The following is a 72,089-nucleotide window of genomic DNA, read 5'->3' on the forward strand; positions in this document are numbered from 1 at the left end:
GTGAGCTCAACTACTCCTGGACTACCCTCCAGCGGCAGACAAGATCGACGACTGGAGGGCCACCATCCAGAGTCTCATCGGCTTCGCCAACGGCGACAGTCAACGGCAGCCGAGCACGTCGCAGCCGCGGAAAGTCAGCCAGGCGCAAGCCGGTGGCGACAAGACCGGTGGGGGTGCAACTATTGTGCACTCTCCGCCCCGAAGGCCAAGATCGCCGACTCGCCGGATCCACCTCGACAGCGACTCCACCGCGTCATCAGATCCACGAGTTCGTCGAGATCAGTGCCAAGTTCTTCACGAATGACAGCAAGAAGACGCTCGTACTCGCATCGAGCGCCGAAGAGAAGCGCGACGTCAATCAGACCAGCGCTGGGCCCTCTGTCGACATGCATGCGCCAGGGGAACCAGGCGACTTGTCGTATGCAGTAGGTTGTCCTGCGTTTACTCATGAGCTGCGGCAAGTCCAGTGGCCCAGCATGAAGAATTTCAAGCCAGACGTACCAGAGAAGTACGATGGCAAGTCGCATCCGTCGGAGTTCCTCGGCATCTACACCATCATGGTGCAGGCTGCCGGGGGGCGGGACGACAAGATCCTTGCCAACTACTTCCCGCTGGTGCTCAAGCCCAACGTCAGGTCCTGGCTCATGCACTTGCCGGACAACTCCATATCCTCCTGGGCAGACCTATGCCATCACTTTGTCGACTGTTGACCCGCTTGCCGCTCCTCTACGTCCCCGGCCTTGCGGAGACGCCTTCTTGGTGGAGATGGAGGCTCTGCTTGCGGCGAGCTGTCTGAAGATGAGGTGGAAGACGAGTTGATCTCCAGCGAGCCGCTCGTCTCCTTGGCGGGCTCGCTCGACCCGGCATTATGCCCGGCAAGCTCTTTCTCGCCGGCAGGCTCCCCTCGCTCGGCACGGCTTGCCGCCTCTGCTGCATCTACCTCCTCCATGGTGAATCCAAATTCGCCCGCGGCTGCGGCTGCCGCCGCCTCTTCCAGCCTAGTGGCGATGAGCGCCATCTCCGCATCGGTGGTGTCGCGGGTGAGGCCGTCCTTCTCGTCGGGGCGGATCGCCACTTCTACCAAATAATCGAAGAACTGCTGCATGACGTCGTCTGCAGGCTCCTGCCAAGTTGGCACAATTCCATGCGAGTCGCACAGCGGCATCATTGCACGGATGCGGTCGAGCGCGGAATTGTTGCACAACGGAACGACACCCCCCGGCAACCTGAACACTTCGGGATGTTGGGGGTCATACTTGAACAGCTCCTGGAGCATCGCGTTGAGCTCCAGAACAGTGAAGTTGTAGTTGAGGCCCGGGCGCAGCCTCATGATATCCGCCGCATTCTTGAACTCCCAAGTGGGTGTCCCCCGTTCCTGCAGGGGGGCGATGCGGCGGCGAAGAAAGTCTGCGCCAACAGCGCCTACAGTGAGCCCGGCAAGCCTGAGGCGCAGGATCCGGGTGACAGCAATCTTCAGCCTGTTGTCTTCCGGGGCCACGTCACTCCAGTCGCTGCCACGTGCTACTGGGGTTTGGCACCGGGTGGTGAATGGCTACGGGTTCTCCTCGTCAATCCAACACCAGTCTGCTCTCCACTCCTCCCACTTGCCGCGGAATTCTCCCTCCAGATAAGTTTCCTTCTTGCCGGCCCTCGAAATCCAGGCGATTCCGCCGGATAAAGGCTCTCCTCTCTCTACTCGGGGTATGAAGAAGTGGCGAAAGAGGGCTACGTTGGGATGGACTCCGACAAAGTTTTCGCAGAGATGTGCGAAAACTGCCATGGTCAGAACGGCATTGGGGGTGAAGTCAAGGAGGTGGAATCCGTAGGTATTCATGATATCGCAGAAGAATTCAGAGAAAGGCGGGCAGCGCCCGCAGTAGAAGAACAAAGCGAAGAAAGGGTATCCGTTTGGAGCCTTCTTCCAAGCGGCGGCGGGGAGTACCTTCGTGCGCGGATGCGCTCGTGTCTCCGCCGACCAGAAGAGGTAGTAGTTCTCCCTCAACTCCCTCGCGGCAAGCTTGGGGGGGAAGACTGCTCGCTCCTTCCGCAGCGCCGCAAGCCGCTGCGCCTCCGTCGACTTCACGACCTTCCCCTTGTCGGCTTTTGGAGCCATGGCGGAAGTGGTGGAGGAGGTCGACGGCGTTGGTGGTGCTGGTGGCGGTGGGGGGCGGAGCGCTGCTCTCTTTCGACTTTGGGGAGGCGAGGGAGCGGCGGAGATTTCTGAGATTGGAGCAGCAACGGGCGAATAGGCGAACTGCCCCTGTTTCCCCTGCTTATAAAGAGGGAGGGGGCGGACGTTCCGCATTTCCGAATAAACAAACCCCCCACGATCTCTCCCACGACGCCGCATTCAACACGTGCCGTTCGGGGAGGGCGCGGTGGATATGGAGAGAGATACGGCGTAACCTAGGCCGCGCGTGCCCGTGCCCTGTTTTGGGCCTGGCCCAACAGCGCTCGGCACCGTGTATGGCCCAGGCCCGGGGGCTCCTGTCGGTGTACTAGAGTAGGGGTACCCTAGTATCCCGAACTTGTGCACGGGCAGTCGCAGCACCCCGCGGCAAGCCTTGCCGGGTGACCGCCAAGGTCCTCCGTGGTTCCTTTGGAGCCATTCAAGAACAAAGTATCCAAGCCAAGGAGACAAGACCCCGGCAAGAGGAGCTTGCCGGGAAGGCCAACCAAGGCACCTCAAGACCCCGGCAAGAGGAGCTTGCCGGGAAGGCCACCCAAGGCATCTCAAGGAACTTGCCGCGACGCGCCGTGCGTCTCGGCAAGGCCCGGTGAGCGACAAGCTCCCGGACGCGACAAGACAACGACCGCGGCAAGGCGCTTGCCGCGACAAGCCACCACTCTATGCCCGCGCTCCAGCACATCCACCAACGTGTCGCTCTGGGACCCTTCCAGGCGTGCGTGGCGGGAGGCTGTGCAGCCAGCGGTGCGCGGTGGCAAGCGGCGCTGACAAGTTTGCCATCGTGGCGAGCGGTGGCGTCCCTGACGGTCCCTTTTGCACTGTTTAGGCGACACAGACGGGCATTTAATACCCTTGTCCCCTGCCGTCAGGGTTAGGTATGATACACTGTAGCAGGTAGCTGTACCTACCGCAGCACCTTTCCATTTTTACCCTTGTCTACGTTGCCACCTGTCGGTGACCCCTTGAGCATATAAAAGGAGGCCCATGCGCAACGTAGAGGGGGTTAGCTAGTTCAGAGAGCACTCACGCTCGGTCTCGTTAGCTGCTGGTGTGTACTGTAGCACTCCGCGCTCCCGAGCAAGAACTCAATACAAACCACAAAGCAGGAGTAGGGTTTTACGCATCCGTGCGGCCCGAACCTGGGTAAATCGCTCGCGTGCTTCGCCTCGATCCGCTCTTCGTGCAACCTCCGCCCCCGCCGAACCGAAAGGGACCCGGTCCGCCGGTCCCATAGGTGCCCGTGGATCAGTACCCCAGCACCCATAAGGCACGGTTCGCAAGTACCAAGTGATTCATAATCAAGTGGTTCCAAAAGCTCATCAGTATGGAGTTTCTTCATGCGCTTTATACCGATATGACCCAAACGGCAGTGCCACAAATAAGTTGCACTATCATTATCAACTCTGCATCTTTTGGCTTCAACAGTATGAATATGTGTGTCACTACTATCGAGATTTAATAAGAATAGACCACTCCTTAAGGGTGCATGACCATAAAAGATATTACTCATGTAAATAGAACAACCATTATTCTCTAATTTAAATGAATAACCGTATCGCATCAAACAAGATCCAGATGTAATGTTCATGCTTAACGCTGGCACCAAATAACAATTATTTAGGTCTAATACTAATCCCGAAGGTAGATGTAGAGGTAGCGTGCCGACTGCGATCACATCGACTTTGGAACCATTTCCCACGCGCATCGTCACCTCGTCCTTAGCCAATCTTCGCTTAATCTGTAGTCCCTGTTTCGAGTTGCAAATATTAGCAACAGAACCAGTATCAAATACCCAGGTGCTACTGCGAGCATTAGTCAGGTACACATTAATAACATGTATATCTCATATACCTTTGTTCACCTTGCCATCCTTCTTATCCGCCAAATACTTGGGGCAGTTCCGCTTCGAGTGACCAGTCTGCTTGCAGTAGAAGCACTCAGTTTCAGGCTTAGGTCCAGGTTTGGGTTTCTTCTCTTGAGTAGCAACTTGCTTGTTGTTCCTTTTGAAGTTCCCCTTCTTCTTCCCTTTGCCCTTTTTATTGAAACTAGTGGTCTTGTTGACCATCAACACTTGATGCTCCTTCTTGATTTCTACCTTCGCAGCTTTCAGCATTGCGAAGAGCTCGGGAATAGTCTTATTCATCCCTTGCATATTATAGTTCATCACGAAGCTCTTGTAGCTTGGTGGCAGTGATTGGAGAATTCTGTCAATGACGCAATCATCTGGAAGATTAACTCCCAATTGAATCAAGTGATTATTATACCCAGACATTTTGAGTATATGCTCACTGACAGAACTGTTCTCCTCCATCTTGCAGCTATAGAACTTATTGGAGAATTCATATCTCTCAATCCGGGCATTTGCTTGAAATATTAACTTCAACTCCTGGAACATCTCATATGCTCCATGACGTTCAAAACGTCGTTGAAGTCCCGATTCTAAGCCGTAAAGCATGGCACACTGAACTATCAAGTAGTCATCAGCTTTGCTCTGCCAGACGTTCATAACATCTGGTGTTGCTCCAGCAGCAGGCCTGGCACCCAGCGGTGCTTCCAGGACGTAATTCTTCTATGCAGCAATGAGGATAATCCTCAAGTTACGGACCCAGTCCATGTAATTGCTACCATCATCTTTCAACTTTGCTTTCTCAAGGAACGCATTAAAATTCAATGGAACAACAGCACGGGCCATCTATCTACAATCAAACATAAATAAGCAAGATACTATCAGGTACTAAGTTCATGATAAATTTAGGTTCAATTAATCATATTACTTAAAAACTCCCACTTAGATAGACATCCCTCTAATCCTCTAAGTGATTACGTGATCCAAATCAACTAAACCATGTCCGATCATCACGTGAGATGGAGTAGTTTCATTAGTGAACATCACTATGTTGATCATATCTACTATATGATTCACGCTCGACCTTTCGGTCTCCGTGTTCCGAGGCCATATCTGTATATGCTTGGCTCGTCAAGTATAACCTGAGTATTCTGCATGTGCAACTGTTTTGCACCCGTTGTATTTGAACGTAGAGCCTATCACACCCGATCATCACGTGGTGTCTCAGCACGAAGAACTTTCGCAACGGTGCATACTCAGGGAGAACACTTCTTGATAATTAGTGAGAGATCATCTTATAATGCTACCGTCAATCAAAGCAAGATAAGATGCATAAAAGATAAACATCACATGCAATCAATATAAGTGATATGATATGGCCATCATCTTGTGCTTGTGATCTCCATCTTCGAAGCACCGTCGTGATCACCATCGTCACCGGCGTGACACCTTGATCTCCATCATAGCATCGTTGTCGTCTCGCTAATCTTATGCTTCCACGACTATCGCTACCGCTTAGTGATAAAGTAAAGCATTACAGCGTGATTGCATTGCATACAATAAAGCGACAACCATATGGCTCCTGCCAGTTGCCGATAACTCGGTTACAAAACATGATCATCTCATACAATAAAATTTAGCATCATGTCTTGACCATATCACATCACAACATGCCCTGCAAAAACAAGTTAGACGTCCTCTACTTTGTTGTTGCAAGTTTTACGTGGCTGCTACGGGCTTAAGCAAGAACCAATCTTACCTACGCATCAAAACCACAACGATAGTTTGTCAAGTTGGTGTTGTTTTAACCTTCGCAAGGACCGGGCGTAGCCACACTTGGTTCAACTAAAGTTGGAGAAACTGTCACCCGCTAGCCACCTTTGTGCAAAGCACGTCGGGAGAACCGGTCTCGCGTAAGCGTACGTGTAATGTCGGTCCAGGCCGCTTCGTCCAACAATACCGCCGAACCAAAGTATGACATGCTGGTAAGCAGTATGACTTATATCGCCCACAACTCACTTGTGTTCTACTCGTGCATATAACATCAACACATAAAACCTAGGCTCGGATGCCACTGTTGGGGAACGTAGTAATTTCAAAAAAAATTCCTACGCACACGCAAGATCATGGTGATGCATAGCAACGAGAGGGGAGAGTGTGATCTACGTACCCTTGTAGACCGACAGCGGAAGCATTAGCACAACGTGGTTGATGTAGTCGTACGTCTTCACGGCCTGACCGATCAAGCACCGAAACTACGGCACCTCCGAGTTCTAGCACACGTTCAGCTCGATGACGATCCCCGGACTCCGATCCAGCAAAGTGTCGGAGAAGAGTTCCGTCAGCACGACGGTGTGGTGACGATCTTGATGTACTACCGTCGCAGGGCTTCGCCTAAGCACCGCTACAATATTATCGAGGACTATGGTGGAAGGGGGCACCGCACACGGTTAAGAATATGATCACGTGGATCAACTTGTGTATCTAGGGGTGCCCCCTGCCCCCGTATATAAAGGATCAAGGGGGGTGCGGCCGGCCAGGAGGAGGGCGCGCCAGGAGGAGTCCTACTCCCACCGGTAGTAGGATTCCCCCCCTTTCCTAGTTGGAATAGGATTCGGGAGGGGAAAGAGGAGAGAGAGAAGGAAGGGGGGGCGCCGCCCCCCTCTCCTTGTCCTATTCGGACTAGGGGGGAGGGGCGCGCGGCCTAGCCCTGGCCACCTCTCCTCTATTCCACTAAAGCCCACTAAGGCCCATATACCTCCCGGGGGGTTCCGGTAACCTCCCGGTACTCCGGTAAAATCCCGATTTCACCCAGAACACTTCCGATATCCAAATATAGGCTTCCAATATATCAATCTTTATGTCTCGACCATTTCAAGACTCCTCGTCATGTCCATGATCACATTTGGGACTCCGAACAATCTTTGATACATCAAAATGCATAAACTCATAATATAACTGTCATCGAAACCTTAAGCGTGCGGACCCTACGGGTTCGAGAACAATGTAGACATGACCGAGACACGTCTCCGGACAATAACCAATAGCGGAACCTGGATGCTCATATTGGCTCCTACATATTCTACGAAGATCTTTTATCGGTCAGACCGCGTAACAACATACGTTGTTCCCTTTGTCAGCGGTATGTTACTTGCCCGAGATTCGATCGTCGGTATCTCAATACCTAGTTCAATCTCGTTACCGGCAAGTCTCTTTACTCGTTCTGTAATACATCATCTCACAACTAACTCATTAGTTGCAATGCTTGCAAGGCTTATGTGATGTGCATTACCGAGAGGGCCCAGAGATACCTCTCCGACAATCGGAGTGACAAATCCTAATCTCGAAATACGCCAACCCAACATGTACCTTTGGAGACACCTATAGAGCTCCTTTATAATCACCCAGTTACGTTGTGACGTTTGGTAGCACACAAAGTGTTCCTCCGGCAAACGGGAGTTGCATAATCTCATAGTCATAGGAACATGTATAAGTCATGAAGAAAGCAATAGCAACATACTAAACGATCGGGTGCTAAGCTAATGGAATGGGTCATGTCAATCAGATCATTCATCTAATGATGTGATCCCGTTAATCAAATAACAACTCTTTGTCCATGGTTACGAAACATAACCATCTTTGATTAATGAGCTAGTCAAGTAGAGGCATACTAGTGACACTCTGTTTTTCTATGTATTCACACATGTATTATGTTTCCGGTTAATACAATTCTAGCATGAATAATAAACATTTATCATGATATAAGGAAATAAATAATAACTTTATTATTGCCTCTAGGGCATATTTCCTTCAATAGGATAGTCCCAAAAATAATATAAAAGTGGATAATAAAGCCCAATATTGCCCAAAACAGTAGATAATATAGCATGGAGCAATCAAAAATTATAGATACGTTGGATACGTATCAATAATTCGAAGAGACTTGCAAAGATAACCAATCATACATAAAAGAATTCAGAGAAGATTCAAATATTGTTCATAGATAGACTTGAGTCATAAACCCACAATTCATCGGTCTCAACAAACACACCGCAAAAAGAAGATTACATCGAATAGATCTCCACAAGAGAGGGGGAGAACATTGTATTGAGATCTAAAAAGAGAGAAGAAGCCATCTAGCTAATAACTATGGACCCGTAGGTCTGAGGTAAACTACTCACACTTCATCAGAAGGGCTATGGTGATGATGTAGAGGCCCTCCGTGATGGATACCCCCTCCAGTGGAGCTCCGGAACAGGCCCCAAGATGGGATCTCATGGATACAGAAAGTTGCGGCGGTGGAATTAGGGTTTTGGCTCCGTATTTGATCGTTTGGGGTACGTAGGTATATATAGGAGGAAGGAGTACGTCGGTGGAGCAACAGGGGGCCCACGAGGGTGGAGGGCGCGCTTGGGGGGTATGCGCGCCCCCTACCTCGTGGCCTCCTCCTTTGTTTCTTGACATAGGGTCCAAGTCTCCTGGATCATGTTCGGCGAGAAAATCATGTTCCTGAAGGTTTCGTCCGTTTGGACTCCGTTTGATATTCCTTTTCTTCGAAACCCTAAAATATGCAAAAAAACAGCAATTCTAGGTTGGGCCTCCGGTTAATAGGTTGGTCCCAAAAATAATATAAAAGTGGATAATAAAGCCCAATAATGTCCAAAACGGTAGATAATATAGCATGGAGCAATCAAAAATTATAGATACGTTGGAGACGTATCACGTACGTTCAGTACTTGATCGGGACGAATCGTGAAGGTGTACGACTAAATCAACCGCGTTGATAAACGCTTCCGCTTACGGTCTACGAGGGTACGTAGACAACACTCTCCCCTCTCGTTGATATGCATCACCATGATCCTGCGTGTGCGTAGGAAATTTTTTGAAATTACTACGTTCCCCAACAGGGGCAGGCCAAGAGAGGCGCGCGAGCGCCCTGGGAGACGCGTCGAGGAGCCCGCGTCACCGGCGGAGGGAGGAACGGCCGGGGGTACCTGCTGAAACGAAAACACATGCTCATCAAAGTAAACATGCCGGGAAGTGAACACACGGTGGAAGACGAGATCGTAGCACCGATATCCCTTGGAGTTAGAGGGGTAGCCGATGAAGATGCAAGTGACAGAACGAGGTGCGAGTTTGTGAGGAGCGGAGTCGGCGGTGCTAGGATAGCAAAGGCACCCGAAAATACGCAAGCCATCATAACATGGGGGCGTACCGAAGAGAAGATGGTGAGGTGCATAGTTCCACCATGGGCGATAGGGGCGAAGCTTAAGGAGAAGTGAAGCAGTGGCGAGTGCGTCCGGCCAGAAACGAGGTGGCACGTTAGCATGGAACAGGAGTGTGCGAACGCAGTCATTCAGAGTGCGAAGGACTCATTCGGCTCTACCGTTCTGCTGTGAAGTATACGGGCATGTGAGATGAAAGACTGTGCCGTGGTGCGACAGAAAAGTGCTGAAAGCAAGGTTGTCGAACTCTTTTCCATTGTCAGTCTGAAGAGCAAGGATGGGACACCCAAACTGCGTGCTGACATAGGAGTAAAAAGCCGTCAAAATGGAGAGTGCATCTGACTTTCGTCGTAAAGGAAACATCCACACGTAGTGAGAATAATCATCAAGGATAACCAGATAATATAAATAGCCCGAATTACTGGGAATCGGAGAGGTCCACACATCACTATGAATCAAGTGAAAAGGAAAAGAAGCTATGGTGGTCGAGTTATTAAACGGGAGGCGAACATGTTTGCCGACACGACAGGCATGACAGGTGGGATCCTCCATATTATTACAATTTAAGCTGAAACTCCTAAGAATATGACGAAGTGTGACGGGGTTGGGATGAACCAAACGAGCGTGCCAGAGATCAATGCTAGCGGAGAGAGCAACCGGTGCGGTGGTGGAGGTGGACGGAGGATGCACCGGATAGAGCTCATCGAGGCTGTCACATCGGTGAAGTACCATCCTGGTTCGAGCGTCCTTGACACAAAAACCAAGCTCGTAAAATTCAACATTAACAAGATTTTCACGAGTTAAACAACGAACGGAAATAAGGTTCTTAATAAGATGAGGTGACACAAATATGTTAGACAAAGTAATAGGCATGGAACTGGAAGGAAAAGAAGTGTGCCCGACATGTGTGATAGGGAGTGTGGAACCCTCGCCGACAATGATGCGGCGGTCAGCGGTGACGGGAGTGTAGGGGGCAAGATTACCAGGATGAGCAAACATGTGAGCCGTAGCCCCGGTGTCCATGTACCAATCACCGCCTCCAGTGTAGTTGTTCGGCATAGGCGCGGTGTGCAGCGCGGCGAGAAGCGTCGGATCCCAAGGCGCCGGTGGCAGGGTCGGTGAGGGCGGAGGTGGGGCCGCAGGGAGACCGTAGGCGCCGCTCAGCTGCGGCGGTGGGTATCCTCCATACGTCTGCGGAGCCGCGTAGTACGCCTGGTGCGCCGGTGGGCGCGACACGGAAAGGGTCAGTGCAGGAGCCCGTGGAACCGGCATGGTGTACGCATGAACAACGTCGGTCCATGGGTTGTAGCCGGAGGCCCACGGAGGGGCACCTGCTGCTGCTGATGGGGTGGGTCGGTGCCCTGCGACTGCCGCTGTTGACCGCCGCGGTGGCCCCCACCGTACTAGCCCCCACGGCGTCGTTCGACGAGAGGGCGGGCGGTTCATTGATATGTCTCCAACGTATCTATAATTTTTAATTGTTCCATGCTATTATATTATCAACCTTGGATATTTTATATGAATTTATATGCTATTTTATATGATTTTTGGGACTAACCTATTAACCTAGAGCCCAGTGCCAGTTTCTGTTTTTTCCTTGTTTTTGAGTATTGCAGAAAAGGAAAACCAAATGGAGTCCAATTGACCTGAAATTTCACGGAGATCATTTTTCGACCAGAAGAAGCCCATGGAGTACCGGAGATGGGCCAGAAGAGTCCCGAGGCCACCACAAGGGTGGGGGACGCGCCCTACCCCCCTGTGCGCGCCCCCCTACCTCGTGGCCGCCTCGGGGACCCCCCTGACTTGTTCCCGACTCCAACACCTCTTATATAACCCCAAACTTCTAGAAAGAAACCTAGATCGGGAGTTCCGCCGCCGCAAGCCTCTGTACCCATCAAAAACCAATCTAGACCCGTTTCGGCACCCTGTCAAAGGGGGGATCCCTCTCCGGTGGCCATCTTCATCATCCCGGCGCTCTTCATGACGAGGATGGAGTAGTTCTCCCTCGGGGCTGAGGGTATGTACCAGTAGCTATGTGTTTGATCTCTCTCTCTCTCTCTCGTGTTCTTGATTCGGCACGATCTTGATGTATCGCGAGCTTTGCTATTATAGTTGGATCTTATGATGTTTCTCCCCTCTACTCTCTTGTAATGGGTTGAGTTTTCCCTTTGAAGTTATCTTATCGGATTGAGTCTTTAAGGATTTGAGAACACTTGACATATGTCTTGCATGTGCTTATCTGTGGTGACAATGGGATATCACGTGATCCACTTGATGTATGTTTTGGTGATCAACTTGCGAGTTCCGTGACCTTGTGAACTTATGCATAGGGTTTGGCACATGTTTTCGTCTTGACTCTTCGGTAGAAACTTTGGGGCACTCTTTGAAGTCCTTTGTGTTGGTTGAATAGATGAATCTGAGATTGTGTGATGCATATCGTATAACCATACCCACGGATACTTGAGGTGACATTGGAGTGTCTAGGTGACATTATGGTTTTGGTTGATTTGTGTCTTAAGGTGTCATTCTAGTACGAACTCTATGATAGATTGAACGGACAGAATAGCTTCGTGTTATTTTACTACGGACTCTTGAATAGATCGATCAGAAAGAATAACTTTGAGGTGGTTTCGTACCCTACAATAATCTCTTCGTTTGTTCTCCGCTATTAGTGACTTTGGAGTGACTCTTTGTTGCATGTTGAGGGATAGTTATATGATCCAATTATGTTATTATTGTTGAGAGAACTTGCACTAGTGAAAGTATGAACCCTAGGCCTTGTTTCAACGCATTGCAATACCGTTTGTGCTCACTTTTGTCATTTGTTACCTTGATGTTTTTATATTTTCAGATTACAAAAACCTATATCTACCATCCATATTGCACGTGTATCACCATCTCTTCGCCGAACTAGTGAACCTATACAATTTACCATTGTATTGGGTGTGTTGGGGACACAAGAGACTCTTTGTAATTTGGTTGCAGGGTTGCTTGAGAGAGACCATCTTCATCCTACGCCTCCCATGGATTGATAAACCTTAGGTCATCCACTTGAGGGAAATGTGCTACTGTCCTACAAACCTCTGCACTTGGAGGCCCAACAACGTCTACAAGAAGAAGATTGTGTAGTAGACAGCAAGCACTTTTCTGGCGCCGTTGCCGGGGAGGCGAGTGCTTGAAGGTATATCTTTAGATCTTGCAATCGAATCTTTTAGTTTCTTGTTTTATCACTAGTTTAGTCTATAAAAGAAAACTACAAAAAATGGAATTAATGGTACCTCATATGCTTCATCTTTTTAATATCTTTCCTCATATGCTTCATCTTTTTAATAAGGATTCCGATAATTGTGCCAAAATGCTAGAAGAAGAATGTATTAAAATGTTTGGCACTAAATCTTTGGATGATGAGCATGAGTGCAATGTTGTTAGTATGAATTCTTTGAATATCCATAGTACTAATGTTGATTGCACTAGTCATGATGAAAATGTCTCTTATAAGCATGTCAATTTTTGTGGAGTGCATAGGGTTTGCAAGTACACACAAAATAGGGAAGATTTATTTTGCAAGAGGCATAAGTATTTAGAAACTAAATGGTTGCAAGAAAGGCTAGATGTTTGTGCTGAAAATTTAAATTTTCTTAGTCATCCTTGTGAACTTTGCAATGAACGTGGTCATTTAAATATCCAATGCCAATTGTTTCATGATCGAATCGTGTCCAAAAATTGTGATGACTTGATTTCCCTTGCACATCATAATGAACTTAGTTTGCTTCTCGGTTATGAAGAAATGAAACGTATAACTAAGGATATTCCAGAATTTGCCCTTGACAAAGTTCTTGATTTTGATCTAGAGAAATTTATATGTTTTGTGCGGTAAATTGCATTGAAAATCCTTATATTGCCAATTACATAAAGACAGAAAAACAAATAGAATATGAAGATAATACTAATGAAAGGGAAGAGACTTCCAAATATCCTCCTATTATTTCTTATGATGAATCAGGTAACGAGGAGGAGCCTTCTATTCAACCAATCTCATTAATAAGGAGCTCCGAAAAGAGGATTAAACCCACACATTATGTGAATAAGAGAAAAAAAAGACGGAGAAGCAAAGGTAAAAATGTATCCCTCCCAAATGATGTTGCTCCTATTACTCATTGTGATGATGATAATTGTTATACTATTGGTGCTATCCATACTATCAATGATGAGAGTGATTATGCTTATGATATGAAAAGGCCCAAGCTTGGGGATGCTATGTTTGATGAGAATGACATGTTTGAGAATGTATTTGGTGCAATTAATGTTTGTCCCAAGCTTGGGGATGCTATGTTTAATGAACATGATATTTTTAGTCTCTCAAGTTTTGATGAGCAAATTTATTATGATGATAGCATGCCTCCTATTTATGATGATTATTGTGATGACACTTATGCTATAAAAAGTAGTGATGATTATATTTATAAAACTTGTCATGATTATGATTACCATTTTTCTGAACATTGCTCTTTTAATGTGGAAACAATTTATAGTATTCGAGTTTCTTATGATACTCCCACTATCCCGAACGAGAAGAATTTTGCTTATTTGGAGAGTAGTAAAATTTCTATGCTTGTAGATCATGAAAAGAATGCTTTATGTGATGGTTATATTTTTGAATTTGATTATGATCCTACATGTAATTATTATGAGAGAGGAAAATATGGTTGTATAAATTTTCTTGTTACAAAATTACCTCTCGTTAGGTTGAGATTGTTATTGTTTCTTTCTTCTTCCTTGCATATGGTGGTTTTTGCTTGTCTTAATAATTTGTTTGCTCACAAAATCCCTATGCATAGGAAGTGGGTTATACTTAAATGTGCTAGTCATATTCTTCATGATAATCTCTTTATGTTACAATTCTTATCTTTTATGTGAGCATCATTGAAATCATCATGCCTAGCTAGGGGCGTTAAACGATAGCGCTTGTTGAGAGGCAACCCAAGTTTATTTTTGTTCTCTGCTTTTTGTTACTGTTTAGTAATAAATAATTCATCTATCCTTTGTTATGATTGTGTTTTTTATGTTTTAATTAGTGTTTGTGCCAAGTAGAACCTTTGGGAAGACTTGGGTGAAGTCTTTGCGATCTTGCTGTAAAAAACAGAAACTTTTGCGCTCATGAGATTTGCTGCCATTTTTTACTGGAGAGTGCGGTTAGGTTGATTATTTTTGCATATGATTAATATACAAATTCCTCACGTCCACCAATTTATTTCAGAATTTTTGGGGTTACAGAAGTATTCGAAACCTACAGATTACTACAGACTGTTCTGTTTTTGACAGATTCTGTTTTCATTGTGTTGTTTGCTTATTTTGATGAATCTATGAGTAGTATCGGAGGGTATGAACTATAGAGAAGTTGGAATACAGTAGATATTACACCAATATGAATATAGAATGAGTTCTCAACAGTACCCTAAGTGGTGATTTATTTTCTTATACTAACAGAGCTTACAAGTTTTCTGTTGAGTCTTGTGTTGTGAAGTTTTCAAGTTTTGGGTAAAGATTTGATGGACTATAGAATAAGGAGTGGCAAGAGCCTAATCTTGGGGATGCCCAAGGCACCCCAAGGTAATATTCAAGGACAACCAAGATCCTAAGCTTGGGGATGCCCCGGCTGGCATCCCCTCTTTCGTCTTCATTCATCGGTAACTTTACTTGGAGCTATATTTTTATTCACCACATGATATGTGTTTTTCTTGGAGCGTCATTTTATTTTCTTTTGCTTTGCTTGCTGTTTGAATAAATTACCAAGATCTGAAATTCTTAAATGTTAGAGAGTCTTCATATAGTTACATAATTATTCGACTACTCATTGATCTTCACTTATATCTTTCAGAGTAGTTTGTCATTTGCTCTAGTGCTTCACTTATATCTTTTTAGAGCATGGCGGTGGTTTTATTTTGAAGAAATAGATGAACTCTCATGCTTCACTTGTATTATTTTGAGAGTCTTTTAGAACAGCATGGTAATTTGCTTTGGTTATGAATTTAGTCCTGATATTATGGGCATCCAAGATGGGTATAATAAAAACTTTCATATAAAGTGCATTGAATACTATGAGAAGTTTGATACTTGATGATCGTTTTGAGATATGAATATGGTGATATTAGAGTCATGCTAGTTGAGTAGTTGTGAATTTGAGAGATACTTGTGTTAAAGTTTGTGATTCCCGTAGCATGCACGTATGGTGAACTGTTATGTGATGAAGTCGGAGCATGATTTATTTATTGATTGTCTTCCTTATGAGTGGCGGTCGGGGACGAGCAATGGTCTTTTCCTACCAATCTATCCCCCTAGGAGCATGCGCATAGTACTTCGTTTCGATAACTAATAGATTTTTGCAATAAGTATGGGAGTTCTTTATGACTAATGTTGAGTCCATGGATTATACGCACTCTCACCCTTCCACCATTGCCAGCCTCTCTAGTACCATGCAAATTTCGCCGGTACCATAAACCCACCATTTACCTTCCTCAAAACAACCACCATACCTACCTACTATGGCATTTCCATAGCCATTCCGAGATATATTGCCATGCAACTTTCCACCATTCCGTTTATTATGACACGCTCCATCATTGTCATATTGCTTTGCATGATCATGTAGTTGACATCGTATTTGTGGCAAAGCCACCGTTCATAATTCTTTCATACATGTCACTCATGAGTCATTGCACATCCCGGTACACCGCCAGAGGCATTCATATAGAGTCATATTTTGTTCTAAGTATCGAGTAATTCTTGAGTTGTAAGTAAATAAAAGTGTGATGGTCATCATTATTAGAGCATTGTCCCATGTGAGGAAAGGATGATGGAGACTATGATTCCCCCATAAGTCGGGATGAGACTCCGGACGAAAAAAAGGCCATAAAAAAGAGAATGCCCAAAAAAACAAAAAAAATGAGAGAAAAAGAGAGAAGGGGCAATGCTACTATCATTTTACCACACTTGTGCTTCAAAGTAGCACCATGATATTCATGATAGAGAGTCTCCTATGTTGTCACTTTCATATACTAGTGGGAATCTTTCATTATAGAACTTGGCTTGTATATTCCAATGATGGGCTTCCTCAAAATGCCCTAGGTCTTCGTGAGCAAGCAAGTTGGATGCACACCCACTTAGTTTCTTTTGTTGAGCTTTCATACACTTATAGCTCTAGTGCATCCGTTGCATGGCAATCCCTACTCGCTCACGTTGATATCTATTGATGGGCATCTCCATAGCCCGTTGATATGCCTAGTTGATATGAGACTATCTTCTCCTTTTGTGTTCTTCACAACCACCATTCTATTCCACATATAGTGCTATGTCCATGGCTCACGCTCATGTATTGCGTGAAGATTGAAAAAGTTTGAGAACATCAAAAGTATGAAACATATGCTTGGCTTGTCATCGGGGTTGTGCATGATTTAAATATTTTGTGTGATGAAGATAGAGCTTAGCCAGACTATATGATCTTGTAGGGATAGCTTTCTTTGGCCATGTTATTTTGAGAAGACATAATTGCTTGGTTAGTATGCTTGAAGTATTATTATTTTTATGTCAATATTAAACTTTTGTCTTGAATCTTATGGATCTGAATATTCTTGACACAATAAAGAGAATTACATGGATAAATATGTTAGGTAGCATTCCACATCAAAAATTATGTTTTTATCATTTACCTACTCGAGGACGAGCAGGAATTAAGCTTGGGGATGCTTGATACGTCTCCAATGTATCTATAATTTTTGATTGTTCCATGCTATTATATTATCAACCTTGGATGTTTTATATGCATTTATATGCTATTTTCCATGATTTTTGGGACTAACCTATTAACCTAGAGCCCAGTGCCAGTTTCTGTTTTTCCTTGTTTTTGAGTATTGCAGAAAAGGAAAACCAAACGAAGTCCAATTGACCTGAAATTTCACGGAGATCATTTTTGGACCAGAAGAAGCCCACGGAGTACCGGAGATGGGCCAGAAGAGTCCCAAGGCCACCACGAGGGTGGGGGACGCGCCCTACCCCCTGGGCGCGCCCCTACCTCGTGGCCGCCTCGGGGACCCCCTTGAATTGTTCTCGACTCCAACACCTTTTATATAACCCCAGACTTCCAGAAAGAAACCTAGATGGGGAGTTCCGCCGCCGCAAGCCTCTGTAGCCACCGAAAACCAATCTAGACCCGTTCCGGCACCCTGTCGGAGGGGGGGATCCCTCTCCGGTGGCCATCTTCATCATCCCAACGCTCTTCATGACGAGGAGGGAGTAGTTCTCCCTTGGGGCTGAGGGTATGTACCAGTAACTATGTGTTTGATCTCTCTCTCTCTCTCGTGTTCTTGATTTGGCACGATTTTGATGTATCGCGAGCTTTGCTATTATAGTTGGATCTTATGATGTTTCTCCCCTCTACTCTCTTGTATTGGATTGAGTTTTCCCTTTGAAGTTATCTTATCGGATTGAGTCTTTAAGGATTTGAGAACACTTGATGTATGTCTTGCATGTGCTTATCTGTGGTGACAATGGGATATCACGTGATCCACTTGATGTATGTTTTGGTGATCAACTTGCGAGTTCCATGACCTCGTGAACTTATGCATAGGGGTTGGCACACGTTTTCGTCTTGACTCTTCGGTAGAAACTTTGGGGCACTCTTTGAAGTCCTTTGTGTTGGTCCTTTGTGTTGGTTGAATAGATGAATCTGAGATTGTGTGATGCATATCGTATAATCATACCCACGGATACTTGAGGTGACATTGGAGTATCTAGGTGACATTAGTGTTTTGGTTGATTTGTGTCTTAAGGTGTCATTCTAGTATGAACTCTATGATAGATTGAACGGACAGAATAGCTTCGTGTTATTTTACTACGGACTCTTGAATAGATCGATCAGAAAGAATAACTTTGAGGTGGTTTCGTACCCTACAATAATCTCTTCGTTTGTTCTCCGCTATTAGTGACTTTGGAGTGACTCTTTGTTGCATGTTGAGGGATAGTTATATGATCCAATTATGTTATTATTGTTGAGAGAACTTGCACTAGTGAAAGTATGAACCCTAGGCCTTGTTTCAACGCATTGCAATACCGTTTGTGCTCACTTTTATCATTTGTTACCTTGCTGTTTTTATATTTTCAGATTACAAAAACCTATATCTACCATCCATATTGCACGTGTATCACCATCTCTTCGCCGAACTAGTGCACCTATACAATTTACCATTGTATTGGGTGTGTTGGGGACACAAGAGACTCTTTGTTATTTGGTTGCAGGGTTGCTTGAGAGAGACCATCTTCATCCTACGTCTCCCACGGATTGATAAACCTTAGGTCATCCACTTGAGGGAAATTTGCTACTGTCCTACAAAACTCTGCACTTGGAGGCCCAACAACATCTACAAGAAGAAGGTTGTGTAGTAGACATCATTCATAAGGCAGCGGAAGCAGCCCCTGCTGCTGGGGCGCCGGGTACGGTGGCGGCAGCGGGAAGGACGCCGGGTGGCGCGGCGGCGGGGGCGCGGCCGGGGCAGCTGGAGGCGCCGAGGACCCGCCGCGGGTGGTGCCGGCGGCGAGTGCGCTGTGGATGGCCCGTGCCTTCACCTGCTTGATCTGCCGCTCCTCCAAGCAGAGGTACGCAACGAATTTGGCGAAGGGCGGGTTGGGATGAGGCTGAGGTTCGCCACGGTGTTGCCGAAGTCCTCGTTGAGCCCGTCGGTGAGCGTGCTGAGGAGGAGGTCATCATCGATCTTCGCGCCAATATCGCGGAGCTCGTCAGCGAGAGTCTTCAGGCGGTGACAATAGTCGTCGATGGAGGTGTTGTCCTGCTGACACCCAAAGAACTCTTGCTGCAAAAAAACGCTACGCTGGAGCTGGTTGTCGGTGAAGAGCCCGTTCAGCTTGGTCCACACGACGCAGGCATCGTCACCGTCCTGCACGACCGTCTGGAAGAGGTCCGGTGAGATGGTGAGGAAGAACCAGTGGATGATCGTGGTGTCGATGGTGGACCAGTCATGGAACTCGGGGACGAGGCTGGAGTCGACGGTGCCGTCCACGTGGTCGATGAGGTGATACTCCCGGAACACAAGGGAGAAATACGCTTTCCACGTTAAGTAGGAGGAGTTCGCCTACGAGAGACGAACCAGCGCCCGCTCAAAGATGTTTAGGTTGCGGATGTCGTTCACGTCGGGAGGGTTGGCGTCGGCGAACGGATTGGAGTTGGCGGACGCAGAAGACGTGACGGACGACATGGCGAGGATGAGGTGGCCCGGTGGGCTCGGGTGCAGCAGCGACTTAGGTCGAGGCGGCGGGTTCGGCGGCGGAGCAGGCAACGGGGCTAGCGATCGGGTGGCTGGCGGGCTCGGGTGCAGCTGCTGCTAGCGTGCGATGTGGCGGCTAGCGTGCGATGCTGGCAACGCAAGGCAATCGGGTCAGCGGGGCGATCGAGTCAGCAGCGGCTAGCAGGGCTAGCGATTGATCTGTGAAGTGTTAGCGATGTGGGGCGATGCGAGGTTAGCGATTGATCTGTGCAGCGCTGGCGATGCGGGGCGGTGCGAGGCAAGCGATCGATCTGTGCAACACTGGCTAGCGGGGAAAGCGCGGGCGGGCGAGTGGCTAGGCAGCACGCGCACAGGGAGAGAAGGAGCGGCGGTCGGCGCGGGAGACGCGCTAGCGACGGCAGGGGCGAAAGGCTAGGGTTAGAACCTGGAAACTCATACCATGTATGATGTGGGAATTACGTGGTGTATTCCTCAAGTGCAAACGCACGTATATATGATATACAGGAGTAGGCCACGACCTCAACTATATAAGGCAACTAGAAAGTGGGCCCAATACATAATATGCACAACACATGTACTCAACAAAAAGTACCCGCAACTCGCCTTGCATTTTTATTTCTTTTTTAGAATCAGCTCCCCTTACAAATGGGTCCCTTGGTTTCGGATTAGCGGCACTTGAAGGTTTTTTTATGTTCTTTTTTTGTGTGTAACACTTGAAGGTTAAATCTGACGTCTGATTAATAGGTACACTTAAGGCTCATCTGGCCCACTTGAAGTCTCTACTGGATCAGCCTGCGCCGCCCGCCCAGGCCCAGCAAGCAATTAGCACAGCCCAGCTCGGCCCCGATACGAGTCAGTCAGTGTCGCCTCGTGCCCTAGCGGAAAACAGCAGCAGGTGTTTCGCATCTCAACCTACCCGCCGCCGCCGCCGCCGCTAATCTCAACAACGTTCGTCCGTCCGTCGGGGGGAGAGGAGAGGAGAAGAGAAGAGATGAAGCCGGTGGTGGGGATCGTGGTTTCGAACAAGATGCAGAAGTCGGTGGTAGTGGCGGTGGACCGCCTCTTCCACAACAAGGTGTACAACCGCTACGTCAAGCGCACCTCCAAGTTCATGGCGCACGACGAGGCCGAGACCTGCAACATCGGCGACAGGGTACGTACGCCCGTCAGTAACCCAAATCGCCTGCTCCCTCCCTCCCTTTGTCAACTGTGTGTGACCTTCAATGTGATTGTGATGTGCCGAATCCAGACCCATTTCTGCAGTCTTTCTTGCATATGTTATCGACTTGTGTAGAGTAGACCAAGCTGGACTTTCTTTGTCAAGTGAGAATCAAGTTCAGAGAGTTCATAATAGGGATTTTGGATTATTGAAAGTGACTAGTGCAATCTTCAGTTGAGTATGATGAAATTCAGAGTTCAGAATAGGGATCTATGTGGTAATGTCAAGTGAGTATGAAATTTTATCATTTTAGAGTTCAGAACAGAGAGCTTCCGATTTTACTCAGGGTTGGAGGGGATTTGGTCCATACAGCTGAAGCTTAACTGCAGGTTTGAACGAATAAATAGCACAATCGAGTCGCCGCCTTCTTCTCTCAGCTCACCTGCAGTATGGCGACACACCGGTGTAGCCCAGGCGGCAATGTTCAACTTCAACCTAGAAGAGTCGGAAGAAATTGACTGAACAATGGACCAATATGGACCATTAGATCTACGAAAATCAACAACCATTCTTCTTTGGATTCGCTCCTACTTGCTCGCTTAGATTTACATAATCAAGTGATGTCATTGTTTGGAGGTGACGTTTGGAGGGAAACATGTGCTAATCCAAAGTTCAAAACTGGTGCACCATAGTAGTAGGGATACGTCAACCTATAGAAGCCAGCTAGATTGAGCAGTTTATTTCTTAGCATATTCTCTTAGTTTACCTTTTGGTGTTTTCTGTTTATTGGGGCTGGTCCGTTCCATTGGATAGTTATGCAAACTATGTTTACATGTTGCTCTTGTAGCTGAGAAATTTTGAGGTCCATCCAAAGAATGTAGTAGATCTATTACTAGCACGCTTTCTAGCTTTTTTTACTCCAATAGATATATATCCATCAATACATATTCTTGAACATGTCACATAATGGCACAGCTGTTTTATGTTTCCACAATACGTCGACCTAATATTATCACCGGGCTGAAGCTATCTAGATATTTTTCACTGGGATGAAGCTAGCTAGATTTAGCAGTTTATTTCCTGGCATATTCTCTTCTGTAAACCTCAAACAAGATAGATCTGGTTGACTTTCTTAGGCTTGTAAGCTCAAGTTCCATTAAGCTAGCTAGTTTATGGGAGAAACCAAATTATTGTTTTGTTTGCCATCTTTAGAGTAAACAATCTTGCCTCTTGAACACTTGACTGATGATGGTTGTTGTTATAGCAATGGTGATTTTTTTCTCCTTCCATCCTTCATAATATTTTAGGATACCATCGTTTCATTTGAAAAGAGTACTTGGACTTGTTGTTGTGTGCATGTCATGTCAGTTAAGGCTGCAATTTGCTCATAATATGTTTTCTGCTGAACAAATTTTGCTTTCACCACCGGGAGATAGATCCACATTACTTAGCAGCGGTTTGGTTTTACAAACAAGTTTGACTTTGAATATAAAAGGTTATACAGTTGCTCTGTCGAATAGATTAATGAGTTTGCCTCGTTTTGTCCTGTGGTCTGTTTATCTGCTTACTTTTTGGAGACTAGTGCTCTTTTTGCACTATGATTCATTCACTCAAGGTGTAACATAACATAAACTATAACAGTTTTCTTCCTTCTTTCTTATCAATGATGGCTGCATCAATGTCTCTCCAGGTTAGGCTGGATCCTTCTAGGCCGTTGAGCAAAAACAAGCATTGGATTGTTGCCGAGGTTCTTCGCCGAGCTAAGATGTATGTTGCGCCGCCACCTGCACCAAAAGCTTCTGGTGCCACAACTCAACAAACTAGTACCAAGTCATCTGCCTGAAGATCCTCAGAGCCCAACACATACATGTCTTTCAGAATCTCTCTTCTGTACTGACCGACAGCATGTCCAGAACCATCTGACTGAATAAACATCGGCTGTTATGAACTGGTGGTTTTTGTGGTGCTCATCATGTTCAGCTTATCAGTTTATTTGTTTGCGATCCGAAACTTGGTGATGGGGAATTTATGTTGGACTGTGGAACCAATTTTCTTCACAATTCACACCTTCAAGTTCGCCCCAACAAAATTCTTAGGTGCAACTTAACCATTTCCACATGATAGTTCTCCATACATGGTGGAGGCCGTGTGATGGCGTTCATGCCGGAGCTGGGGCCATTCGATGTCTCTGGTAGCTAGCTAGTGTTCTGCTCATTGTGGCTGCTGTTGCTGTGCACCGGTGGCACTAAATTCCTGGCAGCAGTATTTCAAGCTTACTCTTTTGTTCTTGTAATAAAACGTTTGTTGAATGTACCTCGCTCAAATAAGTGCTCTTAGTTAGAACTATCGCATGGCGGCGTAATCCCAAATCTTATGCGAGTGTAGTGATGCTTCTATATCTGAATAAATATGTTGGTTGTGTGGGCTTTGCCGAAAAAGAAGAGGTATTCTATTGAGAAATAGTTCATCTCTGTTTATTTTTTGGTCTCTAAAAACGGGGAGAATTTGTTGGACCACATGGTATCTTTCTTTTCTTGAAGGGCTATTATTTAAGCATATTGTGGCATGATTTTCCAGATGAAAATAATTACGTGGTTCTGTTATCACGTCATCTTGCTGATTACTGGACTTATGTAACGACCAAGTTGTCACCGAGGTTTCGTGGTGTAGTTGGTTATCACGTCAGTCTAACACACTGAAGGTCTCCGGTTCGAACCCGGGCGAAGCCATCCAAATGTTTTTTTTTTGTTTTTTCTCGTATTTTCTATTGTGTAAAAAAAGAAAAAGAAAAACTCAATAACGAATTGAGAACCAAGTTGTCACCGAGGTTTCGTGGTGTAGTTGGTTATCACGTCAGTCTAACACACTGAAGGTCGTATTTTCTATTGTGTAAAAAAAGAAAAAGAAAAACTCAATTTGGCCCAAACAAGTCTCGAACCTGTGACCTTCGCGTTATTAGCACGACGCTCTAACCAGCTGAGCTAATAGGCCTTTTGTTGTTTAAATAGTTTTTCAGCTTTTATATTTATGTAAATTGAATAAAACTCGATGTTCAAACAAAATAAAACTGAATAAAACTCGCACACCGCCCCCCTTTGGTGAGAAGAAAAGAGTAAGAAGATCACTGGAGCCTCTTTTGGCTGAGCTGATGTTATGAATCACAAGAAAATCCATCTCTGCTCCAACCGATCTGCGAAATAACAACAAATCTTGGTCCTTGGCTATCTAGATTACCATTTCACTGCCCACGTTTGCAAGTATTCCTAGCTGTTGTGGCCCTTTTGTCATTGTTTCTGTGATGGGATGGGTAAGCAAATCATCTTGCAACAGCTACATAGTGATAAAAGTAAAAGACATGTGCAAGCGGGCAAGTAATCGCAACTATTCATGTGGTATCTCCGTAAGGGAGTTGTGCTAACAAAAAACAACCTCGCACAACGCAACTGGTTGGGAAATAAGAAGTGTTGTTTTTGTACTCATGACGAGACAATTAAACACCTCTTTTTTCACTGTAAATTTGCGCGTTCTGCGTGGTCAACCATCCAAATAGCGTCAAATTTGTATCCGCCCACAAGTGTTGCCAATATTTTTGGTCATTGGCTGGACGGTATTTCAAATGCATACAAAACGCTAATAAGGGTGGGAGCGTATGCCTTACTATGGTCGCTTTGGCTATGTAGAAATGATGTTGTTTTTAATGACAAAATTGTTTCTCCTTTACAGGTTATTTTCCGTTGTACACACTCGCTTCATACGTGGTGTACGCTACAACAAGCGGAGTACCAACCGCTATTCAAGGCGGTGTGTACGCTGTTGGAGCAGGTAGCTACGGAGGTTTTTACCCAACATGGATGGCAGCATAATCTCCGGCTCGGTCCACCATCTCTTTCGACATAGGCATAGTGTCGGTCTATGGACTCAACTGGTGCCGAATTGTCGGTCTTTTATCTTTCTGTTAATCAGACTACTTGTGTTTGGCTGTGTGCATCCTAATTATGCAGAGGCCGGGTGATACTCTTAATGTTTTGTATCACTTTGATGCTATATTTTGAGATAATAAAAACGCTCTTTATCGGAAAAAAATAATCGCAACTATACATACCCACTAAGCGATTCTAGAGAAAATAATAACTGCCGACTTTTGCATCACAGGATGCACATGGCCAAATTGCAAAAAAAAAAAATAGTGAGGACACTTTTTCTTTAAAAGGAGGATAATTAACCCCCAGCCCCTACATCAAGCGATGTACACAAGCATTGAGTGAGAACACTTTTATGGAAGAAGAGCAACCTTTTTCATGGTATTCCTCCCTTTTTTTTGAAATGGAGGAGGACCCCGGCCTCTGCATTCTGGATGATGCATGTAGCCACTTTATTAATTATTCACACAAGACTTTACAAAGTCATACAACAGTAAGACTAAAGCCGCCGTCTAGGCAACATCTGTCGCTACTCCTATCCAGTTGATGAAGGGATGCTGATAGTCTGGGCCTAATACTAAACAGACCTCGCAGCCAAACCTAACATCTAAGACCTAAGGTCACATGCAGGACGCCCGTCGGGTATGAGGCCGCGCAGCCACCTACCACCAATCCATCTTCAGAATTGTACTGCTGCATCAACCTTGTCCGATCTAACTGTTGTCGATGCCACCATGACGCCAGACCGTGTCACCCTCCTACGCGTCCATCTCCGCGCATCGAACGCCCAGTCACCACAGCGCCATGCCGCCGAGACCCGCCGCCATCAATGAGTGAGATGACGCACCGCTCCACCAAAGAATCCGTCCTCTGATCCTACATCCAGCCGCTGCTCAAAAACGATGCCCCCATGAGGGAAAATGACGCCAAAAGCACCGCCATCATCTGATCCGGAAACTCCGGATCTAGGTTTTCACCTAGAGCAGCGCAAGCAAGTCGACAGAAGTTGCAATGGCGATGTCTTCAACAAGATAACAATGCAAAAAGGTCGCCGTCGCAGCCCACCATGGTTATAGCACGGTTTTCACCGGCAGCCTCGTCTCCCCACTCGACGCCAGGACTGGATGCGAGAATCCACAACCATCTAGCCGACCACCTCCGGCGTAGAAGATGGCCACCACCTCCACGCCCAGGACCGGAGCCCCCGGCGTCCTCGTGTCGCGGGCCTAGTCCAGAGGCCGCGTGCCACGCCGGAACAAAGGGTGCGCACGATGGCTCGAGGAACCACCACCCAGATCCGAAAGGGATCCAGATCGGGCAACCTAGCAGCCGATGTGATCCCTTCCTCGCCGCCGCCAGCACAACAACCCTGGTCGCCGCCGGCCTGCGCCACCGCCCTTGAATTGGCCGGAGTAGGTCGCCGCCACCCAGATCCGACCGTCAGCCGAGGAAGGTTGCCGCCGCCGCCATCGCCGGCCGGAGTGGTATTCCTCCCTTTGTATTCTTGGAAAGGAATATAACGGCTTGCATGGAGCATCCAAGACTGGTACCGGCCACCTCACTTAATCATTCATCATCATGTCAATCTTTTGTTTGTGACTTTTAAAACCATGGACGTATGCATGGGGATAGAAAAGATATACTCTTATGATGAGAAGAAAAAATTAAGAGGATGAACCAGAAGAGATATCATCGCAGGGAGCAAGTAGGAAAATCAAGCTTGTAGGAGCCATCTACAAAATACTGCAAGAAATCTTTGCCCTTGTCTAGTTTTCCCATTTCACTGTCCATGCTTGTAAATATTTGTCTTTGTTGGAATCTTTTTTGTCACTGTTTTTGACTAATGTGATGTGATGCGTGCGCAAATCATCATGCAACCGTTACATAATAATGACATATATTATTATACAAAAAAACACAAGATTCCTTTTTTATTTCATTTTTTTCTCTGGCAAAAGATGGATGCCGGTGATGAGCCCGCTAGCATGCCATCTACAACTGGGAGTTGTTACAAAAAAAAATCCCTTGCGTTGATTTTGATCATATACTGATGTGTCATGTGGCGTTCAGAGTCTTACCATGTGTGTATGTATTTTGGAAATTTATGTATTGTATGTTGTTGTGCTTGGCTTGATTCTGAAGAAAAGGGATGCCCCATATGTATCAAGACCCATTGCTCTAGCCCTTTCTGTCATCGTTTTCTCCCCTCTAATGATGTCTTTGCGATTGAAAAACACGATAATCTTTCCATGAGAAAGAAGGAGCACATGTTCTAGAGTTAAACAAGCAGAGCGAGGCGAATCAATCGGTGTTCTTGCCAGGTTGCCAACCTGCATTCTGGAGGTTTCAATTTGGTTGTCAAGACCTGAGGCCTGCCTGAGGGGGTGCAGGTGTTGTCTTGCCAGCTTCAGTTTGCAAGGAAAAGACTCGCCCTGCTACAGAAGCAATGATACTTGTTGAGTAAGTAGGAACAGAGCAGCATGAATGGTGCGAAATTTGTGCAGTTACACTTACACATGAACAAAACAAAAGCACCCCATCTGCGACAGGTTTAGAAAATTCAGCGAGTGGAATCTTTTTCATTCCAGAAGAAAGGATGGTTGCAAGAAAAAAATATAATAAAAAATCTCAAAAAAGGGACATTTGGAAAAGATTGGTGAAGTGGATTTTTTTATATATATTCCAGAAGAATGGATGGTTGCAGGAACTGTTTTTTTTATCTCAAATGAAGGGAAATTTCAAAAAGCAAAAGCACCCGATCTGCGACACGTTTAGAAAATTCAGCGAGTGGAATCTTTTTATTCCAGAAGAAAGGATGGTTGCAGGAAAAAATTAAAATAAAAAATCTCAAAAAAGGGACATTTGAAAAAGATTGGTGAAGTGGATTTTTTTTATATTCCAGAAGAATGGATGGTTGCAGGAACTGTTTTTAAAAAAATTCTCGAAAGAAGGGAAATTTCAAAAAGCAAAAGCACCCGATCTGCGACAGGTTTAGAAAATTCAGCGAGTGGAATCTTTTTATTCCAGAAGAAAGGATGGTTGCAGGTAAAAATTAAAATAAAAAATCTCAAAAAAGGGACATTTGAAAAAGATTGGTGAAAGTGGATTTTTTTTATATTCCAGAAGAATGGATGTTCGCAGGTGTTTTTTTAAAAAAAATCTCGAAAGAAGGGAATCTTCAAAAAGTTTTTTGGGGCGAGAGAGGCTCGAACTGAAAAAGATTGGTGAAGTGGATTTTTTTTATATTCCAGAAGAATGGATGGTTGCAGGAACTGTTTTTAAAAAAATTCTCGAAAGAAGGGAAATTTCAAAAAGCAAAAGCACCCGATCTGCGACAGGTTTAGAAAATTCAGCGAGTGGAATCTTTTTATTCCAGAAGAAAGGATGGTTGCAGGTAAAAATTAAAATAAAAAATCTCAAAAAAGGGACATTTGAAAAAGATTGGTGAAAGTGGATTTTTTTTATATTCCAGAAGAATGGATGTTCGCAGGTGTTTTTTTAAAAAAAATCTCGAAAGAAGGGAATCTTCAAAAAGTTTTTTGGGGCGAGAGAGGCTCGAACTCTCGACCTCAGGATCACTCGCTTTAGCTATGAGACCTACGCGCTAGCCAACTGCGCCACCGCCCCTTGTGTTTTTCTTCTCATCACTCTGGTAAGATTCTATTCATCTTCATTCACAGCCTCAGTTTTACGTATGCAACTTCCATAGATTCCAAATGGTGTGTGTACATTTCTTCAAAGCTGATGCAGTAACAGCAGGCTCATATTGTTCATTTCATAGCCAACACAATGATAAAACTATCAAGCAATCAGTTCAAGATTCCAACGACCCCACTGTTCTCAAGAAGAGAAAAGAAAAGAGACAAAATATGGAGCCTACTTCTCAAGGATCCATCATTCCATCAAACTGTACTTTGGGGGCACAAATGGACCAACATGTTCAGCCCTTGCACTTCTTTTATTCATGTTCATGTGACAGCAAACCGATCTATCTGATATGAAAATAGATAATGGCAGGTTGTAATAAGATATTATTCATACTAGAATCCAAGTATGGGTGTATGTATCGATATTCTCATCACACCTCGAATAATCCAGGTAAGCATTAAGCATCATCATTAGTATAATGTTCACCTTGAAGCAAGTTGCTGGTACTGAATGATATTTCTTTTTTACATCCTTAGCAAAGATGATTTGATTGTATGGCAGATTTTAGGAACTACATCATGCATCTGGTAACTAGTAATCATCTGCAGTCTATATTCGGGCCTTATCCATGAAAAGAAAGGAATTGTAAACCTCGGAGTACCAAGACTTGATCCCAAACATTGATCTTAATGGTTTTTAATTATACAAAATGCAAACGAAGTCTAAAACATGAAACTTGGCATTGGTGTAATTACATCATCCCTAGAGGGTACTATAAAATTTGAGAAGGTTTCACAAACATTGTCATGTAAACTAAATCAAATTTGCTTTTTTTAGAGGGAAAGTGCCAGGTTTTAAGGCCACAGATTTATGTGGCTCCAATATCCCACCTCCCAACTCATCTGCTTTGTCGCCGACGTGCCATTGCCAATCGCCTCCTCCCCTCCCCCACCTCCCAACTCTCCTTCCCTCTACAGCCTGCCCGCCCCTCACAAGATGCATTGGAGATGAAATTCATAGCACCATGTGACCTGCAAAACTCAAAATAGTTTACTCGAATAAAAAAACTAAGTAATTGGGGTATGTGAACAGAAAAAGGCATTCGGCGACGAAATTCGAGATCTGGTCATCCCACCTTCAGGTGAGATGTTGCCGTCCACTATCACCACAGGGGGTCGGCAAAGGGATGGGGTGGCATGGTTGGCTAAGGAGGTGGACCGTGGAGACGACAAGGCTCTTCAGAGAGCACCCGAGGTGGGGCGGATGCGCGGTGCACCTTCGCTATGCAGGGAGGTGCATGAGGCGCTGTTGCTAGGTGGTACATACCGAAGGGAGGCACCACGGAGGGGCAGTGGGTATCAGAGAGAAGCGTGTTGGGGCAAGGAGGGAGGTGATGGTGTGCCGCGATGAAGGCGATGGAAGAGGTAGGGGAAGGGATCGTGTGGGGTGGTTCCAGAGCAGGAAGGGGCATGTTTTTTCTGGGGCGTGTGGTGCATGGTGCTAAAATATGGTTGGTGCTGAACGTGGGAGCAATACGAAATGTTGGATTCCAGTATGTGTATGGTGCAAATGTTTGGAATCTCCACCCTTCGTGCTTTTATAGGGGTAATAGATGCCACATGGCATATGTGTAGAATGCATTCACTTTGCAAAGATGGAAAAGCTTTGTTGAGTTTTACACTCGGAAAACATTGTGCACACAAACAAAAATAGGGCCGCGTCGCCCGTTCATCCCTTTATCCTGGACTAAGTGGCGAAGCTAAGGGTGATGGCTCTCAAGACCTGAGTCATGCCTGATGGGAGTGCAGGTGTTCTTGCCAGCTTCAATTTGCAAGGAATTCGTGCAGACCCAACCTGCTACAGGGTAGAAAATGAAATTCAGCGCTAGGAACAGCAAAGTGGAATAATTTTATTCCAGAAGAAAGGATGGTTACAGGAAATATAGGAGCAAAAAAGAAAATGGGGCGAGAGAGGCTCGAACTCTCGACCTCAGGATCACTCGCATAATTTAGCTATGAGACCTACGCGCTAGCCAACTGCGCCACCGCCCCAGTGTGATATATTTTCAAATCTATCCTTATTGTACCTTTAAGTTTCTTATCTGTGTGGTCATGGAGCCTACTTCGATACAGATCAGGTGTGCCCATCAAGCCCTTGCACCTTTTTTTTTTCAGTTTCACGTCTCAGCAAACTAAAACAGATAGTGGCCGGCAGGCTGCAATAACAAAATATTTGTTCATAACATGATCCATTTGCGGATACATCGATCCCATTTCACCTCGCCACATCAAGAGAAACATTAAGCAACGACACGATACTCACCTTGAAGCGGCAGGGAGCTTCGATTTAGGGTTGTTCTGTCGATTTAGAGGAGGAGCTCGGAATGATTTGGGTTGTGCTTCAACAATCCTTTGTTTTATTGGTCTGGGAACTCCGCTATGCGTGAGATTCTGAACTTTTATAGTTTTATGTTATGTTCAGAGTGCAGTCGTCAATGCTTTGGAGTACTTGGACATCCACCATCAACTTGAGATTGAAGAGGGGGAGAGGTGTGGCTGCTCCCGGGAGTAGGAAATCCAGTCTCGAATTACAATCCACTCAAAACTTCTTTTTCAAATTTCTGTGACTTCCCTATGATGCATCAAACATTACTTGCTGATTCCTACTCCCTCCGTTCCAAATTACTCATCATGTTTGAACTAAAACCACGACGAAATTTGAACTAAAACCACGACGAGTAATTTGGAACGGAGGGAGTACAAGCTTGTAGGATTAAAGATGTCATGACAATAAAATCATATGAATCAAAGAGGCCTTAATTCAGGCTGTCTCCGTTCGGCAGGAGCAGATAGTATAAATTGTCACACATAGACGTGCAAATACATCAAGCAAGCAAGAGAATGAACCCAATAAGATGCCTGAAGAATAGGTCTACGCCTGGAGAAGGAGATGCCTGAAAATAGCAACTACTAGTACAAAAGTACTGCACGCGCACGTAGCTATCCAACAGGAATTTCCCGGTCATAATAAATCCAGTAGCAAGATACACATGACTATTTGGCTGAAAACAACCTTTGAAGCAAAACTTACAATCACTCATAGAACCAGGTGTAAAGACACTTGGCAGGTTGTGGCATCAGACCTCAGTAAGGCCAAAGAGCAATGCCTTCAGTGAATAGATGTACTCTAGAGTTATGCTGGAACCACTAGCAGAGTAAACAAACAGAGTCCATGGAAAATCTTCAAGTAAGATGAGCTAAACATTCTTTCTGCTATAATTATTCTTGTAAGAAAGAAACGCAGTCCAGAAAATTAAGGTGATTCAAGTGCTTGTGCTTCGACTAGGCCCTCATCCCGCCGTCCCTAAACCCACCTGAAAAGTTATGAACAGAGTGAGATAAACAGCTGGGCAAGTGACAAAGTAAGTATTGCGCAAAAAGCCCCATGATCTTTGCAACCATAGTGAAAACACATTTAACAAGCCAAGCTTCTGTATTTATTTCATAAGCATCGACAACAATCTCACTCATTTATGGCCATACATACATCTCAATTGCATTCTCATTCTAACCAAGATAAGATGTCATAGCACAGATGCTTAACAGGCTGGCTCAGTCTTTGTCTACAGTCTAACATATCACACAGAGTTTACAAACAGATGTAGCTCAATTGCACAGGAAGGAGAATGAGCTTTAACCCACCAATAAGAGAAGTAGAATATGGGATATTGATCGCAAATATTGAACGTCACAGTCACCTGCCTTAACGATGTGACAATGATTTGCCGGCGAAGATGAAACCTGATGTGTGCCACTAGAACCTAAGAATTATAATTATAAGGTACAGCTCCTAAAAACACTTGTCAAACTAAAAAATAAAGACACACTCCTACTACGATTTGACACGTCACCTCTCTTATAATATAAGTTCACTTCACAATTTAGTATCAGTTATCTATACAAATAAATCTACAACTTTACGGTTGTCATGAAAATGTAATTCAATCATGTCCAGAGGTTGAAATTGTGCTACAAGATAAATGGGCTACAGTGAAGAAAAACAGAGTAATGCACAGGAGAACAGGGTGAATTCAGATTGCCATAGCTTCTGATGTACCCAACCAATCTTCGCATACTTCATCTTTTTTGTATGGTAATGAAATTATATACAATCTAATAAGAATAAGTTTGGAATCTACAATCTACCAAGACATCCATTTTCAAAATGTAGATTGGAAATTGCCCACAACATACTAATACAGTTTGGAATCTGCAATCTACCAAGACATCCATTTCCAAAATGTAGATTGGAAGCTAAATACAAGCAACGGAGATTGTTGTGCCACAACGCCCAAGTTAGCACAAACTGAATGTTTCTATTATTTCCACCCGCCGCAACTAAAGGAAATTTAATTTCAGGATAACAAAAGAGCCTTACAATGCAGCAAGGTAAACTTTGTGCAGTATCAGCTGATTGATATCCAAATTCATTTCCAACAATATCGTAACCTCACCTTTGACGCACACACATTCCTTTTTCTTACTTCTTCTTCCCCTTTCCTTGACCGCCCTTCGCCAAAATGGCCCGATGGGGCCTGCGTCTGCGCGTAAAAGCAAACTCCCCAAGCTTATGGCCGACCTTCCCCTCGGTGATCTTGCAACGGACATGAGTCTTGCCGTTGTAAATGAGCACGGAGGAACCGACGAACTCCGGCAGGATGGAAGACCTGCGAGACCAGATCTTCTTGCCGTTGAGATTCTCCCTCTTGTTCTTTATTCTTTGCAGGAAAGCGTCGACGAACGCTCCCTTCCATAGAGGCCTTGAGCTGCACACACACAGGACAGCAGGGCAGGGCATACATTCGATTCAATTTCAATGTTCAGAGGATCAGCTAGTCAGTTATCTGTGCACATACATAGTGAGCTGAGCCTTGTAATGGTGGTTACCTGAAGGCGCGAGTGAGAGGTCCGAAGCCGGAGAGCAGCGGAGATGCGGCGTGCTGGGCCCTGGGCGCCTGACCACGACCAGATCGCGAACGCGGTGGAACAAACCAACAAATCAGATCAACATCGGCGCAGGAACAACCAAGATTTGCATTTGAGCAAGGAGCAAGAGTTGGAGGGGGAGGGGGCACCTGAGAGATGGCCGCGGCCGCGGCGGCAGGGAGGGCGTGGCCGGACCTGGCGAACCTGGAGGCGATGAGAGAAGCAATCGCCATGGCTGCTGGCGGCGGCGGCGGCGGGCGTGGAGACCGGAGAGACGGAGAGGAAGAGGAGGAGCAAACCTTCCTTACCGGAACCACACTGTAAGCGGGCCATGGCCTTTGGCCCAACCCGTCAGATGCAGACCTGGCCAAACGGGCCGGCACGGCACGGCCCAGCACGTGCTAATCGTGCCTGGCCCGGCACGGCCCGCCATGGCACGTTTAATAGCCGTGCCGGCCCACGGGAGTGGCTCTCTGGCCCAGGCACGGCCTGATTATTAAACGGGCCGGCCCGTGGCACGTTTAGCACGCTAGCCCATCTGATTTTTAGCCTATTGGGCTATATTTTAGGCCTATTGGGCTGTAATTTAGGTCTTATATATATAAAAAATCTGAAAAAAAATTAAACGGGGCGTGCCGTGCCGGCCCGCGTGCCCAGCCTCCAGGCCCAGGCATGGCCCATGGCGTGCCGCGTGCCGGGCCTAGCCCGTTTAGCTCGGGCCGTGCCGTGCCTGGGCCGTGTCGTTCCTGCGTGCTACTGGGCCGGCGCAGTTAGCACGGCCCGTTTGGCCAGCTATAGTCAGATGAAGATGGACCAGCCCTATTTTCTTGTGTAGAAAAAAAGGAGCTAATCTTTCCGATAAAGCCCCTGGACTTCTCATGAATTACGAAAAGATCCAACCAGCGTGAAAATTTGCCTCCCCCGACTTTTTGGTAATTGCATCAAATTTGAAATTTTACATTTTAGTCCTCGTAGTTAACTTTAATTTTCTATTGGTAAATGCTTTCTAGCGCTTTTAAATATGATTATTTTTGTAGCTTTTATTATGTAAGTAATCCGAAATTGCTTTAATCATGAATTGTTGCTAGTAATCATACTATACGCGTGGAAAGCTGGAACCGAATTATTACTTTGAAATACGCTACCATTATGTACATATATTGCCATGTTATTTACCCGAAGTAAATTTGTATGGCTTTATTAACAAAGAATTTGTCGAAGTTAGCATTGATGGGCACAACTATCTCGCCTGGAGATCGGATGTTGAAACCGTACTGAAAGGAAGAGGTTCTGGAAACACTGTCGCCGAAGGTGCAGTCGATTGTGCATTATGTCGTGCCTTGTTGTTTACCGTATCAGTTGCTTATTTCCACTTTTGCTTTTTCCCAATAGCTTTCGGTAACGATATGGAGTGCGGGGATTTGTTCGACTATGATTTGTGGTTTCTATCTTCTTCAAAATGGGATTGCGGGCAAGAACGATCATTACCTTGGAAACCATTACTAGCTTTGCTTGCTAGATGTCCTGATGCTATTGTTTGGTCTCGCTACCTATCACTTGTTTGCAAGCCTTCCATTTGCCACTTGTCTACAAACTATGCTGCCAAAGCTCGGTTTTAGAAGGAATTGGGTCAGCCTTATAATGAAGTGTGTGACCACAGTTAGATATCAGATTAAAGTCAATGGAGTTGTAACTCAGCAGTTAGGCCATCTAGTGGACAGCGGCAGGGGGACCCTCTGTCTCCCTATCTATTTGTCATATGCACTGAAGGACTCTCTGCCTTGTTACATGTGACTGAGGAGGAAGGATGGCGTCCGTATTTGCCAAGCGGCACCAAGTGTTTCACATCTATTTTTTGTAAATGATTCGATGATCATGTTAAAGGCGACATAGGAGGATGCCAGTACCCATCGAGGACCGAATCTGATTACATGTGTTAGTGAGGTTATCTGCCCAATCACGGGGGGCCCTGGGATGAGCAGCTTGTTAAGGATATCTTCCAGTCGGATGATGTGCGGTATATTATGTAAATTACCCTACATGAAGGAGTGACTGACTTTGTGGCTTGGCACTTCGACCGCAAAGGAAACCATAATGGTAAGAATGCTTATAAATTGTACATTTGAATCCAGAAGCAAGAAGAAAGGAATGGGGCTGCCGACAACAGTGTTGTAGCAGCTGGATCTCTGGATAGGTGGGACGACCAATCCTGAAGAAAATATGAAAACTATCGTGCCCACGCAAAATTCAGATGCCCACCTGCTGTGTGAAACATGAATCATTGGCATACTGTACCAACTTGGTGAAGAGAGGCGTCAAGCTTGAGAACACCAAATGCTTCTTTTGTGGGTGAGTGGATGAAGATGGAACACATCTTTTTGTCAAATGCAAAGCCATCAAGGAAGTCTAAAGGGAGATGAATCGCATAGAGGTTCGCCCCCTCGAGGTATTTTTGAAATAACTTGGGCTAGTCCTCAAAAATCGTTGCCCCCCTGCCTAGCAAGCAGCCGTCCACCACGGGGCAACTCAAGGTTTTGGCTCACTGTCCACTTAGCATAGACGGATGGGTCCAAGGATAGAGTGCGTGTGAGCTAGGTAGAGACCCACCAGGAGGCCTTTGTGGACTAGGTTTACATTAGATCGAGGACTTGCTACACGGGACTCCTAGAACGCATCATGTTTACACGTTGACGAAGTTTATGGGTATGCATGCAACAATCTATGATGGAGGAATTGAAGCACCCCTACAGTGTTAAATCTTTCAAAAGTCGTGTCCGCAGTTATAGACGACTTGGAAATTTATAACATCTGATTGTAGAGAACTTTAACTAATAACTAAACCTTGCCAACTGTGTGTGTACTGTCATTTTCTCTTCTTATGAGTTTGGGATCAAGAAGAGGACACAGTGGGGTTATGAATGACTCGTAGGTTGGTGTTCAGGATCACTTATGCACCCGCTCCCCCCTTTTTCGTAGAACTTATCTTGTTCTAGTACTAGTTGCTTTACAAATGCTTAGTGCTTGCTACAACCTCACCACTTAACCATATCTAACCTTTTAAGTATTGTTAGTTATGATACCCTTGGTAATGAGACTTGTTGAATCCAAAAGGCTGGCGCATACTACAACACCACCAGATGCAGGTACAATGTAAAGTGATGCTCTAACGTGAGAGTGATGTACGTTCTATTTGGAGTTCTTCTTCGATGATGATCATTAGGATGGGATCCCGGTTGGCAGCCTGGGATTAGTGGGGTGGATGTTGCTTATTTCTCTTGCCTCTTAGGCATATTTGCTTCTTATCCATACTCGGATTGTGCCTTTTGGATGATGCTTGTAATGTAATGTTGGGTCATGTGACCTTTGATTGGTGATATAGCTATGTATGGCATTTGTATGCCGTATGTTTATTCTTGTATCTCATCTTTTCATGTGTAGTTGTATTTGTTGTGATGTCCACCTTGTTTCTGACATGTGACACCTGCATGTATGGTATTAGTCACATGTTGGGGTAACCAATATGCGCTTCTATCCTTAGCAAGGATTGAAAAATCTTTAATGAGACTAGGATCGCATGTTGGGCATTACACAACAGTAAGGCAAGATGCATCCGACATAGTCACACACATTGCTTGGGATACCAGTGCATCGCTAAAGTCAGCCATTTACCGTCTATAGCCCTTAAAACAATTCCCATAACATGGGGTATTGCGGTCTAGGGTCAGAGAAGGGCCGAGGGAGGCTTCAGATACCTCCTGGTCCTAGTTGAAAGTTCATCAAGTTGAAAGAGGCAAAGCTGGTCACTAGTCAAGTTGTCGAGCCGGTCATCAAGTTCCTATCAGGTTTCATACATCATTACGGCATGCCCCACGGCATTGGCACAGACAACATGAGGGATTTCACGTCCAAGAAATTCAAATATTGTTGCGCTTCATGCAATATTACATTAAAATTTGCTTCTGTGGCGCACCTGCAATCCAATGGGCGTATCGAGCAGGCAAATGGATTGGTCCTCGGTGGATTAAAACCGGTGTTGGTCACATCACTGGAGGAAGCCGACGGGAAGTGGATTGACGAGCTTGATTCTGTCTTGTGGAGCCTCACGACTACGCTAAATGACCTACCAACTACACTCCTTTTTTATGATATATGCAGCAAAGCCATCCTTCCCAGCGACATCAAACATGACGCTCCCCGCTTACATCGCTACATGGAGAATGGTGTTGAGTTGGAGTGTCAGGATGACATAGATCCCTTGGAGGAAGCACGGGAGATCGTAGTAGCCAGATTGGATATCTAGCAACATCAACTTCGCTGCTATCAAGCGCACGAGGTATGAGTCTAGGCATTCAACATCGGCGACCTCAGTTTACGGATGATACAGGACACGAAGGGGCTGGACAACCTTTCACCGCCAAGGTACAGACCCTTCATCATGCACAAAGTGCTATAGAATGGAGCATACCAAATCCGATGCGTTGAGACCGTCTTCCTCGAGACGAACCCCTGGAACATTGCCCTGATAAGTTGCTTTTATGCTTAGCTCTTTTCATTTTTAGTTTAGATTATTGTTTAGCTCAATCCATACATTATTGTATGAATTAAATGAAGTTTATCTATCCCCAAGTCGAAGAATCGTATATGTTATTGTCCCTTTATTTAATTTTGATCGTGATCAATAATTTACCCTGTCCATCTTGCCTAGTTGTTTGATTATGTTCCTTCAGGCCGCACTCCGGGGCTGTTACAGCCATCATTCAATTTGCGCCGCTAGCCGGCTTAAGTGTTTTCTTCCTTAGTTGTTTGCCAGACTTTTCTGTCATGAGATATTTGACTTGTGTCTTAGCCAAGTTGGGTCACCCTACTCCACCATTTTTCGTTAGTCCACTTGGTCGGAGCACTCTTAGTCGCAGTTGCAGCTCTCTTGATTGGCTACAGATCGAGGAGCTAAAACCACAGACTAGCCGACAAAATACATAAATTTAGAAAACAAAAAATGTTAAGGCACAACAGAAGAACAAATTAATTTTAAGACCAACTTGGTTGGCACCTAATTTATTCAGTAGATTAGAATTGCATGAAACTCGGAATGTCGAGGTAGCAATGTAAAAAACAGTAAGCCTGAATTAAATCAAGTCGCAATCTACCTCGATGGTCTGGGTGTACTACAGGATGGCATCGAAGAGGACCTCTAGCTTCACCTTGTTCCCATTGGCATCCTATAGGGATTCACATCAACAGTGGAGTTGAACTCATGGGTTGGGAAGTGGTTTTTAAGCGTTGCCCATGCTTGCTGGGCTCCTTCCCGAGCATCTAAGGACTTCCACTCTGTGATCCGGGGAGCAGCTCCTCGCAGACGCATGGTGAGACCAAAGAAGTTGTCCAGGGTGGCTTCTATGGGCCACAACATCATGAAAATTCCCTTGCCGGCCTTGCAAGTGCCACCAGCTCCCCAACTGCTTCAGCTTATTGTGGTATCCTGGAATTACGCCTTGAATGCATGAAGTTCCCCTTGCTCAGGATCATAAACTCACTGGTAGAACTGATGGGCACTGGCCGAGCTTGGTGGGAGATCTGCAAAATATCTGTGTCGTGTCATATCTGGATTAGCTCTACATAGCCTCGAGAACCAAATATGCATTGAAGGAGATAGGGCTTACCAATTGCTATCTCGCCGGCCTGCCTAATCTCTTTTCGGCACTTTCTCGGTACATGTGGGCCTCCCAGAGGGTGTGTTGCATCAGCTTCACCTCCTTGGCTAGGCTGGTCTTCCCAGCCGTCGGTTGGTCACACTTTTGTCAAGATCCTGCTGCAGCAGGCCGGAAGTACCACGGGCGGCCTGACTCGGCCCTTGTTGTTGCATAAGTTGGGCTTTGGTTTTGTTGGCCTCTTCCCGGGCAAATTTGATCTACTGATTGCTAGTGTCGAGCTGGCTTGCAATTGGATGATGTGCTTCGGACAATTTTGAAGTTATCAACATAAGATACACACACACACACACACACTAGTGGTTGGGGCGCCACCCTGTGGCGCCGTTTGAGAGGAAGTTGTGCGCATGTTTTCATTTTAAAAAAATAGAGTCCTCGCCGTCTAAAAATACATCTTAGAAAAAAAATCCTCACCTTCATCTAAGAAAAAAAATTAAAAAAGAAAATATATATACCACCGCAGCCTACCAGCGAGTGCCACTTTGCATAACCCTCCATTTAAAAAATACGAGAGATCCTCACATTCATCTAAAAAATACATTTAGAAAATAATCTACACCTTCATCTAAAAAAAGTCAAAAAGATTTCTCACCGCAACCAACCAGCTTACGCCACATGGCATAGCTGGTTGGCCACCCTTCGCGCGTAGCTTAATGGGTTTAATATTATGCACAACTTGAAAAGGGAGAAGTGATGACTTACCGACGGCATCGCCAATATTTTTCTCAAGGTTCTGCACCTTGAGTCGGAGTTAGCCAGCATCTTCTTCAGCTTCTCCACCTCTTTGGAGAGGCAGGTATTCTCTAGGGTTGCGTTCTGTACATGGAAAGTTTGAAAACATTAAAGACAGTCAGACAAGCTATCGAGGGAGATTCGATCCTGACGTCAGCTCTTCAAACAGACATCAATCTCGGGGGCTACTTGATATGTCTCAAACGTATCTATAATTTTTGATTTTTTCATGCCTTGTATATCATTTTGGCCTAGTTTTGGCATTATTTTTTATCATTTTTATAGACTAATCTATTAATCTAGTGCCCAGTGTCAGTTGTTGTTTTATGCATGTTTTCAGACTTCTAGGGAAGTCAATTTTATGTAGCTCCCTTTTCTCATGTGAAAACAAACTTTTTTATAACATAAATTGTTTGTTATATACTTTCTGTTTCACCTTTTACCTTAGTGCATCTACCATGATTGAAAACCTGTACATGTCTTTTTGCGGGATTCCACCTAATTCTTCAAACAACGATATTTCGTGTTCTTCCACCGTTTAAATTAGAGAAACTCATAAGAAATTCATAGATCCAATGGCAACAACGAAGAACACAAAAGAACTACTGTTTTTTCTCAAAAAAATAAGAACATGTGTTTTTCACATTCAAACGGAAGTTCACGCCTCAATACACCGTTGGATACATTGTTGAGGATGAAAGGAAATGGGGCACTATATATCAAGGTCGCGCTAACCAAAGAAAACACCCAAAAAACAAAATCAAATAGATCCTACTAAGAATATGGTTCATGCTACAAATTGCTATAATTTCATCATACAATGTATATTTATAGCATCAATAAATTTGACTCATCGATGTATCAATTTTATATGAAATCTACCGTATTATTGATTCAAATGTTATAATCTTTGCAATGTGAATGTTACTCAGGATCACAAAATATTGCAGCACCAACGCGCAGGATATTATCTACTCCCTCCGTTCCAAAATAGATGACTCAACTTTGTATTAACTTTAGTACAAAGTTAGGTCATCTATTTTAGAACGGAGGGAGTAGTTACCGTGAAAATCCTTACTTAAAGGACATGTCTTGTAAAAAAGTGGAACAGCAGCACATGATGATATATATGTATGACTTGGAAGATTGCTATAAGTTTTGATGTTATGACTGGAGTGGATTAAACTAGCATCAAATCTTTTTTTAGGGGAAGCATCAAATTGGTTTCGTGCTGTACTTTTGATGTATGGCAGCTACTCCTACGATCCGGAGATTCTTTAACGGATGATAATATACAAGTTTTCAACCGCTCAAACTAAAATGTTGTAAAGGTTTTGTGGTGTAGTTGGTTATCACGTCAGTCTAACACACTGAAGGTCTCCGGTTCGAACCCGGGCGAAGCCATTTATATTTTTGTTTTTTTTCAGATTTTTACCAAAGGAAAAAAAGAATGGCCCATACTTATATTTTTGTTTTTTTTTCAGATTTTTACCAAAGGAAAAAAAGAATGGCCCATACTTATATTTTTGTTTTTTTTTCAGATTTTTACCAAAGGAAAAAAAGAATGGCCCATACAGGTCTCGAACCTGTGACCTTCGCGTTATTAGCACGACGCTCTAACCAACTGAGCTAATAGGCCTTCTTCTAATTTCAAAGTTCTTAATTTATATATTTGTATAACCTGAATAAGTCTTGTATGATAGTATCTTCTTTGTTGTGACTTGTGAGAGGAAAATAATCACTCTCGACTTCTGCATCACAGGATATACATCACCAGTTTTTCACGGTATCCCTCCCTTCTATATTCTTGGATAGGAAATAACGGCCGGCTTGGAGCACCCAAGACACCATATGAAATAGCTGGCCACCTCACTTAATCGATCACCATCATGCAATTCTTTGGTTTGCGGCGTTTAAAGCCATAGACACATGCACATGGCTAAAAGATGTACATCAATCTTATGATGAGAAGAAAAAAAATTAAGAAGAGGTTGAAACGGAAGAAAAATCATCACCAGGTGCAAGTGAAAAATAACCTTTGCTCGTAGGAGTAAATCTTCGTCCTTGTCTAGTTTCCCATTTCACTGTCCATGCTTGTAAGTATTTGTCATTGTTGGAATCTTTTTTGTCACTGTTTTTTACCTTATGTGATGTGATGTGTGCACAAATCATCATGCAACAGTTACATAATAATAAAGCCTAATATTATTGTACAGCAGGAGAAAAATACGCACAAAAAATTCAATTTCATTTTTTGCTTCTTCGGCAAAAGATGGATGCTGGCGCCGAGTACAACCCCCTCCCCCTTCTTACAATTGACTAGTAGAGTGCCCGTGCGTTGCTACGGGCTCATAATATGATCATGTAGACACAAAAATATCATCTTGATGGTCAATTTTAATAACAGTCACAAAGAAGATTGTATCCTGATTGATATTTTTTGAAACAAACCTTGTTTATTATTTACTCCCTTTGGTTCATTGATTTGAAGATGCAATCAAAGTTACCTTGTACCCTCATATCGTGTGGCATCAACTCATGGAGACGCCTTTCATGATTATGGTTCTACCCATGGCTCAAAATTATAGACATGTGTGGATCGGATGTTCTAAATACACATTGTAGGGTCTCATTCATGGAATATGAACATTTTTTTACTTATAAAACCAGAAAATTGGAAATATGACTTGCCACTCATGGATGGTGAATTCGACGATATTCGTAGAATATGGTGAGGGTCTGCAACACAAAGAACTCCTCCATGCTCTAAAGAAATTGTAGGGTTTCACATGTACAAGGGTATATAATTTAGTAGGAAAAAAAGCCAATTTTAAATGTTGGACATAAACTTTTAACAAGGTCTCCCAACAGTATTGACAACAAACTACATGTATATTGTTACATCAAAACGGAAGTCAAACGCAAGCATCTATAAATGTACATAGCAGCACCCTCATATAGCAATATGGCATGTACAACAAGTGTCGTTTCACAACTAAAATTTCCTTATATGTTCATAGGGAGTTATGTTTGGGATCCAAATACCAATTCAGAATAGGGACCACTTTCCAGCTCAAAGCATGGAATCGATTGGCTTTCAAACTTAAATGAAATTCTGCACATATTTTTGCTATACATAGAATATCAAACATTAAGCCAGGAAATACAGTCAAGCTCAAGTGGGGATTAGTAACGCTGACTGGACTGCTTAATCATACTCCAAATTTTAGCTTTGTTTGTCTCAGTGTTTCAGAGAACCCTTTTAGGCCAAAACTCCAAAAGGTATTGGAACAACACCACAAAAGGTTAATAAAACAAAGTATGAACCTTTTTATACTTGTAGCACCAGAAAACATGACTTGCAACTCATGGATGGTGAACTCAGAGGATATTTGCAGAATATGCTGAGTGTTGTCAGCACAAACGAGCTCCCTCGGGACCCTTTGTCATCCATCGAATATTTACCATACTGGAATCGGAATGGCCTTCTAGTTATCAAGACTTTATTTGTTCCATTGATGACACTGCTGTAAGGAAGGAAATAGAGAAAACATGGTAAACAAATTCAGACAATGATATCAGGAAAGAGAGAAATTGTGATTTTCCCCGCATCCTTTGTATTTTCAGGTGAACTAAAATAATATTTGAACATGTATCTAAAATAAATATATAATGGTATAATTATAATGGTAAAATTATTAAAACAAAAAGATCTGAAGGAAAAAAGGAAGGCTGACCTGAACTTGCACCATCAGTTTAAATGGGCGTGATACCCCAGAAACTGCAGTCCACTATCATTGCTTGTTTGAGCATCTGGACAACCGTCTCGTAAAAATAGTGGACGAACAGTGAATGATGTTGTGCATGTCTTTGGAGATTGCTGGACGCTTATACCGATCTTATAAGCTTTACCGATCAAAAAGTCAACTGGTTTCGTGGTGTAACACACTAAAGGTCTCCGGTTCGAACCCGGGCGAAGCCATTTATATTTTTGTTTTTTTTTCAGATTTTTACCAAAGGAAAAAAAGAATGGCCCATACTTATATTTTTGTTTTTTTTTCAGATTTTTACTTTGTTTTTTTTCATATTTTTACCAAAGGAAAAAAAGAATGGCCCATACTTATATTTTTGTTTTTTTTCATATTTTTACCAAAGGAAAAAAAGAATGGCCCATACTTATATTTTTGTTTTTTTTCATATTTTTACCAAAGGAAAAAAAGAATGGCCCATACTTATATTTTTGTTTTTTTTCAGATTTTTACCAAAGGAAAAAAAGAATGGCCCATACTTATATTTTTGTTTTTTTTCAGATTTTTACCAAAGGAAAAAAAGAATGGCCCATACTTATATTTTTGTTTTTTTTCAGATTTTTACCAAAGGAAAAAAAGAATGGCCCATACAGATCTCGAACCTGTGACCTTCGCGTTATTAGCACGACGCTCTAACCAGCTGAGCTAATAGGCCTTTTTGTTCTATTATACGTTTTTACTCCTTCTATCATTTATAGTATAGAACGGGTAACTAGTTGGAGCGATCTCCAATACACAGCAACAAATCTTGGTCCTTGCAATATAGATTCGCATTCACTGTCCACGTTTCAACTTTCAAGTATTCGTCACTGTTGGGGCCTTTTTGTCATTGTTTCTTTTATTTGATGGACATGCAAACCATTTTGCCAAAGCCACCTAGTAATAAAGACATATGTGCAAGTGGGCAAGTAATGTCCACCAAAAAAGCCAGACCCATCATGTCGATAGTGCAGCGATCTAAGCACTCAAATCTGTCTCGACTTCTGCATCGAAAGATGGACACGACCAAATTTGGTTCTCAGTTATGAGCGAGGACACTTTCTCATGGAAGAACTATGTTTTCACGGTATCCCTCCCTTCTCTATACCTAGATCGGAATATAGTGTCTGGCGTTCAAGATGACATATGAAACATCGGTCACCACCGGGTTACATGGCCAGTTGGCCACCTCACTTAACTGATCATCATAGCATTGATCTTTGGTCTGCGTCGTTTATATCAATGTACATATACACAAGGATGCACTTGATCGAGAGCTCGGCGTCACTATGTTGGCTACGGCGAGCCGGGTGCTCGATGCAGTTTGGTCTGGAGGCGGATGGGTGGTGCAGACATGGACAACTGGTGCTTTAATGGCAGAGGCTAAATCTGTGGCATGAGTCTGGCTACTCTTCAATGGCCATGGCGGTGATATGCTGGAAGACATCCACTCTTGCCACTGGCGGCGGGGGTGAGACACTACTCGGGAGGTGGTTGGCTAGGTAGCCCCATGGGACATGTGCTTCTATGGTTCATGGTAATGTGGAGTGCCGGGAGAGGCGTGTGACCTCCATCGGTGGACACCACGGCGGTTATGGCAGAGTACGGGGGTGCAACTCCTGGAAGATGCCTCTGCAAAGATAGTGCTTGGAACAACGCTTCATGTTTAGGGTGAAAACTTTTGTTCTTACCTTTACTGGTTGGACTCAACAACAACAAAATTGTGGCATTCGTTGTTGAAGGTGTTGTCCCTACCGATATTCTTTCCTTTATTGGTTTGTCTTGGTACCTAGGATGTGAAAATCCTTGTCCTGGATGGACGCGGTGATGGTTGCACGAGAATGTTATTCCTTTTTAAAGGCGTTGCTGCGGAAAAAGTCCGACTTAATCATAGGTTTTCTCTTGATATCTTGTTATGGTTCGGCAATAGTTGTATATGTCTTGTGCTTTGCTTGTTGATGACTTTGGCATCATTGCTTTGCGCCGACTTTAATAAGATATGGTTTAGTCTGAGGATGTTGATGCCAAGAGGTTTAGCGTTCCTTTTATAAAAAGAAAGAAAGATAAAGCATAAGCATAGAGATAAAAAAATGCATATTGATCGTATGATGAGAAGAAAATATCAAGAAAATGATGAACACGTAGAAAAACATAAGGGGCAAGGATGAAAAATCATCTTTGCTCGTAGGAGGCATCAGCAAAATGCAGCAATAAAAATATTAGTCCTTACCTAGTTTCTCATTACACATTCCATGCTTGTGAGTATTTGTCTTTGTTGGAATCTTTTTTTTACACTGTTTCTGACTTTATGTGATGTGATGTGTGCGCAAATCATCATGCAACAATAAGTGCATACATAGAAGCATGCGAATAATGGAAGGTGCATACGGCACTCAATGCGCATCTCGATCGAGATCATCATATCGGGTTTACAGTTGTATGCACGAGCCAAAAAGAATCACTCACGGTCACTGTATCATAGGTTGCACACAGCCAAACTCCGCAAGGAAGTCATATATACCTCTGAAAAAGCAAAAGTTTTCATGATATCCCTCCCTTCCCTATATATACCTGGATGGAAAAATAACGGCTGATGTGGAGCACCCAAGACACGAAGTGAAATATTGGAGATATTAATCTCCACTACGTGTAGTCATCATATGTGTACAATTGTGTATGGAAAATAATCAAGCCAAGAACTGTGTAGCCATAGATAGAGCTTTCTACGCGCGGGGGGGGGGGGGGGGGGGGGGGGGGTATTGGGAGCGCACCCACCCAATGCACCTCTCACCTGTTTGCATTACTTTCATCCGCAATTAACACAAATTGAGTTGATTTGTGATATGTGTTAAAAGCCTAGTGTGTGATCTATTTGTTAACATATTTTCTTATTTGGCCGCACATGGCATGAAAAAACATAAATTTCTACAAGCGTGCATAATACTCAATCAAGTATATTAGGATTTGTTTTGAGTCTTCCAAACCATGACAAATAAAGGAGAAAAAAATCCAGCGAGGCTAATGAGCCCGAGGTCAGCTAGAATCCTATATACCTAAATAGTTGATCTCTACTATCTCAATTGTCTTAACATGCACACATGCCACATCATCATCCCACTATTATTTATGTTAACATGCATGAGAAATGATATTTATATTCTCTATCAACATGCGCACATCTCAACTCTCCACACATGCTACCTCTCCTCAATCATAGTAATTATATTTCTCTCAACATGCATGGAAAATAGTACTTATCTCTGTATATATTCACAACTATATAATAATCAAATAAAACGTGTCATATCAATTTTAAATTTCATCAAAAAAGTATTGCAAGAATTCTCCGCAGAACCGCACGGGGAATCATCTAGTTTATCAGTACCAAAGGCTTAATCTATCTAGGAAAAACAATGTCCGGACTCCCAAACAATCATGACGTGTTTGGTTCAAAGGAATCGTACAGAACTCTTGTAGGGTTCTGTTTGCCAGAAATTTTCCTATGTGACTTGTTTGACCCTAGAAACAATCATGACTCAAAAGAAAATTTCCATTGAATTAAACATTGTCGTTCATTTGTTCAATGACAACTTGGTGCTTACACCTAATGCTTAAGAAAATTCTTGTATTTTTCTGTGGTGCAACAAAGCAACATCTATAGATTACATGTTCCTATATTTTTCGATTCTCATAGGATTAAACACACCATGACATCAAATTCCTACGCCAAGTTTTCCGGTTTCTTTGCCTTTGAAACCCCATAATCGAAAGAGGCCCAAATTATCCAAATATAGTGGAAGTGTGACAGATACTGAAATACCTATAGAATAGAGATGAAACTGTTTGTAAATTCAGCATGTAACACTTAAACAACAAAAGAGTTTCTAGACCTATTCTATACCAAGAGGTACCAAGACTTGCAGTGACCTCAGTGTGAGCGGAAGACACTTTTTTCCTCCCAAAAATCGAAAAGGCCAAGGGTTAACGGCCTATGTGCATAATAGAGTTATTTAATATTTGGTAAGGTTTAGGGACTGATGTCTACTATACAACCTTCTTCTTGTAGACGTTGTTGGGCCTCCAAGTGCAGAGGTTTGTAGGACAGTAGCAAATTTCCCTCAAGTGGATGACCTAAGGTTTATCAATCCGTGGGAGGTGTAGGATGAAGATGGTCTCTCTCAAGCAACCCTGCAACCAAATAACAAAGAGTCTCTTGTGTTCCCAACACACCCAATACAATGGTAAATTGTATAGGTGCACTAGTTCGGCGAAGAGATGGTGATACAAGTGCAATATGGAAGGTAGATAATGGTTTTTGTGATCTGAAAATATAAAAACAGCAAGGTAACTAATGGTAAGAGTGAGCACAAACGGTATTGCAATGTGTTGAAACAAGGCCCAGGGTTCATACTTTCACTAGTGCAAGTTCTCTTAACAATAATAACATAATTGGATCATATAACTATCCCTCAACATGAAACAAAGAGTCACTCCAAAGTCACTAATAGCGGAGAACAAACAAAGAGATTATGTGTAACGCCCTCGATGCGGCTATATCTCCCATGTGTCGAAGCACGACTTAGAGGCATAACCGCATTGAAGGCAATATCGCAAGTGAGGTAATCTTCACACAACCCATGTAATACATAAAGGAAAGAGATACATAGTTGGCTTACACTCGCCACTTCACACAATTACATGAATAAAGCATTACATCGTCCAGATACAATCAAGGTCCGACTACGGAACCAAAATAAAAGAAGACTACCCCAAAAGCTACACAGATCCCCGATCGACCCCAACTGGGCCCCACTACTGATCGACTAGAACGAAACAACATAAAGGACAAGATCTTCATCGAGCTCCTCCTTGAGCTCGGTTGCGTCACCTAGAATGGCATCATTAGCACCTGCAAGCTGGTTTTGGAAGTATCTGTGAGTCACGGGGACTCAGCAATCTCACACCCTCGCGATCAAGACTATTTAAGCTTATGGGTAAGGTAAAAGGTATAAGGTGGAGCTGTAGCAAGCGACTAGCATATATGGTGACTAACATACGCAAAAGAGAGCGAGAAGAGAAGGCAAAAGCACGATCGAGAAACTATGATCAAGAAGTGATCCTAGAACAACCTACGTCAAGCATAACTCCAACACCGTGTTCACTTCCCGGACTCCGCCGGAAAGAGACCATCACGGTTACACACGCGGTTGATGCATTTTAATTAAGGTCAACTTCAGGTTTTCTACAACCGGACATTAACAAATTCCCATCTGCCCATAACCGCGGGCACGGCTTTCGAAAGTTCAAATCCCTGCAGGGGTGTCCCAACTTAGCCCATGACAAGCTCTCACGGTCAACGAAGGATATTCCTTCTAGCGGGAAGACCCGATCAGACTCGGAATCCCGGTTACAAGACATTTCGACAGGGTAAAACAAATCCAGCAACACTGCCCGATACGCCGACAAATCCCGATAGGAGCTGCACATATCTCGTTCTCAGGGCACACCGGATAGGTCAAGCTACGAGTAAAACCAACCATCGAGTTACCCCGAGGTGGCCCCGCAGGATGCCCGTTTCGGACCAACACTCAGAGGAGCACTGGCCCGGGGGGGTTAAAATAAAGATGACCCTTGAGTCTGCAGAACCCGAGGGAAGGTGGTAGGTTGTTAGTGCAAATGGTAAAACCAAGGTTGGGCATTGCTGGAGGAGTTTTATTCAAGGTGAACTGTCAAGGGGTTCCCATTATTACCCAACCGCGTAAGGAACGCACAATCCAGGAACATAACACCGATATGACGGAAACTAGGGCGGCAAGAGTGGAACAAAACACCAGGCATAAGGCCGAGCCTTCCACCCTTTACCAAGTATATAGATGCATTAATTAAATAAGATATATTGTGATATCCCAACAAGTAAACATGTTCCAACAAGAAACAACATCTCCATGTTCCAACAAGGAACAAACTTCAATCTTCACCTGCAACTAACAACGCTATAAGAGGGGCTGAGCAAAGCGGTAACATAGCCAAACAATGGTTTGCTAGGACAAGGTGGGTTAGAGGCTTGGTTCAACAATATGGGAGGCATGATAAGCAAGTGGTAGGTATCGCAGCATAGGCATAGCAAAAGAGCGAGCATCTAACAAGCAAAGATAGAAGTGATTTCGAGGGTATGGTCATCTTGCCTGAGATCCCGCAAGGAAGAAGAACGAGTCCATGAAGAAGACAAACGAACGTAGACGAACGGGTCCTCACAAACGCGACGTTATCGGAACCAACCCGAAGAAGCAAACACCGGAAAGAAGCACACAACATAGTAAACAACCAACACATGAACATGGTATGATATGCGGGATGCGGTATGTGATGCATATGCATGATTTGACGAGGAATGATTGAACCTAGCCTCAACTTGGAAATCCAAGAGTGCCACTATAAAGATGAGGTGATTTTGGTTGAAATCGATATAAAGATCACCGGAATCGGATGGACAGTTTGGAAATGGCAAGCAAAACAAATATGGCACCGGTCTGCGATAAACAGCAAGTAGCCACCTAAATGCATCAAGATAATTATGCTACAACACTCAAACATGGCAACAAAATACATGGCAGGGATCCATTCATGAAGCTTAACAAAATATGAACACTGAGCTACGGCCAATTCATCCATTAACAGGTTCATACAAGCATGGCAAAAGTGCAAACGGTAAACAGATTTCAGACTTAGTGAAATTAACACTAGTCTGCAATTTCAGATCAGGTAGCACACTTTGGAGCACGAAAACTATATGCTACAGTGCCTGAACATGGCAAAGCAAAGCATGGCATGGGGATACTCAAAGAGCTTAACAAAAGTCCCTTAGTGACCTTGAGCCAAAAGGGATCAGAAAATACAATTACAAGCATGTGAACATGGCAAAAACATAATCAGATCACAGACTTAGTGAAAAACTGGAGCATGTGAATATGATAGCAAGTAGGCATATTTACGAGCTCAATGCACTCACTACAGAGCAAGGCATGACAATCTAAGCATACACCCATCAAGAATACACATTATGAAAGCTAGACATGGCAAGAACAACAATATAGCATACAGGGATCAACTACAACATCCTCGGCAAAATCGCTAACAAGTAGACAATCTGCCCAAATTCACGAAATAGCAAAAGTAGAGCTCGACTGACTCAAGCTAGGGTGCTCCATAATTGCAAACAAAGACATGGATGGATAGAGCACCACAAGATTAACAAATCACCCTTATTGATCATCCTCAAAAGAGGCACGGATCACTAGGAAACAACATGAACATATGGCATATTGATAAAAGCAGGTCAAGGACTTAGTGGAATTGCTAAGTCCGTGAAATCAGCATTAACGAATGCACCACTTTGCAAGCTTGTGCTAGTCACCACACATGTCACAAAAATACATGGATGGCACCTTTGGAAAGATGACAAAACATATAACAAAACTCATGAAAAGCTCAGGGGCATATCATGCACACAAAAATCATGGCAAAAATGACAAATAGCTAACTGGAGCAGCAGATCTGGCAATTATCTCAAATAGCACTCTTCCAACAGCATTTCGGGCATCAAGATGAGCTCAAATGAAAATGATGCAAAGAGATAAAATGATGTTCTCGCTGAGACGAACATTTTGATATGCTACACGCCCAAATCGGATCTACGGATGCAAAGTTCCGATGCGATGAACATGGCCATATGAGTCTGGTAATTTCGGAGACTTAGTAGAAATTCAGTGAGCGTCAAATAGTAAAAAATCGCGCGGGGCGGAAGATGGCTGGACTGCTCACCACTGGGCTCGGCCCACGGGAAGAGGAGAAGGCAGGCCGGTGGGCCGGCTGGAGCTGGGCCTGGGAGGCCAAGGCCCACGCGGCCACGCATGGTCAACGGGGAGGAGATCGGGCTCCTCCCGATCCAGTTTGGCCGACGAGCGGCGGCGCTCTCTGGCGAGGGCGGCGCGGCGCCGATGGTGGATGGAGCCGGGGCTGAAGGCGCGGGGCTGAGGCCGGCAGATCTGCAGCTGCGAGACCCATTCCCGGGGCCAGTGGGACTCGACGACGCCAGTGACGAGGAGATCGGGAGCTCGGGCTCCATGGCCGTCCATGGCGCGACGAAGGCGGAACCGAGGCGGCGGCGAGGTGCGGAAGCCGAGGTGGCGGCGAGGCTTGCCGGCGACGCGGGCAGAGGCGCGAGGAGGCGGGCGCAGAGGGCGGCGCACGCGGCGCGGTGCGGGATCTGGGATGGCCATGTGGTGGCGGGGCGCTCCGGCGACCCGGCCGGCGAAGTCCGATGAGTGGGCACGGTCGGCGGTGCGCACAGGCGGCGGCAGGCAGATCCGGGCTCGCGCGGGCCCAAACTGGGCTCCGCGGGCCGCCGCGGCGGAGGGAGCTGAGGTGGCGGCCTCTCATTGGTGCGGCCGGCGACGATGCTAACGTGGCAGCCCGCGATTGGCCGGGGCGACGTGGAGGAGAGCGACGGACATGTCCGGCGCGGCACAGATGCGTCCGGACGCGCGGAAGAGGAGTGGATCTAGGTTTAGACCCGGATTTCGGGGGAGATGCACATATTTATAGGTAGAGGGAGCTAGGAGAGTCCAAATGAGGTGCGGTTTTCGGCCATGCGATCGTGATCGAACGACCGAGATGATGGAGGAGGTTTTGGTGGGTTTGGGGCCAAATTGGAGGGGTGTTGGGCTGCAACACACACGAGGCCTTTTCGGTCCCTCGGTTAACCGTTGGAGTATCAAACGAAGTCCAAATGGCACGAAACTTGACAGGCGGTCTACCGGTAGTAAACCAAGGCCGCTTGGCAAGTCTCAGTCCAATCTGAAAATGTTTAATCCCCACACACAAAAGAAAGGTAGAAAGGACCACCGGAGGAGATAGGAGCGCCGGAATGCAAAACGGACAACGTGGAAAATGCTCGGATGCTTAAGACGAACATGTATGCAAATGAAATGCACATGATGACATGATATGCAATGCATGACACGCAAGAAATGACAAGGCAACAACAGCGAATAAACTGGAGGACACCTGGCACATCGGTCTCGGGGCGTTACAACACTCCACCACTACAAGAGGATCTCGTCCCGAGATTTAGAATGGCACCGGAGGGACAATGGAAGAGAAAGAGAAGAGGTAAAACTAAGTTGCTCCTTTGACAAACGAGTGAAACCACGAACCTTGAAGAGGTTAAGCCATTCCGAGAAAAGAATACAACGGAGATAAATGAAGTTGAAGACACTCCGTTAGCAAAGAGGAACAAGGAAGAACAACTTTGAGCAGCACTCCGATTGAAAGAGATGCAAGAAAAGATAAGTAGAAAGAACTTTAAAAGGGGCACGACACTCCGGTTAAACGGATAAGCAAGGAAAAGAACATAATCTTTGACAAAACAAGATGATGGGTTTAAAAGAGCAACATGACAATGCGTCCGGAAGAGAGAAATAGAAGATAGATCATTGAGAAAAAAGAATGGAGAAGAAAATGCCAAGTTCTGTCACAAAAGAGCTTGACAAGGCATCTTTAGGAGAAGGGTCAAATGGAGTTGTTGGAAAAGCCAACAACGAAAAGAATAAGCTTGATATGGTCTTATGGAATACATCTCAAATTATGAGGTGACAACCTGCCACTCACGGGAAAAGAATTGTATTGGTAAGAACAAGGAGGCGAGAAAGTTATTTCACCGAGAGGATAATGAAGAACTTGGGTCAATTATAAGCACCATAATTAGCAACAATCCTTAGGGAAAGTTTTAGGTGAAATATAACCCAAGATAACTCCAATGAAGAGATTGATGGATTTTTAAATAACTCATTCTTAACAACATGTGAATCATGAGACATGAACTCAAATTATCCAGAATGACATAACACCACCTCAAATGATACGGTAGAAGGAATTGCACTCCGGATTACAATATGAAGAAGGCTTGAGCTTCTTAGAAAAGAATGTCGATGAAAAACTTGGAGAAGGAATTAAATCCTTTATGAACCATCATGTAGAACCTCCATGAAGAACTCCGGTAACAAAAGGATAACGAGAAGAAAAGGGAAGTTGAAAACACAAGGTGAAACCTTGTAATGCTTTAGGTGTATCTCCATGAAGATACAATTGCGAGAGCTAGGAACTCCGGAAAAGAAATATAAACAAATGAGATCAAGAATTTTGATGAGCCTCTAGAATAGGGAATTAATCACTTGAGTGAGGCAAAAGTAAGAATTGTGTTATGCGTACCCTTCATCAATTAAATTGATGACAAACAATGGATTTGGCATACTACTTACTCTCTTAGAAAGGATTAAGATAGATATTGCGGAAACTTGAAGAGGCCTTCGATGATCCACCGATAGAATTGGAACATCGAATTAAATTGTTACGATAACAAAGGAAGAGAAAATCTTGAATGAACCACCGTAAGAATTAAAAATGAACAAAGAAAAGATAAGGAAGACACCGGGAAGAATTATAAAAAGAATGAAGATACTTGAGAGGATTTAGATACATGAGAACGAAGAGATCACGAGCCGATTAAAGATCACTTGAACGAAGCACCGGTAAAATTAGGAGAACGATAACTGAAAGCTGAGAATGAATAAACCTGAATTGATGGACTCTAGATAATCAAACTGAACAGAATCTTGAATTGCTCCGGATGGGTCAAAAGAATTCTCACAAACGAAAACAATTATGAGAGGATGGCATAACGCTAGAACCACGAATCTTGAAGAGAATGGAGCAAGATTGAGAGAAAAATCTTCTTTGGTCTTCCAAAATGCGAATGACAACGAGAAATACCATCATGACTTATTTAGGCACTCCAGAAGAATCAAAACGACGAGGTTGAGCCAATGATGAAAAGAATTTGAAAGATCTTGGAGAAAAACATTTGACTAATGACAATTCATTCTTACGCCAATCGTTGAAAAGAATATTTGAGGATAGCTCCGGGAGAATTAGAAGAGTCAGGTAAGATCCTGGGAAAAGACCTGTGGGTTAGGGCCCACTCAAAAGAAACACCGTTGAATGATTAAAAAGAGAGATTGCACCGGTTGAATTAAAAGGCTTGAATGAGATAACATCCTCAAAATAGCTTGAACGGATTAAAAATGGAAACACGAATCTCGAGATATCTTCAGCACTCCAAAACAATTGAATAGCGAGAGGTGAATGATTAAGAATTGCACCGGCATGAGAAAGCATTGAAATACAGAAAAGAATATGATCAACACCGAAAGCTTAAATTGGTTCCACCGGAGAAGAAAAAAAATGAAGGATGATGAACTTGAGGCCCGTTAGAATCTTCATGAGAATCACCAGATGCGAACATTGAAAGAAAATAATGGAGAGACTCCCATCGATAACATGGATACTTGATAAAGAAATCTGGTTCCTTGAAGAAAAAGGGTGGGTGGGCGGGAAAAACAAAGGCAACTTGGAGACAGATGAAACAAACACCGTTGAGAAGGACTGATACTAGATCTTGCGGATGTTGAAAATGGACGGATCCACTTGAAGAGAAAACACGCCGGTTGAAAAGGATTGACATGACAAACTCGATGATCGAGAAGGATTAGTATTCACATAGAAATATGAGAACACCGCTTAGGAAAAGTATGTAATCAACACTTGACTTCAAAGCAACTCGAATACCACAACTCAAAACAAAACAAGGATTGGCTTGCAGAATAAGCCGGAACAAACATATGATAGAGATTTCGTCCGAAGTTTTCGTGGTGGGGCCTACACGGGCTCGATCATACACCACCATCATGTACAAGGCAGTGCACATGACATACGAAGCGTCCCCGAGTCGGCATAGCCAAGGACTCTTTAAGACACAACGAGGCCACTATAAAACCAACCGTGAATAGGCGGACCACTAAACGTCGAACCCCAATTTCATATCATACATCCGTCGGAAAGATATCCTAAGAGCTACTTGAATTCCCACTTATAAACTCCCGAAATTTTCCGGTTATGCAATCAGGTGTTGGGGATACAGGGGAGGCATAATATCTCACCCAAACTAGCAAATCCTACATCCAGCTGTATCCATCCTTCAACACATAACCAAGAAAAACTTCGGAAATCATCTACCTCAACCTTCAAAAAGCATCCGTTATACAAGTTATGGCAATACTCCCGAACTCCCGCCCCAGTACTGGGTGGCGTCGAGGTTATCTCACCAACAACTGCATAAAAGAGATTTTCGATGTCGGCGAAACTAAACTCAGGTATTCCAGAACTGCAACGATAAAATTGTGACGACAACACCTCGGAGCTCAACTCCCCGGGACACTGCCACAACCCCTAAATGACAGGAGGCACCAAGAACAATGTTCTCGTCACAAAACCATTGGAACGATTCCAAGATACCCGCGTGATCCTAATTTTTTTAGTGAAATTTAAGAAGAGAAGAGTCAAAACTCTACGCCAGGATGCCTTACCAGAGCGATGAAGGGACTGGGGAGTAAAAAGAATTCCTAACTCTCCGATATATAATTCCTAATTGACTCAAAACATTTTTTCTAGACTCAACAACGGCTGCTAAAAAACGATCAAGCAGTGGGGGCTCCTAAGGTCGGGGAAGGCTTTGATACCAACTTGTAACGCCCTCGATGTGGCTATATCTCCCATGTCTCGAAGCATGACTTAGAGGCATAACCGCATTGAAAGCTCAATCCGATAAGATAACTTCAAAGGGAAAACTCAATCCATTACAAAAGAGTAGAGGGGGGAGAAACATCATAAGATCCAACTATAATAGCAAAGCTCGCGATACATCAAGATCTTACCACCTCAAGAACACGAGAGAGAGAGAGAGATCAAACACATAGCTACTGGTACATACCATCAACCCCGAGGGAGAACTACTCCCTCCTCGTCATGGAGAGCACTGGGATGATGAAGATGGCCACCGGAGAGGGACTCCCCCCCTCCGGCAGGGTGCCGGAACGGGCCTAGATTGGTTTTCGATGGCTATGGAGGCTTATGGCAGCGGAACTCCTGATCTATTCTGCTCCCCGAAGTTTTTAGGGTATATGGACATATATAGGTGAAATAAGTCGGTCAGGGGATCTCCGGGCTGTCCACAAGGCAGGGGGCGCGCCCAGGGGGGTGGGCGCGCCCCCACCCTCGTGGGCAGCCCGGGACTCTTCTGGTCCAACTCCGATGCTCCGTGGGCTTCTTCTGGTCCAAAAATAAGTTCCGTGAAGTTTCAGGTCAATTGGACTCCGTTTGATTTTCCTTTTCTGTGATACTCTAAAACAAGGAAAAAATAAAAACTGGCACTGGGCTCTAGGTTAATAGGTTAGTCCGAAAAATCATATAAAATAGCATATAAATGCATATAAAACATCCAAAGTTGATAATATAATAGCATGGAACAATCAAAAATTATAGATACGTTGGAGACGTATCAGCATCCCCAAGCTTAATTCCTGCTCGTCCTCGAGTAGGTAAATGATAAAAACATAATTTTTGATGTGGAATGCTACCTAACATATTTATCCATGTAATTCTCTTTATTGTGGCAAGAATATTTAGATCCATAAGATTCAAGACAAAAGTTTAATATTGACATAAAAATAATAATACTTCAAGCATACTAACAAAGCAATCATGTCTTCTCAAAATAACATGGCCAAAGAAAGCTATCCCTACAAAATCATATAGTCTGGCTATGCTCTATCTTCATCACACAAAATATTTAAATCATGCACAACCCCGATGACAAGCCAAGCAATTGTTTCATACTTTTGATGTTCTCAAACTTTTTCAAACTTCACGCAATACATGAGCGTGAGCCATGGACATAGCACTATAGGTGGAATAGAATGGTGGTTGTGGAGAAGACAAAAAGGAAAAGATAATCTCACATCAACTAGGCATATCAACGGGCTATGGAGATGCCCGTCAATAGATATCAATGTGAGTGAGTAGGGATTGCCATGCAACGGATGCACTAGAGCTATAAGTGTATGAAAGCTCAAACAGAAACTAAGTGGGTGTGCATCCAACTCGCTTGCTCACGAAGACCTAGGGCATTTTGAGGAAGCCCATCATTGGAATATACAAGCCAAGTTCTATAATGAAAATTTCCCACTAGTATATGAAAGTGACAACATAAGAGACTCTCTATCATGAAGATCTTGGTGCTACTTTGAAGCACAAGTGTGGTAAAAGGATAGTAACATTGTCCCTTCTCTCTTTTTCTCTCATATTTTTTTGGGCCTTCTCTTTTTTTTGGCCTTTTTTCGTCCGGAGTCTCATCCCGACTTGTGGGGGAATCATAGTCTCCATCATCCTTTCCTCACTGGGACAATGTTCTAATAATGATGATCATCACACTTTTATTTACTTACAACTCGATGCTTAGAACAAAATATGACTCTATATGAATGCCTCCGGCGGTGTACCGGGATGTGCAATGACTCATGAGTGACATGTATGAAAGAATTATGAATGATGGCTTTGCCACAAATACGATGTCAACTACATGATCATGCAAAGCAATATGACAATGATGAAGTGTGTCATAGCAAACTGAATGGTGGAAAGTTGCATGGCAATATATCTTGGAATGGCTATGAAAATGCCATAATAGGTAGATATGGTGGCTATTTTGAGGAAGGTAATGGTGGGTGATATGGTACCGGCGAAAATTGCACGGCACAAGAGAGGCTAGCAATGGTGGAAGGGTGAGAGTGCATATAATCCATGGACTCAGCATTAGTCATAAAGAACTCACATACTTATTGCAAAAATCTATTAGTTATCAAAACAAAGTACTACGCGCATGCTCCTAGGGGGATAGATTGGTAGGAAAAGACCATCGCTCATCCCCGACCGCCACTCATAAGGAAGACAATCAATAAATAAATCATGCTCCGACTTCATCACATAACGGTTCACCATACGTGCATGCTACGGGAATCACAAACTTTAACACAAGTATCTCTCAAATTCACAACTACTCAACTAGCATGACTCTAATATCACCATCTTCATATCTCAAAACAATCATCAAGTATCAAACTTCTCATAGTATTCAATGCACTTTATATGAAAGTTTTTATTATACCCATCTTGGATGCCCATCATATTAGGACTAGTTTCATAACTAAAGCAACTTACCATGCTGTTTAGGACTCTCAAAATAATATAAGTGAAGCATGAGAGTTCATCTATTTCTTCAAAATAAAACCACTGTCGTGCTCTAAAAGGGTATAAGTGAAGCACTAGAGCAAATGACAAACTACTCCGAAAGATATAAGTGAAGATCCATGAGTAGTCGTATAATTATGCAACTATATGAAGACTCTCTAACATTTAAGAATTTCATATCTTGGTATTTTATTCAAACAGCAAGCAAAACTAAAGAAAATAAAATGATGCTCCAAGCAAAACATATATCATGTGGTAAATAAAAATATAGCTCCAAGTAAAGTTACCGATGAACGAAGACGAAAGAGGGGATGCCTTCCGGGGCATCCCCAAGCTTAGGCTTTTGGTTGTCCTTGAATATTACCTTGGGGTGCCTTGGGAATCCCCAAGCTTAGGCTCTTTCCACTCCTTATTCCATAGTCCATCGAATCTTTACCCAAAACTTGAAAACTTCACAACACAAAACTTAACAGAAAACTCGTAAGCTCCGTTAGTATAAGAAAATAAATCACCACTTAGGTACTGTTGTGAACTCATTCTAAATTCATATTGGTGTAATATCTACTATATTCCAACTTCTCTATGGTTCATACCCTCTGATACTACTCATAGATTCATCAAAATAAGCAAACAACACATAGAAAACAGAATCTGTCAAAAACAGAATAGTCTGTAGTAATCTGTAGGATTCGAATACTTCTGTAACTCCAAAAATCCCGAGAAATTAGGAAGTACTAGGAAATTTTTTTATTAATCTACTTCAAGTGGAATTGGTATTTTATCGCTCTCTGGTAAGAAATGAAAATTATTCTCGTGAGCGCATACTTTCTGTTTTTTACAGCAAGATCAAATAACAATCACCCAAGAAGGTCCTAAAGGATTTACTTGGCACAAACACTAATTAAAACATAAAACCACATCTAAAAAGAGGCTAGTTGAATTATTTATTACTAAACAGGAACAAAAAATCAAGGAACAAGAATAAAATTGGGTTGCCTCCCAACAAGCGCTATCGTTTAACGCCCCTAGCTAGGCATGATGATTTCAATGATGCTCACATAAAAAATAAGAATTGTAACATAAAGAGAGCATCATGAAGAATATGACTAGCACATTTAAGTCTAACCCTCTTCCTATGCATAGGGATTTTGTGAGCAAACAACTTATGGGAACAATAATCAACTAGCATAGGAGGGCAAAACAAGCATAACTTCAAAAATTTAAGCACATAGAAAGGAAACTTGATATTATTGCAATTCCTACAAGCATATAGTCCTCCCTCATAATAAATTTCAGTAGCATCATGAATGAATTCAACAATATAACTATCACATAAAGCATTGTTTTCATGATCTACAAGCATAGAAAATTTATTACTCTCCACATAAGCAAATTTCTTCTCATTCGGGATAGTGGGAGTATCATAAGAGACTTGAATACTATAAATTGTTTCCACATTAAAAGAGTAAAGTTTAGAGAAAGGGTAATCATAATCATGACAAGTTTTATAAATATAATCATCACTACTTTTCATAGTATAAGTTTCATCACAATAATCATCATAAGTAGCAACTTTGTTCTCATTGTAATCGATTGAAACCTCTTCCTGTTGGAAATATGCCCTAGAGGCAATAATAAATTGGTTATTATTATATTTCCTTGTTCATGATAATTGTTTATTATCCATGCTAGAATTGTATTGATAGGAAACTCAGATACATGTGTGGATACATAGACAACACCATGTCCCTAGTAAGCCTCTAGTTGACTAGCTCGTTGATCAATAGATGGTTACGGTTTCCTGACCATGGACATTGGATGTCGTTGATAACAGGATCACATCATTAGGAGAATGATGTGATGGACGAGACCCAATCCTAAGCCTAGCACAACGATCATGTAGTTCGTATGCTAAAGCTTTTCTAATGTCAAGTATCATTTCCTTAGACCATGAGATTGTGCAACTCCCGGATACCGTAGGAGTGCTTTTAGTGTGCCAAACGTCACAACGTAACTGGGTGGCTATAAAGGTTCACTACAGGTATCTCCGAAAGTGTCTGTTGGGTTGGCACGAATCGAGACTGGGATTTGTCACTCCGTGTAACGGAGAGGTATCTCTGGGCCCACTCGGTAGGACATCATCATAATGTGCACAATGTGACCAAGGAGTTCATCACGGGATGATGTGTTACGGAACGAGTAAAGAGACTTGCCGGTAACGAGATTGAACAAGGTATCGGGATACCGACGATCGAATCTCGGGCAAGTATCGTACCGATAGACAAAGGGAATTGTATACGTGATTGATTGAGTCCTTGACATCGTGGTTCATCCGATGAGATCATCGTGGAGCATGTGGGAGCCAACATGGGTATCCAGATCCCGCTGTTGGTTATTGACCGGAGAGTTGTCTCGGCCATGTCTGCATGACTCCCGAGCCCGTAGGGTCTACACACTTAAGGTTCGATGACGCTAGGGTTATAGGGAAAGTATGTATGCGATTACCGAATATTGTTCGGAGTCCCGGATGAGATCCCGGACGTCACGAGGAGTTCCGGAATGGTCCGGAGGTAAATATTGATATATAGGAAGTATGGTTTTGGCCACCGGAAGTGTTCCGGGCATCACTGGTAGTGTACCGGGACCACCGGAGGGGTCCGGGGTCCACCAGGTGGGGCCACCAGCCCCGGAGGCCTACATGGGCCAATAGTGGGAAGGGACAAGCCCCTAGGTGGGCTAGGGAGCCTCCCACCAAGGCCCAAGGCGCAAGGGAGAGTGGGAGGGGACAAACCCTAGGTCCAGATGGGCCTTAAGGCCCACCCTAGGTGCGCCCCCTCTCTCCCCCCTTGGCCGCAACCCTAGATGGGTTTTGGGGCTGCCGCCACCCCTAGGGAGGGAACCCTAGATGGGGGCGCAGCCCCTCCCCTTCCCCTATATATACTTGAGGTATTGGGGGCTGCAAGATACACGAGATCATCTCCCTCTTGGCGCAGCCCTACCTCTCTCCCTCTTCGTCTCTCGTAGTGCTTGGCGAAGCCCTGCTGGAGTTCCGTGCTCCTCCACCACCACCACGCCGTCGTGCTGCTGCTGGACGGAGTCTTCCCCAACCTCTCCTTCTCCCCTTGCTGGATCAAGGCGTCGGAGACGTCACCGGGCTGCACGTGTGTTGAACGCGATCTGAATCGCTACGAGTACGACTCCTTCATCCGCATTCTTGCAACGCTTCCGCTTAGCGATCTACAAGGGTATGTAGATGCACTCTCCTTCCCCTCGTTGCTAGATTACTCCATAGATTGATCTTGGTGATGCGTAGAAAATTTTAAATTTTTGCTATGATCCCCAACAGTGGTATCAGAGCTAGGTCTATGCGTAGTTTCTATGCACGAGTAGAACACAAAGCAGTTGTGGGCGTCGATATTGTCAATTTACTTGCCGTTACTAGTCTTATCTTGATTCGGCGGCATCGTGGGATGAAGCGGCCCAGACCGACCTTACACGTACGCTTACGTGAGACTGGTTCCACCGACTGACATGCACTAGTTGCATAAGGTGGCTAGCGGGTGTCTGTCTCTCCCACTTTAGTCAGATCGGATTTGCTGAAAAGGGTCCTTATGAAGGGTAAATAGAAATTGGCATATCACGTTGTGGTTTTCGTGTAGGTAAGAAACGTTCTTGCTAGAAACCTATAGCAGCCACGTAAAAACTTGCAACAACAATTAGAGGACGTCTAACTTGTTTTTGCAGCATATGCCTTGTGATGTGATATGGCCAAAAGGATGTGATGAATGATATATGTGATGTATGAGATTGATCATGTTCTTGTAATAGGAATCACAACTTGCATGTCGATGAGTATGACAACCGGCAGGAGCCATAGGAGTTGTCTTAATTTATTTATGACCTGCGTGTCGACATAAACATCATGTAATTACTTTACTTTATTGCTAAAGCGTTAGCCATAGTAGTAGAAGTAATATATGACGAGACAACTTCAAGAAGACACGATGATGGAGATCATGGTGTCATGCCGGTGACAACGATGATCATGGAGCCCCGAAGATGGAGATCAAAAGGAGCAAAATGATATTGGCCATATCATGTCACTATTTGATTGCATGTGATGTTTATCATGTTTTACATCTTATTAGCTTAGAACGACGGTAGCCTAAATAAGATGATCCCTCACTAAAATTTCAAGAAAAGTGTTCCCCCTAACTGTGCACCGTTGCGAAGGTTCGTTGTTTCGAAGCACCACGTGATGATCAGGTGTGATAGATTCTAACGTTCGAATACAACGGGTGTTGACGAGCCTAGCATGTACAGACATGGCCTCGGGACACATGCGAAACACTTAGGTTGACTTGACGAGCCTAGCATGTACAGACATGGCCTCGGAACATGGAAGACCGAAAGGTCGAACATGAGTCGTATAGAAGATACGATCAACATGAGATGTTCACCGTTGATGACTAGTCCGTCTCACGTGATGATCGTACACGGCCTAGTCGATTCGGATCATGTTTCACTTAGATGACTAGAGGGATGTCTATCTGAGTGGGAGTTCATTAAATAATTTGAATAGATGAACTCAATTGTCATGAACATAGTCTTTGCAAATATGTTGTAGATAAATAGCTCACGTTGTAGCTCCCTGTTTCAATACGTTCCTAGAGAAAGATTAAGTTGAAAGATATTGTAAGCAATGATGCGGACTAGGTCCGTAGTCCAAGGAGTGTCCTCACTGCTACACAGAAGGCTTACGTCTTTGATGCACCGCTCGATGTGCAAACCCCTACAACGTCGTCTGTGGATGTTGTGAACACCTGACAGACACATCCTGATGACTACTTGATAGTTTAGTGCACCATACTTTACGGCTTAGAATCGGGATTCCAATGACGTTTTGAACGCCATAGAACATATGAGATGTTCCAAGAGCTGAAATTGGGATTTCAGGCTCATGCCCGTGTTGAGAGGACCTCTGACAAGTTCTTTTGCCAACAAGATGGAGGAGAATAGCTCAGCTAGTGAGCATGTGCTCAGAATGTCTGGGTGCTACAATCACTTAAATCAAGTGGGAGTTAAACTTCCAGATAAGATAGTGATTGATAGAGTTCTCTAGCCACTATCACTAAGCTACTAGATCTTCGTGATGAACTATGACATGCAAGGGATGGAGTTGATCCCGGAGCTGTTCACGATGCTTAAGACCGCAAAAGGTAGAAATCAAGAAGGAGCATCAAGTGTTGATGGTTTAACAAGACCACTGGTTTCAAGAAGGGCAAGGGCTAGAAGGGAAACTTCATGGATGGCAAACTAGTTGCCGCTCCAGTGAAGGAACCCAAGGTTGAAACCAAACCCGAGACTAAGTGTTTCTATTGTAAGGGGAATGGTCACTGGTAGCGGTATTACCCCAAATGCATGGTAGATAAGAAGGCTGGCAACTTCAAAGTATATACGTGTTATTAATGTGTACCTCACTAGTACTCCTGGTGGCACCTGGGTATTGGATACCGGTTCAGTTACTATTATTGGTGACTTGAAGCAAAAGCTACGGACTAAACGGAGACTGGCTAAGGGCGAGGTGACGATGTGTGTTGGAAGTGTTTCCAAAGTTGATGAGATCACCATCGCACGCTCCATCTGCCTTCGGGATTAGTATTGAACCTAGATAAATGTTATCATGTGTCTACGTTGAGCATGAATATGATTAGATCGTGTTCATTGCAATACGGTTATTCATTTAAGTTAGAGAATAATGGTTATTCTGTTTACATGAATAATACCTTTCATGGTCATGCACCCTATGTGAATGGTTCATTGAATCTCGGTCATGGTAATACGCATGTTCACGCCAAAAGATGTAGAGTTAATAATGATAGTACCACTTTCTCGTGGCACTTCCGCTTAGGTCATATTGGCGTAAGATGCATGAAGAAACTCCATGTCGATGGATGTTTGGAGTCACTTGATTTTGAATCACTTGACACATGCGAGCCATGCCTCATGGGCAGGATGACTAAGACCCCGTTTTCAAGTACAATGAAACGGGCAAGTGACTTGTTGGAAATCATGCATGCTGATACGTGTGATCCAATGAGAATTGAAGCGTGCGGTGGATATCGTTATTTTCTCATCTTCACTGACGATTTGGGTAGATATAGGTATATCTACTTAATGAAGCACAAGTCTGAAACGTTTGAAAAGTTCAAGCGATTTCAGAGTGAAGTTAAGAATCATCATAACAATAAGATCATGTTCCTATGATCTGATCAAAAGGGGATTTTCTGAGTTATGAGTTTGGCAATCACTTAAGACATTGTGGAATTGTTTCACAATTGAAGCCACCTGGAACACCACAAGGTAATGGTGTATCCGGACGCCGTAATCGAACCCTATGAGATATGGTGCGATCTATGATGTCTCTTACCAATCTACCGTTTTCATTTTGAGGTTATGCGTTAGAGACAGCTGCATTCACTTTAGATAGGACACCATCTAAGTCCGTTGAGACGATGTCGTATGAACATTGGTTTGGCAAGAAACCAAAGTTGTCGTTTCTTAATGTTTGGGGCTGCGATGCTTAAGGCTTCAGCCGGAGAAGCTCGAACCCAAAGCGGACAAACACATCTTCATAGGATACCCAAAGGTGACAGTAGGGTATACCTTCTATCTCAGATCCGAGGGCAAATTGTTTGTCACTAAGAACGGGTCCTTTCTCGAGAAGGATTTTCTCTCGAAAGAATTGAGTGGGAGGAAGATAGAACTTGATGAGGTTGTCGAACCTTTACTTCAACCAGAGAATGATGCAACACAGAAAGATATTTTCTGTGGTGCCTATGTCTGTTGAAGAGGAAGTTAATGATAGTGATCATGAAGCTTCGGATCAAGTTGCTATCGAACCTCGTAGGTCGACAAGGATATGTACTACTCCTGAGTGGTACGATAATCCTGTCTTAGATATCATGTTGTTAGACAACAATGAACCTACGAGCTATGGAGAAGCGATGGTGGGCCCGTATTCCGACAAATGGTTAGAAGCCATGAAATCCGAGATAGGATCCATGTATCAGAACAAAGTATGGACTTTGGTGGACTTGCCCGATGATCGGCAAGCCATTGAGATAAATGGATCTTTAATAAGAAGACGGATGTGGGCGGTAATGTTACCGTCTATGAAGCTCGACTTGTGGGAAAGAGTCTTTTCACAAGTTCAAGGAGTTGACTACGATGAGAATTTCTCACCCGTAGCGATGCTTAAGTCCGTCGGAATCATGTTAGCATTAGCTGTATTTTTCGATTATGAAATATGACAGATGGATGTCAAAACAAGTTTTCTTACCAGTTTTCGTAAGAAAAAGTTGTATGTGATACAATAAAAGGTTTTGTCGATCCTAAGGATGCTAAAAGGTATGCTGGCTCCAGCGATCCTTCTATGGACTAGAGCAAGCATCTTGGAGTCAGAATACATGCTTTGATGGAGTGATCAAAGCTTTTAGGTTTATACAATGTTTGCTAGAAACTTGTATTTACAAGAAAGTGAGTGGGAGCACTACAACATTTCTGATAAGTATATGTGGATGACATATTGTTGATCCGAAATAATGTAGAATTTCTGGAAAGCATAAACGGTTGTTTGAAGAGTGATTTTCAAAGGAAGACCTGGATAAAGCTGCTTACATATTGGGCATCAAGATCTATAGAGATAGATCAAGACGCCTGATGATACTTTCAAAGAACGCACACCTTGACATGTTTTTGAAGGAGTTCAAAATAGATCAGTCAAAGAAGGGGTTCTTACCTGAGTTGTAAGGTGTGAAGTTGAGTAAGACTCAAAGATTGACCACGGCAGAAGAAAGAGGAAGGACGAAGGTCGTCCCCTATGCTCTTGTCATAGGCTCTATACGGTATGCCATGCTGAGTACCGCACCTGATGTGTGCCTTGCCACATGTCTGGCAAGAGGGTACAAAGGTGATCTAGGAGTAGATCACCAGATAGCGGTCAAAATTATCCTTAGAGGAATAAGGAAATGTTTCTCGGTTATGGAGGTGATAAAGAGTTCGACGTAAAGAGTTACGTCGATGCAAGCTTAACACCTATCCGGATAGCTCTGGGTAGAGATACCGGATACGTATAATGGAGCAATAATTTGGAATAGCTCCAAGTGGAACGTGGTAGCAGCATCTATGATATGACATAAAGTTTTGCGAAATACATAGGGATCTGAATATGGCAAGACCCGTTGACTACAACCTCTCTCACAAGCATAACATGATCAAACCCAGAACTCATTGAGTGTTAATCACATAGTGATGTGAACTAGATTATTGAGTCTAGTAAACTCTTTGGATGTTGGTCACATGGCAATGTGACCTGTGAGTGTTAATCACATGGCGATGTGAACTAGATTATTGACTCTGGTGCAAGTGGGAGACTGTTGGAAATATGCCCTAGAGGCAATAATAAATTGGTTATTATTATATTTCTTTGTTCATGATAATCGTTTATTATCCATGCTAGAATTGTATTGATAGGAAACTCAGATACATGTGTGGATACATAGACAACACCATGTCCCTAGTAAGCCTCTAGTTGACTAGCTCGTTGATCAATAGATGGTTACGGTTTCCTGACCATGGACATTGGATGTCGTTGATAACGGGATCACATCATTAGGAGAATGATGTGATGCACGAGACCCAATCCTAAGCCTAGCACAAAGATCGTGTAGTTCGTATGCTAAAGCTTTTCTAATGTCAAGTATCATTTCCTTAGACCATGAGATTGTGCAACTCCTGGATACCGTAGGAGTGCTTTGGGTGTGCCAAACATCACAACGTAACTGGGTGGCTATAAAGGTTCACTACAGGTATCTCCGAAAGTGTCTGTTGGGTTGGCACGAATCGAGACTGGGATTTGTCACTCCATGTAACGGAGAGGTATCTCTGGGCCCACTCGATAGGACATCATCATAATGTGCACAATGTGACCAAGGAGTTCATCACGGGATGATGTGTTACGGAACGAGTAAAGAGACTTGCCAGTAACGAGATTGAACAAGGTATCGGGATACCGACGATCGAATCTCGGGCAAGTATCGTACCGATAGACAAAGGGAATTGTATACGGGATTGATTGAATCCTTGACATCGTGGTTCATCCGATGAGATCATCGTGGAGCATGTGGGATCCAACATGGGTATCCAGATCCCGCTGTTGGTTATTGACCGGAGAGTTGTCTCGGCCATGTCTGCATGACTCCCGAGCCCGTAGGGTCTAGACACTTAAGGTTCGATGATGCTAGGGTTATAGGGAAAGTATGTACGCGGTTACCGAATGTTGTTCGGAGTCCCGGATGAGATTCCGGACGTCACGAGGAGTTCCGGAATGGTCCGGAGGTAAATATTGATATATAGGAAGTATGGTTTTGGCCACCGGAAGTGTTCCGAGCATCACCGATAGTGTACCGGGACCACCGGAGGGGTCCGGGGTCCACCAGGTGGGGCCACCAGCCCCGGAGGCCTACATGGGCCAATAGTGGGAAGGGACCAGCCCCTAGGTGGGCTGGGGCGCCTCCCACCAAGGCCCAAGGCGCAAGGGAGAGTGGGAGGGGGCAAACCCTAGGTCCAGATGGGCCTTAAGGCCCACCCTAGGTGCGCCCCCCTCTCTCCCCCCTTGGCCGCAACCCTAGATGGGTTTTGGGGCTGCCGCCACCCCTAGGGAGGGAACCCTAGATGGGGGCGCAGCCCCTCCCCTTACCCTATATATACTTGAGGTATTGGGGGCTGCAAGATACACGAGATCATCTCCCTCTTGGCACAGCCCTACCTCTCTCCCTCTTCGTCTCTCGTAGTGCTTGGCGAAGCCCTGCTGGAGTTCCGCGCTCCTCCACCACCACCACGCCGTCATGTTGTTGCTGGACGGAGTCTTCCCCAACCTCTCCTTCTCCCCTTGCTGGATCAAGGCGTCGGAGACGTCATCGGGCTGCACGTGTGTTGAACGCGGAGGCGCCGTTGTTCGGCGCTTAGATCGGAATCAATCGCGATCTGAATCGCTACGAGTACGACTCCTTCATCCGCGTTCTTGCAATGCTTCCGCTTAGCGATCTACAAGGGTATGTAGATGCACTCTCCTTCCCCTCGTTGCTAGATTACTCCATAGATTGATCTTGGTGATGCGTAGAAAATTTTAAATTTCTGCTACGATCCCCAACACTTCCAAGATAGTGGAATCATCACTAAATAAAGTCATGACCTTCCAAATCCACTTTCATAATTATCATAATAAGATTCAACATCCTCCAAAATAGTGGGATCATTACTTCCTAAAGTTGACACTCTTCCAAACCCACTTTCATCAATATAATCATCATAAGTAAGAGGCATGCTATCATTATTATAAATTTGCATATCGAATTTGAGAGGCTAAAAATATCATCTTCATTAGGCATAGCATCCCCAAGCTTGGGACAAACATTAATTGCAGCAAATATATTCTCAAAAACATCATCTTCTTCAAACATAGCATCCCCAAGCTTGGGCCTTTTCATATCATAAGCATAATCACTCTCATCATTAATAGTATGGATAGCACCAATAGTATAGTAATTATCATATTCTTCCAAGAAAGTGCCAAAAAGATTTTCAAGATCATAAGAAGTATCATTATCTTCCCAATCATAATCATCACAACAAGCAATAGGCATAACGGGATCATCATCAATTGCATCATCTTCCACAATTATTTTTGATTCATTTTCATGAGGCACAACAATAATAGGAGCAACATTATTTGGGAGAGATATCTTTTTACCTCTCTTAATTTTTCTTTTCTTCTTATTAACCACATCATGTGTGGGTTCAATCCTCTTTTTGGAGCTCCTTATTAATGAGATTGGTTGAATAGAAGGCTCTTCCTCGTTACCTGATTCATCACAAGAAATAATAGGAGGATATTGGGAAGTCTCTACCCTTTCATTAGTATTCTCTTAATCTTCTATTTGTTTTCTTGTCTTTATGTAATTGGCAATATAAGGATTTTCAATGCAATTCACCGCATAATACATATAAATTTCTTCTAGATCAAAATTAAGAAGTTTATCACGGGCAAATACTGGAAGATAGTTAGTTATACGTTTCATTTCTTCATAACCCATAAGCAAACTAAGTTCATTATGATGTGCAAGGGAAATCAAGTCATCACAATTTTTGGAAACGATTAGATCATGAAACAATTTGCATCGGATAGTTAAATGACCACATTCATTGCAAAGTTCACAAGTACGGCTAAGAAAATTTAAATTTTCAGCACAAACATCTAGCCTTTCTTTCAACCATTTAGTTTCTAAATACTTATGCCTCTTACAAAATCTATCTTCTCTATTTGGTATGTATAAGAGATATTTTCATCATGACTAGTGCAATCATCATTAGTACCATGGATATTCAAGGAGTTCATACTAACAACATTGCAAGCATGCTCATCGTTCAAAGATTTAGTGCCAAACATTTTAATGCATTCTTCTTCTAGCACTTGAGCACAATTATCGGAATCCTTATTTTCATGATAGATATTAAAAAGAAGAAGCATATGAGGTACCTTAATTCCATATTTTTTGTAATTTTCTTTTATAAACTAACCTAGTGATAAAACAAGAAACTAAAAGATTCGATTGCAAGATCTAAAGATATACCTTCAAGCGCTAACCTCCCCGGCGACGGCGCCAGAAAAGAGCTTGATGTCTACTACACAACCTTCTTCTTGTAGACGTTGTTGGGCCTCCAAGTGCAGAGGTTTGTAGGACAGTAGCAAATTTCCCTCAAGTGGATGACCTAAGGTTTATCAATCCGTGGGAGGCGTAGGATGAAGATGGTCTCTCTCAAGCAACCCTACAACCAAATAACAAAGAGTCTCTTGTGTCCCCAACACACCCAATACAATGGTAAATTGTATAGGTGCACTAGTTCGGCGAAGAGATGGTGATACAAGTGCAATATGGAAGGTAGATAATGGTTTTTGTGATCTGAAAATATAAAAACAGCAAGGTAACTAATGATAAGAGTGAGCACAAACGGTATTGCAATGTGTTGAAACAAGGCCTAGGGTTCATACTTTCACTAGTGCAAGTTCTCTCAACAATAATAACATAATTGGATCATATAACTATCCCTCAACATGCAACAAAGAGTCACTCCAAAGTCACTAATAGCGGAGAACAAACAAAGAGATTATGGTAGGGTACGAAACCACCTCAAAGTTATTATTTCTGATCGATCTATTCAAGAGTCCGTATTAGAATAACATGAAGCTATTCTTTCCGTTCGATCTATCATAGAGTTCGTACTAGAATAACACCTTAAGACACAAATCAACCAAAACCCTAATGTCACCTAGATACTCCAATGTCACCTCAAGTATCCGTGGGTATGATTATACGATATGCATCACACAATCTCATATTCATCTATTCAAACCAACACAAAGTACTTCAAGGAGTGCCCCAAAGTTTCTACCGGAGAGTCAAGACAAAAACGTGTGCCAACCCCTATGCATAGGTTCATGGGCGGAACCCGCAAGTTGATCACCAAAACATACATCAAGTGAATCAATAGAATACCCCATTGTCACCACGGGTATCCCACGCAAGACATACATAAAGTGTTCTCAAATCCTTAAAGACTCAATCCGATAAGATAACTTCAAAGGGAAAACTCAATCCATTACAAAAGAGTAGAGGGGGGAGAAACATCATAAGATCCAACTATAATAGCAAAGCTCGTGATACATCAAGATCGTACCACCTCAAGAACACGAGAGAGAGAGAGAGAGATCAAACACATAGCTACTGGTACATACCCTCAGCCCCGAGGGAGAACTACTCCCTCCTCGTCATGGAGAGCACCGGGATGATGAAGATGGCCACCGGAGAGGGATTCCCCCCCTCCGGCAGGGTGCCAGAACGGGTCTAGATTGGTTTTCGATGGCTACAGAGGCTTATGGCGGCGGAACTCCCGATCTATTCTGCTCCCTGAAGTTTTTAGGGTATATGGACATATATAGGTGAAAGAAGTCGGTCAAGGGATCTCCGGGCTGTCCATGAGGCAGGGGGGCACGCCCAGGGGGGGTGCCCCCCCCCCCTCGTGGGCAGCCCGGGACTCTTCTGGTCCAACTCCGATGCTCCGTGGGCTTCTTCTGGTCCAAAAATAAGATCCGTGAATTTCAGGTCAATTGGACTCCGTTTGATTTTCCTTTTCTGCGATACTCTAAAACAAGGAAAAAACAGAAACTGGCACTGGGCTCTAGGTTAATAGGTTAGTCGCAAAAATCATATAAAATAGCATATAAATGCATATAAAACATCCAAAGTTGATAATATAATAGCATGGAACAATAA

At 43.9% G+C, this 72,089-nt stretch overlaps 2 protein-coding genes, 1 long non-coding RNA gene and 7 other non-coding genes across 10 annotated transcripts; 3 read left to right on the forward strand and 7 right to left on the reverse strand.

The window, feature by feature from the left end:
• The first annotated feature begins 20,405 nt into the window (after positions 1-20,405).
• On the forward strand, positions 20,406-22,781 carry LOC125546366 (uncharacterized). The gene is made up of 2 exons (XM_048710614.2): positions 20,406-20,707; positions 22,404-22,781. The coding sequence occupies exons 1-2, from the start codon at positions 20,546-20,548 to the stop codon at positions 22,554-22,556; spliced, it is 315 nt and encodes a 104-aa protein (XP_048566571.1). The 5' UTR covers positions 20,406-20,545; the 3' UTR covers positions 22,557-22,781.
• A 587-nt stretch (positions 22,782-23,368) lies between these two features.
• Positions 23,369-23,442, forward strand: TRNAV-AAC (transfer RNA valine (anticodon AAC)). Its single transcript has one exon. It is a non-coding gene; the product is annotated as a tRNA-Val (tRNA).
• A 188-nt stretch (positions 23,443-23,630) lies between these two features.
• TRNAI-AAU (transfer RNA isoleucine (anticodon AAU)) lies at positions 23,631-23,704 on the reverse strand. Its single transcript has one exon. It is a non-coding gene; the product is annotated as a tRNA-Ile (tRNA).
• Positions 23,705-28,173: 4,469 nt separating this feature from the next.
• TRNAM-CAU (transfer RNA methionine (anticodon CAU)) lies at positions 28,174-28,260 on the reverse strand. Its single transcript is given in 2 exon segments — positions 28,174-28,209; positions 28,223-28,260. It is a non-coding gene; the product is annotated as a tRNA-Met (tRNA).
• A 679-nt stretch (positions 28,261-28,939) lies between these two features.
• Positions 28,940-29,955, reverse strand: LOC125549554 (uncharacterized). The gene is made up of 2 exons (XR_007301387.2): positions 29,417-29,955; positions 28,940-29,312 (listed from the first exon to the last, which is right to left on the reverse strand). It is a non-coding gene; the product is annotated as an uncharacterized LOC125549554 (long non-coding RNA).
• A 286-nt stretch (positions 29,956-30,241) lies between these two features.
• TRNAM-CAU (transfer RNA methionine (anticodon CAU)) lies at positions 30,242-30,332 on the reverse strand. Its single transcript is given in 2 exon segments — positions 30,242-30,277; positions 30,295-30,332. It is a non-coding gene; the product is annotated as a tRNA-Met (tRNA).
• Positions 30,333-31,081: 749 nt separating this feature from the next.
• On the reverse strand, positions 31,082-33,589 carry LOC125546367 (small ribosomal subunit protein uS19m-like). The gene is made up of 4 exons (XM_048710615.2): positions 33,416-33,589; positions 33,228-33,295; positions 32,795-33,106; positions 31,082-31,654 (listed from the first exon to the last, which is right to left on the reverse strand). The coding sequence occupies exons 1-3, from the start codon at positions 33,497-33,499 to the stop codon at positions 32,821-32,823; spliced, it is 438 nt and encodes a 145-aa protein (XP_048566572.1). The 5' UTR covers positions 33,500-33,589; the 3' UTR covers positions 31,082-31,654; positions 32,795-32,820.
• A 7,447-nt stretch (positions 33,590-41,036) lies between these two features.
• On the forward strand, positions 41,037-41,110 carry TRNAV-AAC (transfer RNA valine (anticodon AAC)). Its single transcript has one exon. It is a non-coding gene; the product is annotated as a tRNA-Val (tRNA).
• Positions 41,111-41,271: 161 nt separating this feature from the next.
• TRNAI-AAU (transfer RNA isoleucine (anticodon AAU)) lies at positions 41,272-41,345 on the reverse strand. The gene has a single exon. It is a non-coding gene; the product is annotated as a tRNA-Ile (tRNA).
• Positions 41,346-44,096: 2,751 nt separating this feature from the next.
• TRNAI-AAU (transfer RNA isoleucine (anticodon AAU)) lies at positions 44,097-44,170 on the reverse strand. Its single transcript has one exon. It is a non-coding gene; the product is annotated as a tRNA-Ile (tRNA).
• Positions 44,171-72,089: the final 27,919 nt, after the last annotated feature.

The sequence above is a fragment of the Triticum urartu genome, chromosome 3A (assembly GCF_056163025.1).
Source record: "Triticum urartu cultivar PI428250 chromosome 3A, HENAU_Tu73, whole genome shotgun sequence".
NCBI classification, from domain to species: Eukaryota; Viridiplantae; Streptophyta; class Magnoliopsida; order Poales; family Poaceae; genus Triticum; species Triticum urartu.

Bases quoted from the DNA above. Each gene is read 5' to 3' on its own strand.
- LOC125546367 (XM_048710615.2), bottom strand. From the start codon at position 33,499: ATGGCGATTGCTTCTCTCATCGCCTCCAGGTTCGCCAGGTCCGGCCAC. The intron at 33,296-33,415 runs GTGCCCCCTCCC...GGTCGTGGTCAG, and splicing joins CGGCCGCGGCCATCTCTCAG to GCGCCCAGGGCCCAGCACGC. The intron at 33,107-33,227 runs GTAACCACCATT...GTGTGTGTGCAG, and splicing joins CCTCTCACTCGCGCCTTCAG to CTCAAGGCCTCTATGGAAGG.
- LOC125546366 (XM_048710614.2), top strand. From the start codon at position 20,546: ATGAAGCCGGTGGTGGGGATCGTGGTTTCGAACAAGATGCAGAAGTCG. The intron at 20,708-22,403 runs GTACGTACGCCC...ATGTCTCTCCAG, and splicing joins CCTGCAACATCGGCGACAGG to GTTAGGCTGGATCCTTCTAG.